This window comes from Poecilia formosa, unplaced genomic scaffold (genome assembly GCF_000485575.1).
Source record: "Poecilia formosa unplaced genomic scaffold, Poecilia_formosa-5.1.2 Scaffold15, whole genome shotgun sequence".
NCBI lineage: Eukaryota > Metazoa > Chordata > Actinopteri > Cyprinodontiformes > Poeciliidae > Poecilia > Poecilia formosa.
In genome coordinates this window covers 2,548,231-2,620,319 of record NW_006799954.1, presented here as the reverse complement: position 1 = coordinate 2,620,319, position 72,089 = coordinate 2,548,231, and the positions used below count along the sequence as shown (strand labels likewise).

At 37.2% G+C, this 72,089-nt stretch overlaps 1 long non-coding RNA gene across 1 annotated transcript; it reads left to right on the top strand.

Annotated features, from left to right (window-relative positions):
* Positions 1-24,010: 24,010 nt before the first annotated feature.
* LOC107835613 (uncharacterized) lies at positions 24,011-54,898 on the top strand. The gene is made up of 3 exons (XR_001661414.1): positions 24,011-24,300; positions 33,052-33,152; positions 54,401-54,898. It is a non-coding gene; the product is annotated as an uncharacterized LOC107835613 (long non-coding RNA).
* Positions 54,899-72,089: the final 17,191 nt, after the last annotated feature.

The following is a 72,089-nucleotide window of genomic DNA, read 5'->3' as shown; positions in this document are numbered from 1 at the left end:
CTCTTAGAGAAACCTAAAGACAGACGAATTACACCTGCTGTTTGAGAGTGAAATTTCAAATCAGGTACAAACCCCCACACACAAATTCAATTCTTTAGTTTTTTCATCTAATGTAGCACCAAAAACCGCTGGATGAAATTTTGAATGAAATTACCTTCAACTGAAAAAAAAAATAGCTTGTTCTTGCCTTCAACTCATTAATCATTGTGTGCGTATTTCTTTCTGACCTTTTTCTTTGTAATTCTTTTGGGCCTTTTTTAAAGCAACGGTCTAAAAATAAAGAGAGAGAACAATTTTCTTCCCCTAAATAGACCAAATACAAAAAAGAATGACTTGGCATAGCAACATGAGTGAATAACGGTATGATGTCAAGCCATGCACAGCATGAGCCTCAGCACTCACTGCTAGTTTTGGTGAGCTGGTACCAAAAGCAATTCTCTAATTCATCAGTGCCAGTATTCTGGTTATTCTGTTTATCTTTTTAATCTTCTGAAATGTTAACTATAAATTCTAGAAGTTTTGCACTGGTAGAGAGGAAAACAAAAAAACCTGTGTGAAAAAGTATAGGAGACATTTAAAACAGCGTTAGAGTGCAGAGGAACGCCCAAAAGTGTTAACGTTTCAAGACTATGGCAGCATAACTTCTGGAGGAGCTGCAGAGTTTCAGGACGCAGGTGGAATAATAATACATAAAAATGACAACTTTCAATTGTGCACTCTTCAGATCCGGCTTTATGAAAGAGGTGCTTTGTATGTTTTTGTGTTTTTCTATTCTCTCAACCTGAATTCAGCAGCCAATGAAGTGCTTTTCATTAAATAAACTTAAACTGAGGCAAAGCAAACAACTGACAGAGTTTTTACTCTGTGTCACTATTCTTTATATTTTCTAGCTTATGTGAGAAACTTTGTTTTTCACATGTAAAAAGTGCTTTATGGATACACTGTGCTTATATATTTACTCTGAAGGGATCAGTCACAGCCCAGACTAACTTACAAGTATTAAATGTAATGCAATAAATTCTGTGAAAAGCGATTCTGCGAAGCATTGACTGAGTCACTGGCTAAATAAAATTATACTAGGAAATATGTTTCATTGTAGTTCACGAGCACATACACACAGAAGCACAAACACATTCATCCTTTTGTCTAGAAATATATGTCATTTGTAGGAACATCCAGGATGTCTGCCTTCATGGCTGTGTTGTCTGTAAGCCAGATTTGTGTCTGCGGGATGTTCAAATGGCCGCAGCCCCACAGCCAGACCTGCTGGTGGTCAGCTATAGTTAAGTGGCTTGGGCAGCAATCAAGCAGCTGCACAAGGCAATATACTTAGTGAACGAAGGGCTGGCAGTCTCCTGTTTCAGATTCAAAGTCTGCTGCTTTACAGTAATCCATTCAGTAAATTTGCTCCCTCCTAATTAAGCTGGAAAGGGGGAGTGAGAGGGTCATTAAGCACTTATTTATTTGGGAAACCACTGGCACCGAACGACAATTGTATTCTTTTCATTGGGTCATATAATTGGTCTGAACAAAAATAAGCGAAGCACCCCGCTGAGTGATGGCCTGGGACATTTTGGGTTTCTGTAAATTATACTAACTCTGTGGCACACAAACTTTGATCATTACCTTCTCAGCGGGGGTGAGGGAACGGCTCGGATGAATACTTGCGTTGACCTCAAAACCGACAAAGCCATTTTGGGAGCCGCTGCCAAAGTCAAGTCACACCAAAAAGCTTTATTGGTGAAAATGAAAGAGGATGGCTGCCCTGTGAGAAGTGGAGGTACCAAGTGCGAATAAATAACAAACAAGAACGATGAGGAGAGGATTCAATTTGGGGAGAAGTGCATCAAACAGGTAGAGTGGCCCTTGTGCTTGTCAGAGATTGGAGGAAGGGAGCATTACTCATGGTACAAAACCTACATCTCTCGGTTCACAGCTTTAGCAGTTTTGAACATTCTGCACCCTGAAATATAGTCAGTGTCATAGGAAAGGTCAATGACATTGTTAGGAGGCCTGACGAGAAGACTCAGCTGCTGCATGCTATTTACTGGAACGAGTACAGCTACAAGATAGCGTGGATAATAAACAGTGGCTTTTGTCTGTTTGGAGAAATTAATGAACCAGACCTCAGATTTGAACATTTACATGTAATTTGAAGGGTGGCATTTAAAAAATCTGCAATACTAAAAACTGCTGCAACTTATGGTCTTTACAATAAATGTGCTGTTTTTGCTGCGCTTCCTTTTGGTTGTGCTAAAATCTGCCGTTTTTGTCTTCACACCTCATTGAGGTGTGCGAAGGGAGCATCCTGCTGCCTCTGCCTTCAATTAAAAAAGATCAGTTGCTGAAATATTCAGTGAAGTTTACAGGTATTTACAGAGAGGTGCTTTGTGTTCATCCAAAACCCCAAAGAGCTGTCATCGTTTCTCTGAGCAGTCCTGTGGATGTTTTTTTTTTTTTCTCCAAATCACGTTAGAACTACAACTGTAGGATTTACTTTGAGATTTAAATCCCAGAGCTTTTCCTAAGAGTCATCAGGGCTAACAGCTGGGTCGCTATATGTTTAATGTTGCTTATCTGTAATCTGAACAGAATGTCATGTATTTAATTCAACATCCTTCCATTTCTCAATTCAGCAACCATTTGTGTTGCTCTGTTATACAAACAAAATGGAATGAGGTTCATAGTAATTAGGGATGAAACAATTAATCGGATTAATCGTGTTAAATCAATCATGAAATAATCGGTACCCAATTTAGTAATCAGTTAATCGCTAACTGGAGTATAAGAGGCCATTCGGCGAAAGAACAACACAGTCGGGCCAAAATTGTACAAAAAAAAAATCTGTACATTTTGCAATTAAGAAAAAAACTTATTTGTCTGTTATATGTGTTTTACACAGACCTCCTCAAGTGGCTCAGTTTTATCTTCTCTTGCTTCACATTCTGTTAAACAAATCTCATTTTAATCCCCCCTTGAAATTACTAATTGGTTAATAAAATAAAATAAAAATCAACAGAAAGGGCTGAAATTTTCACATGTTGATATTACAAGTAGTTTTTAGCTGCAGATGCATTCTTTGCTACAAATAATCAAGGATTCATTAATTTAAAGGAATGTTGTTTTTGCATTGTAGGTAGTAACATGTTTATTTCTCATTTTGAAAAGGAACCTGATTATTAATTTATTTAAAATTTTAAGGTGTGTAAAATAAGCTTAAGTTGTCATATAGCAGATCTGCAGAATGTGGCAGTTTTAAAATAATTAAAACTGCCACATTTTTAAAATGATTATTTTAATTGCTAAAATAATCATCAGTGGCAGCCCTAGTGCTAATGTGACACAGCATTAAAAAAAATAGACATATTTTTCTGCCATGCTGGAAAGCCAGCTAATTTTATTTCCCTTTAAATTCATGGACAGAAGGAAAACATATTGAAATGTTGGTATAAAACAATGTGAAATGTCACAGCAGCACTCTCAATGCCTGAAAACAGGCCAGTGCAATATGTCATCACCCGACTTTCTTTTGTGGTGATGGTTGAGTGATCACCGAGATCACTGCATAATCAAGCATAACAGGAAACTGACAGCTTGTGCGGGACAATGTGCCGCATCATCAGTATTAAACACGAGGAACTAACAGCAGTCACTTGTCTGTGGAGTGCAAAATTGCTGCTATCAATCCTGATTGGGGCGAAGCATAGAGACAAGAGGGGTGTCAGCACTGTTGATATTTAAGAGGGTCAAGTTCCATTGATCGTAGGTTTCCTCAGAGACACTGACCTGTCATCAATAAGACGGATTAAGCTCTCAGAGCCAGCACATGTTTCTTCGCTGTCCATCATATTTTTACAACCTGTCTGCAGTGTCCAAGTTGTGATTCAGTTTCCCAGGAGTTTTTATGGCTTTACTACCTCTGTGGCAGAAATTGCTGACTGAAAGAGAACATAAAGTTCTCTGGAAGAACGAACTTGTGTCTCTGTTTTGTTGTCTAAAGCGCACATTTTACTGTTAGATTTATAGAACAACACACTTACTGAGGAGGAAAAATGATTGGAACTTTACTAGCAGCAATTGGCAAGTTCCTTTATGTTGTCATGCAAAATTATTCACGCTCATTTTTACTTTTTTAAAAATTTTGCCCACCTGCAAAACAGCGTAGAAGACAGAACGCTAACTCTATACATCAGGACACCGTTCCGGCTGTGAAACATGGTGGTGGCGGCACAATGCTGTGGAGATGCTTGTCTTCAGCAAGGAATAGGGGATCTTATCAGAATTGATGGACAATGGAAGAAGCTAAATTAAGGGCAATTCTGGAAGAAAACATGTAAAAGATGACAAAAATACTTAAGAATGTTGGAGAAATCTTGCCAGAATTGAAAATTGATGTTCACACATGATCTTCATCCAGTCTGATTGATCCTCAGCTATATTTTGCGAGACTGGGTAAAAATTTAGTCTCCAGGCAAGACAATTTATTTTACTGTAGCTCCAGTCATACACAAGGCAATCCAAATGCTTTGCAGAACATCACAAGGAAGACGGAAAGAAAATTACAAAGCACAGGGATAAAAGCATTTCATAGAAGACAAAAGATTAAAAAAATAATACAGACAATAAAGGCATAAAAGAAAAAAATGTTTGAAACAGTTCATTCATTGGTCAGATTCTTTGTTCAAAAGCTGCTGTAAATGTTCGGTCCTGATTTTAACAGCACTGAACATTCTGGTTTTTCAAAAAGTTTGTTTCAGAGACGAGGAGCATGCAAACTAAATGCTGCCTCACTTTGTTGGTCCAAGTAAGTCTGAGGTAAGGTAAGGTAATTTTATTTATATAGCACATTTTCAGCAACAAGGCAATTCAAAGTGCTACTGAAAGTAAGTCCAAAGTAATTCTGTAAGTACTAATCTAGGGCAGCTTAATGCAAATGGACAACACTGTGGTAATTTAGAGATTTATTTGCAAGATTTCAGTCAATAGGCTCAAATAACTACCTACCTTTTAGCTATGAAAAGTATCTTTTGTAGGAATGAGGTTGGTATTTTTAGGAGGAAAACAAGAAAATCATCTGTGGTCAATAAGTTATCTTTGGATTTGCATAAATAAGACAGGACCCAGGTTACAGTGGATGCTAGATGTGTTTTATTCAATAATTTGTCTTTTCTTTTTACTTTTTTATTTTTGTTTTAATGTTATTTAGTCTCAAGGGATTCTTGCAGCTTTTTGGTCCTCTTTATTAAAAAAAATGTACCATGCATGAATAATTGTCTTGAATTAGCTGATGCTCTGGAGGTTCTTTCCAAGTGAGCCCATCTGCAATTCAGACCTAATGAAGTTATGGTAGAGAACTGAATCATTTCAAGATCACTGAATACTAATTAATATTAAACAAAAATAGAGCAAAAAAGAAAACGAGGAACCCGACTGGATTGTAAAAACAAAAGTCAAATGGAGGAAAAAAAATCTTCCCATCTTTCAAAAAACAGTTTCTCCATTTACCATAGAATAAATGGTATTTATTCTATGGTAGAATAAATACCATTTATTCTACCATAGAATAATTAAATGAGTGTAAGCTAATGGAAAGAGTCAACTCAAGTCTGACAGATAATGACACAACATAGTTCATGCCATGGCTGAGAGCTCCAGCACCGAGTCAGCAGCCAGACTACTGAGGATACGGTTGGTGTTGTTTGTGATCATAAAGTTTCACAGATAAAAAAAATGTTTTTTTTCCAGCAGTTTTAAGTCATCGGTTATCACTTTGTTTTATGAAATCAATACTGAAAGTTTAGGAGAATAAATATTGAGAAGAACTGATAGAAGTACATTTCTGTTTCCCTGTTTACCTTCATAAATATGGACTAGTTTTGTGTAAAACAGTCAGAGTCACAGATCCACTGTATAGCTTGATAATAAGAGGCTATTCTTGGCAAGTAATGCTATAAGAAATGTGAATGATAATGTAGACATGAGCTTGGAATTAGCATTTTAAGAGAGATAAATGCAAATTATCTCTCTTAAACAGCACTTGATTTTCCTCAAACCTTTTATTTTGGTTTGAGGAAAATAGAGACAGAGGTCTCTATTTAATCTGTCATGACATTGTAGTATTTGGAGAGTGTGGGCACTTTGCAAACATTCAGTTGTTTTGTTAACATTAAACCTTAAGACTTCCTTGCCAATCACAACAGTTTAAATTACTTCACCAACACTTAAATATTTAAATTCCTCAATTTGAAACAGATGGATTGGAGTTTTTCCTTTTCATTTACAGATTAGAAATTTCTTTCCCCTGACAACTGTTTTCCAATGCATGAAAAGAGCCATGCTGTGGAGAGGCAGAAATCACTGCAGACAAAACCACTGAGCACTTGGAATTCGATGCGTGAAGTCAATACATAGCTGCTCTTTTTTTTTTTTTTCTTTTATGATACACTGGCTTACGCCCAGACTGAATGAAACTGTGACAGCTCTGGGGACTTCTCTCAGTCTTCTGTGACTCTTCTCTTTCATCTCCAAATATGTACAGACTGTGGGTCCATTACAATATGAGTCTCCCAGAGTGCATCTGTCTTGTTATCTGTAATAAAACACATTAAGTCTTGCCAGAGATGTTTGCTCCAGATAGTTTATGTTTAGCAGGTGTGTTTTTTAGAAGTGCACATTGATAATTAGACTCCCTTAAGTAATTACCTGTATGTGATACAGTTATTTATAACTCTATTACTGATCATGCAATCATTGTATAATGTTTCATTCATTCAATTTTATGCAGATATAAGTTAAATAGACACATGACTACATTGCTGGATTTACCTTTTCTTTTACAGAAAAGAAAATAACTTGCATTTCAATATTTACATGCTTTGTGATGATAAATTAGGGTTCATATATTTTCTACGTTACAATAATGAGAGTGATTTAAATGTATTTGGTACTCGCACCAAGCTTGGATTGTTTTGCGAATGCATATCCTGTTGTTCCCATCGTGACCAGCAGATGTCAGAAGTGTTTCTAAAACAAAAAAAAAAAAATGTCAGGCCCTCAAACCCATCACGTCACAAATTTGTCATCAGACACTTGCACAGTTTACATGTTATATAAAAAAATTTTGTGTGATGCATCTAATGTTCATATTTTTAAGCCTGCTACGTAATAGCAGTCTTTCCTTCACTGTCTTTGTCCGGTGGACATTTGGACATTAGATGCAGAACAAAGAGACTGCAAATACATGCTGTACCCCAGCTGTGGAGCTGGAAAAGAAGCAGATGCGGTAAATAAATCTTTAATGGAGGAATACTGCAGATTGACCAGCCACAGAAGAGGATGATGTTTGAGAAGGAAAGCAGGCAGACTCCAGCAGAGAGAGAGAAAGAGAGGGGGAGTGGGGGGAAGAGACAAGCAGGCGGACACATAAATAGACTGACAATCAGGCGAGGCTGGAGAAGGCAAATAAACTCGAGTACCTGTACTGTATGGGTAATGACACAGTTTTAGAGATGAAAGCAGAAACAATGCAAATAGCCCTCGCTCTCGGCTGTTACCATGGCAACCAACTACCTGAACTTGGAGGTAAATCCCCGGAGAGGTCTGCTGCAGGGAGAGGCAGGACAACAGAGGTTGTGTGTGTGTCCCCATTTTGTAGTTTGCCAAGTCCTTGATGTATCTCTTCACAAGCTGTCCCAGAGTTGTGCAATGGCAGCTTCACGGGGGGAAACTCATTCTAAGACCAGAAAAAAAAAAGGGAGAAAGCACCCAGGAAACCAGCAGCTGAATATCATTCAAATCAAAGTTAATTGGGGTGTGGGGTGGGCATTCCTCCACAAAGTGTTTATTTAGTGAAACACTTTTCTTTCTTCCTCCATGTTTTCAGCAATTTGAGCTTTCCTCCCTCCATCCTTTGTCTTGTATGATGGATTCTCTTTGTTATGGCTGAGCCTGGAGTCATCCTGACCCAGGATGTGATAAGCTATCTACTTTGAACCTCAGTCTGCCTGGTTTGGAAGGCTGTCTGATGTTGTGGGTGGTGGCGAACGCTGCAGAAATTCTCACTTCCAGGAAACTGGTTTGCCACTGCTGATACAGTTAGACTTTGTGCCTCTTTCAGAAGATAGACAGAGTCGGTACAGCTGTTGGTGTTGATAGAGGGAAGTTTGCTCTGAAAGGGGTTTTTTGTTTTTCCAAAGGCAGAAAACACACATCATAATTTCTTTCTCTTTTCCCCCGAGCCGATCCAAGGCTGCATGGGGCCTAAAACATAATTTGATTTAGGGAGCTTCCAACTCCCATCGATTACCACTATATTTATATTTATACATGCAGGGAAAACATAAAAAATTGTATTTACTTTAGGTGCTGGAGGAAGATTATCTTAATTGATGTCATACATAATTTCTAAGAGTACAGAGAGTTCCTTAGTTCACATCTGTTGTTCGCCCAGCCCAGAAAGAAAACATAATACCGTACCACGATGCCAAGTATGAAAATGATATCTAAGATTTTATGCGTTCTCTGTCTTTGGGTTGCATCTGTGATGATGCATCTCAGATGTTATGCATGAAGCACGATCAAAACATGCAGCATTTTTTTTAGCTGAATAACATTGTTTAAACATTGTTTTTTTTGTTTTTTTAAAGAAACATAATTTTCATCAGAAGGTTTAAACAGTAGTACCAACAATCAGTAGTTGCACTCTGATGGTCAAATATTTTTAACTAAACAAGGTAGAAAGCTGGCTGAAATTTACTTTTAGAAGTTTCCCACACGGGACGTTTAATGTCACATTTCAACGCCATATCAAGAAACAAATGAATACTCAAAAATATTATGAATGGTGCATTAGTTCACTTCAATTATCTGTCACTTTCAGGAGGAGTGATTTACAATTACTCACTCTGCACTTGCATTACAGCAGTCAATCTCTTCTTATAGCTGCTGAACATGTGTTTCCATGTTTCCACTGGTATTTTTTGATAATTTATTAAGCTGAAAGGCCTCTTTGCCGCTGTCATAATCTTTAGCTTCCTCCACAGATCAGAATCAAATAAAGACTCTGTGTTGGCCACTCCAAAGCATGAATATCCCTTCCAGTCAGAAAGATCTTGTTGGTAAAATCAAATATGACTTTAAACCTAAATATTTCAGCGGTAGGAAAGACACCCCCAGACACACTTGTCATAGTAAGTCAGAACCATCTGCCCCATTTACCGAGATCCACGTGCAACCTGCAAGATGGTCTCCTTGCTGCCTCTTGCAGATGTTTCTCTTGACCCATATAAATATTGCATGTAGGGCTTTAAATGTGACTTCTGTTAACCTAAAATTGCAGTAGCTTAAGGCAGAAAATCCAACTATAAAAAGTAAAACCTTGTTGATGGTTGAGAGAGGTCCCTCACATGGATGACACTGCTGATCAGAACCATCAGAGTGCTGGATGACGGCAGGATCAGAAACCCAAACGTGTCACATTCTGAGGATAATTTAGGCAACATATCCACCATAAGCTTTTATGCCCCCTACTAAAGAGACTTGGTGAAATATTCACAGTGATCCAGTGAAAGGTTTGTTGTCATACCCGATGTTTTTGCTAAGTGAACATGATGATAAAACATACTGTAGCTACCCTTTGATTGCCAGGAAGATGCCATCCTCTTTTTTGCAGAGTTTAGACGGATCAGGTGAGAAAGCACATCAGACTGCAGTAAATGGAGGGCAAAGAAGCAATAGGTGGCAAGGAATAAATATAGTCCTTCAGCAGATGGACATTTGCAGTATTTTACCTCCTCGCCAAGGCACTCAGTACACCAGATTTATTTCTTAGGAGGTTTTTACTGCTTTATGTCGGCAGAGCTATTATGTGTATTTTACTTGCTCAATGGCAGCTGGTTTCAAAATAGGAATATAAACGTTTGTAAAGTATCTACATACGGCAATATATTTGAGGATAAACCCACAAAACTTATCTTCACTTTCAGCTCACATAAGGCAAGAACTTCTGCAGTGGCTTTGGGAGAAGCAGCAGGGTTTGCTCTGTTCCAGGTGGTTTCTCAGTGCGGCCACGTGAAGCACCTCCACAGACGCATGCTTACATTATAAAGTTGGCCAATGTGAAGCACAGTGGACACTTGGCCCATAGCATTTCCTCTGATAGCCACTTTACAACTCGGGTAGTGTTTTTGTTGACGATATTTTCTTTAAAATCTGCAGGAAAGAGAGAAGTGCAGAGAATGTTAGGAATATTATTTCCTACACTCCCCTGTCAATCTATTAAGACAATGTGTCTAAAACATCATATAAAAACTACGCCTTCCGTTACTGTCAGAACATTTTACAACAGAATTTCAACTTTTCTGTTTGTTTTGTCACAAAAAGTTCATTATCGGTATATTACAAAAGTAAAAATTTTAAACTACCAATTTGGAAAAATGACCGCAATGTTCCCTGCAGTCAAAATAATAAAAGAACAAGTTTCTCACTAGTCTAGATCACAAAATTCAATATGGCTGCCATAGCTGACAGTTTGTACCTCGCAGATAGTTCTTATATATTGCTTTTATTGCCTTTTTTTGTAGTTTGAAAACCATTGCTTAACGAGAAATATGGTACACGATCAAACTAGGCTGATTTTACACTGCCCATTTTATATATTTTTCACATATTATAAAGTTATCGACCGTGTTAACAGAGTCCCCTCCTCTCCTGCTCTCTCATTTATATAAGCGCACAGTTAAAAACATATTATTATCGTTATGAAACCACTATCAGCACATGGAAGAACCACCCAGGTTCTGTCTTGCGGGCAATCTCATGTAAAAACAGAATTTGTATTTCAGACAAGGCAATTAATTTCCAGGCTGCACCTATCATTATGAAGTTAAATTTTAATTACTCATTTCAGGGCAGCTACAGCGGAAGCCCCGGCACAGCAGAGATAATGTGACTTTTCGTTCATCTGCAGGGGGGGAGAGGAGGAAGGATTTAAACAGCAGCCGTGGTGGCGAGTGCAGCCGATTTTTGTGACAATCAGACTATAATTATGTGCGGGGACGCAGCCAACCGCAACACGGCCCAGTGTCATTAACTTGCTGCCCACTGCAGTCTGAAAGAGGCTGGGGAGAGGATGGGGGGTTGTCATTATTTTCTATTATTATGAAAGGAGCCGAAATCCATGAGAGCAAGGAAAAGAAAAAAAAAAAAGATATATATATATTTTTTTTTTGTAACGGAGCTTGATGCCAGCAGCTTATTTAGCTGACATTAAGCAGTTAAACCTTGCTGTTGTGAAAAGAGAGAGGTCAGAGGAATATTATCGCTTGAAGAACAACGTGAAATTTCATTAGGATTCCTTAATACCCCCCTGACATTAATGATAAATCTTAAGCTGCTTGTTAATGGGGACTAAAGAAGCGTCTATCTGCGGTAACAGAACCACGTCTGTGAAGAGGAATGGGACCGAGTTCAGAGCTCTGTGTTCAACAAAAGCATTTCGACTGCACACACAATGTGACAGCGATAGCTATCTGGAAACAAGATGCTGCAGAAATGAGTTCTGGCTCCGTCCTTACACGTTCCTTTGACTATCCTGCATCAAAAACAAACAGAACGCGTTTCCCCAATCTTCCACTGACATGTGCTGTGGCCACTGTGTTCCAGGATTTCAGCAGGATCCCTGTTGTACAGTATTCGAGACAGACATGTTGGAATCGTGGATGAATATTTCATGCCCTGATGGACTGGGATCAGGCCCGAGAAGCAGCTGGCAGTGGATAGATTCATACTATCACATTTATTCCAATGCCTTGATATGTCTCCCTGCCTTAAAATATCAATGTGGAGTGATCTGAGAATCTGTCGATGTTTCCTTAAAAGGAAGACCAGGAAATCGAGACTGGGAAAGGGACAGTGATTGTCTTACCAAAATGTGCTGAGACATATTTTACTCTAATGCTTGTTTTAGACATCAAGAGAAGTGGCACTCATACTATGAGTGGGATAGGAGTCTCTAAACCCTCTTCTGCACTCCAGAAGGGGTTTTTCTCTCACTTCACTGCTGGTCCAACAGAGAGGCATTGTAACAATGCCTTCCAACAAAGCAGACCACAATGTTTCTGTAGTGTTTCCCTGGATCATTTCTTCTAATATTCACCAATCAAGCTGCTACACTACAATCGAAGAAGAATAAGTTATATAGAAGGTTTCAAATTATTTACCTAATGAGCCTCGAAGGGATTTAAATTTTAATTGGCAAAGTTATGATCCTTACACATGTGAAAGGAGGCTATTGAAACTTAGAGGCACTTAAAGGACATCTGTTGTTCAACAGGCTCCCACTTTTAATGTGAGGAGGGTATAGTGATATAGTCATATGAAAACGCTTTAATTAAATTAGTGAAGTGACACAATTTAATAAATCATTTAGAAGAGACAAATGTTAAAGCAATTCTTTGCTTAAATTACAATTTTAAACTATTGCTAGTAGTATCTACTCTGTATTACCCCGTCCTGACAGAACCCCATTTTTAAACCACCAGATGCTTCACTTCAGTTCACATTACCCCTTTACCTGTTGGAGCTTGATTTACTAAGGGTTTTATATGACAGAAGGAGAATCTTACATTTTATTCTGGATTTAACAGGGAGCCAATGAGGGGAAGCTAAAATAGCGGAAATATTAGTTTTCTTTTTCATTTTCATCAGAATACTTGCTGCAGCGTTTCGGATCAGCTGAAGGCTTTTGACTACATTTTCTGAACTTGCTGATTGTAAAGAATTATGGCAGTCCAGCCTTGAAGTAACAAATGCACAGATTAGATTTTTAGCATCATTCCTGGACAAGATATTTCTAAATTTGGCAATATTACGCAGATGAAAGAAGGACATCCTAGAACCCTAGAAAAGCTCTTCACACTACATTCAGGCGTTCACACACACACATGCACACACGCACACACACACACACACACGCACACACACTCTGATGGAAGTGAACTACTGCATTGTAGTCTGAGCTGCTCAGCGCAGACAGAAGTTTACTTAGCTTTTTATTTACTTGCTCGTTTTTTTATATGAATTATTTAATAAAGTATGAAGAAAAAGTTGTATTAGCATATATGATAATCAGTTAACCATAGTTTCTTAAATAATTACCAACCCAATTTGATTAATTAGGTCTAGTTTAACCGTATAAAAATAACTTAAGAGTATCTGCTCTGACATGGAGAAGTTCAAAGGGATGTTGGCCACAAAATCATCACACACAAAGCCGGTAATGCAGAGAGAGGGAAATGATTGGTGTCCACAACCTTCCCGCTATTTACAGCTGTGTTAGACAAGGCCAGAAACAAGATAGTAAACAACAATGAGACCTAATGTCTGCACTTTACTCATCCGGGACATAGAAATACACTCTCGGTACCACAGTACATGGAAGGTGTATGAGCAGTTTCTGACTAAAAAATATGAACCGCAGATTCAATTTAGATCAAAAAGTCTTTGACACTTGTTAAACGATAAAAAGATGAGGTGATAGAGCTTACAGCTACTTGAGCAATGTGAATTTAGAGAATCTCTTTCTCACACACTGGCACACACATCGTATGTCTTTCTATTTTTACAAGGACTTTGCAATGACTTCCATTCAGTTTTCATTCATTTCTATACCCTAAACCCGATTTAAACATAATCCACACTTTAGCCTAACCCATAACCCAAAAAAGCACTTCTTTAAGGAACAGTCGTAGTCGTAGCAATGTGGTATGAGTTCAGAAAATGGTCCTTACACTGTGTCAAATACAAGGCCAAACACCTTTTAATTCAAGGTGCATGTATTATTCTTTTGAACAAGACATGAAACATCTTACTGCTTCAAGGATTAAGCTCTATAGTTCGCTCTAAATATTTAACCTCACACTGAAGCAAGAAGTCAATTTCCAACATTAGAGATCTGTTAATCTTGACGTCATGAATGTTGTAAAATGTTGCCTGTTTTCAGACTTTGCTAACCTCCAGTCAATGCTTTTCTAGACAAAGCCATTGTCTTTGCAATCTGTTTCACTTCACTTTTGGTTGAGACGTCTTTAAGATGGCATCGTATTCCTGTCTTTGTGTATTTACTTTAAACAGTGGTAATTTTGCAGAGAAGAGCCACGCGTCTCATTCTCGAACTCACCTCCACTTGATTCACATAACATTAGATGACAGATGGTAGATGTTAGATGATAGGCAATTTTTTCATTGCACTTTTTCTTCTGCCTGAACAGCACAAAGATAGAAATGTTGACCTTTTCTGGCCCTTGAGAAACAACTAAATGTTTTATGTGGACCTCAGTAAATCTTTGATCCAGGTACCTCTACACAAGCTTTGCCCTAACTACACGCTTTTCTGAAAGACGGCAAATAGTTTCTGAAGCTCCTTTGATGGAGATGACAGCTTGAAGCCATAATAGGAAGGTTAGTTTTGGTCTGATTGCAGCTCTCCCTTTGAAATGAGCAATTGTGAAACACTTTGCACCACACCACAATGGAAGAGCTGGACACCAACTGCTACCATCTGAATGCAGGTTATTTTCCAGCTCATTAGGCATATTGATAAAAGTAAACAAATGGTAGAGTTTTAAGGAGGCACAGAATTGCATCCCGCTAAGCCCTTTCATTAAAAGTTTTTTGCAGTTGTTTGTGTTCATCAAGGACACTGATGCTTTATGAAAGCATGCAATATAGAAACTAATTGTGTAAATGCCAATATAATACCTAAAAATAAATAGGAAACCTGATATTCTAGAGTTTGTTTATCACATTTTTATGAATAGATTGCAAGTGTTATTTTACCCAGCCTTATGCATGTGCAATCTCTACACATTATGATAGTTTGTCCTCGCCATGAGCTTAAAAAAAGACACCAAAAATGTGTAATTAATAAAAGGAATGGGCGTCAGGTGAAGTGGGACTGAGAAGATAAAGAAACGTATGAAGGAGGTGAGGGGGGCGGAGAAAAGCTGATACTGAGGTAGAAAAATCTTGGCAAAAATGCAGAATATGAGTAAAGGAATTAATCACAAATTAAATTTATGACATTTTGTAGAATATCAGCATTCTTTATGGGATACTGAGTATCTGTCAAGAGATTTTTCTAATCCCTGGTTTTGTGAAACAGTGTTTTTGTTTTGAAGGTTGAAATTTGTGCAAGGAAATGCAATTGTGTGTTCTGCTTTGTTTTTTTTTCCCTGCTTGTGTTCCATTCCCTAAAAAAAGGGTGTTAGATTTTAAGTTTATTGGCTGTTGTTCACAGTTTTACTCTGCAGTTGCAAAGAAAACTGTTTATTTTCAGATTGCAGCTTTAACATTACATCAGTATTTTATCTAAAATAAATGCTTTCCTCCAGTTTCCTTGAATGTATTTTATTACAAGTTTCAAATCCACACTGGTGGATTATATAACCTCCTTGGTTGCTATAATTTAGAGGTGAAGCAGGTTTTGAAATAAGTTAAAGATGATTAACATATCAAACTTAGAACAAGAACCTGGCTTTTATTAAGTGGAATAATTAGATGTGATAGACAAATTGCCTTGTGAAACAGCCCAGCGATGAGATGGTCATAGTTATGCATTGTTGATGTTGTTGGACCAGTTTATTATTTCAAATTCAACAAGACTCAAGAATTTAAACAACTTTTAAGGTGACATTTCTCATGAGCCAAACTGAGAGACAGTTGGCCAAAACCACACAGCTGCAAAAGAGGTATCAGTGTGGAAACAACCTACTTTTGGAAAAGTAAGGAAAAAAAAGTAACTGGTTCTGAATCGCAGTAAAACCCGCAATTATTCTTTCTACCTGTCCTGAACCATTCTTCATTGTGATGGACTGCTAGCCTGTCCAGGTTGAACATCAACTGTTGCCCAAGGACTGCAGGAGACGGGAACCAGTTCTGTGACCCTGCAAGGGCAAGAGGGAATCGACAATGGATGGATCTATTTCTGTTTGTTTATTTCCCCTTCTTAGATAAAGTAGACACCAAAACCTTTTTAAGCAACTGACAAAACCTTGAGGTTTTAATCAATTCGATTTGAATATTTAATCCTCAGTTAAAAAAAAAAGAAATCACCTTTAAACTGTAGATATTAGATTTGTAGATCACCGAACTTTGTTTATCTTCGTCTGTTAGCTAGCTTCTGTATTTGTTTACTATTTGTTTACAAGTTCTTGTACTTCATGTCAACCAGTAAGTTATAGTGGAAAACCTATGTTCAAAAAAGTGTAAGTTATACATTAAATGACCACATGTGCCACTGGGCTCTATTTAGGAACTTTTATTTTGCCAACATAGTATGGTATGTCTGCTTTGTAAACTGTACCACTTATGGCTTCCTGTGAGAGCTGTTCCGGCCCGGTTTTAATTTAGACCAATAAATTCAGGCCCCCTGGTTGCTGAGGGGGCTAGTGTCACAGTAAGATTGATTTTTATCACGTTGGCACAGAAATGTGTGTGTTAGTGTGTTAAGAAACAAAAGGTGGTTTGGAGTCGTTTGGCCTCCGCTGGGATTTAAAATGGCTTTTGCCATCTGCTGAACAGAGTTTGCCCCCAGGCTGTAAGGACCCCCTCATTTTCTACTCAGATCAACATCTATGGTCAGGCATGGAGGAAAAATAAGCAGCTAGTTAACATGCATGTCTTGAAGGAAATTAAATATCTCACTCAATCTTAAAAGTAATTCTAAAGCTCTAATTGGTTTAAAGCTGGGAAATATAAAAACATTTAGGATTGGTTTTTTGACAGCAAAAGTATGAGGTTAGAATTCATAAATCACAAAGTAGGGTTGAAAAATAAGCTGCGGGCTTGGTTAAAACATACCTTGGCAATGCCATTTTGGGATGTTTAGATATTGATTCTGATGCAAGAACCCTGCAAGGCCCAGGCTGTTAAAAAGAACAATAGCGATGTTTAATGCAAGTGTCTGGATATTTATCTGCTGAAGCCGTGTGGCCTGTATGCCCAGTCAATGATCTGAAGGAAAACAGGCGGTTTTGTGGTGCTCAGGTGAAGCTGAGGTGAGCGACGTATGAATGGATTATTTCTTACTTGCATGCCGACTGTCTGTGGCTCTGGGGAGGTGCTTTGTATCCAAGGATAGCTAAAAGTAATAAAGGTTAAGAGTGATTGGATTGGATTCCCATACTTGACTATGATGACCCACAGGCATTTAGGTGAAATTGATGCCCAAAAGAAGAGCAGAAGAGTCATTTTGACATTGACGATGTTTTCAGGTGAGAATTGAATGGTGGCAAAAGAAATAATAGGAAGCAGCTGTTGGGTTAGGAAGATGGTCCAATGGAGTCCCAAAGCAAGTGATTCTGACATGTTCAGGTTGGGGAACCAGCTGCTGCTCAAAGTCCCTCAAACTAAGCTGAAGACTTGTGGTGGCTGCTCCTAGACTCTGGAACAGCCTGCCAACCCAAATAAGCTCAACCTCGACCATTGGGTTTCACATTTAAAAAAAAAAAAAAAAACCTCATTATTTCTCATTATCTTTACATCTAGGTTTAGCAAGACTCCCACAATGTATCTTTTTATTTATATTGTGATCTATGTCACTTGTCTCATTTTTGTTCTGTATTTTGTTATATATTTTGTGCCACTAGTTGAGTTGTTCAGGTCTTCAGTCAGCTTCGGTTGTTTTTAAAGTGCTCTATAAATAAATCTTGTATTGACTTGCCATACAAGGAGAAACCTTTTTGTACAAAAACAGAATCACTAAATATCAGTGCTAAACTGTGAGTTCCTTTAAGTTATTAAGAAAGGTGGATCTAAAACAATTTAAAGCAAATTCTTGCCACAATGTTTAAAATAAATATATTTAAATCAAATAATTATTTCCTGCAGCATAAAAAGAGTCTACAAGCCCACTATGCATTTGCATTTTTATTTACGAGCATAACTTATTCAAACTTCAATTCTGCAGTGAAAAGAGTTTGTCCACTCGAAAAGTATTGCTTCCTTGTCTGTATACCTAAAATCTAAATTACAAAATAAACTAAGATGTTTTCATCAACCATTTACTTTGATTTGTAATTATTCTAGTTGGCACAGTGACAGTTTTCTCAGTATGTAGAGTTGGCACTTGTAAGATATGTTCAGGGACTCTTAAAAAAAAAAGCAAAGAAATTATTTTTCCCCTTTTCAGTACTACGAATAATAAAAACATATGAATTATTTAAAAAGTTTTGTTGAATGCAGTAAGTCCTATTAATAGCCTGTTTTTGGTCAGCAATTGGAAAGGATAAACTCAGCTCAAAGCCTGGTTCTCAGTTGGATCAGGAGTTTCTGTTGCTGTAAGAAATCCCTGCACAAAGAAGTCTGGAAGGGCTTTGAGACTCAGCTGTTTAGCTAACGCTGTGTCAAACAGTAATGCCGTTTACATTAACCTGTAGCATCAATATTGAAGGCTCATCATCAGTTTTTTTCTTCATATTGATTCCGCAGTACATGACTCGTGTTTTTGTTTGCTGATCAGTATGTTTGCTTTTTAAGTGTTTAAGTAAACAAAACTGGTGTTCATTGTCCATTGAAGTACAATTCAATTGTGATTTATTAGTTTAGAAGCAGCTTTATGGGTGTTGGGTTGTTCGATAGAGAAGGCCCAGTTGTGACAGACCCAGTTTGCCACTGTTACTCCTATTACCACAGTGATTTAATGTAATGGTTAGTAATATGGATAAACTATTAATTTTGTTGTACAAATTTAGTAAAGATAGATCGAAAACAACTTAAATACGCATCTTAAGCTGTATTGTATATAATTCAATTGTGTTAGCTAGAAGCAGTTACTGTATATGGGGTTTTTAGGACCCTTAGCCTAACAGGGACCCACAAGAGTACAGTTTTCTTTATCATTTTAAAACTGCATTACTAGAGTTCTATTTTATTTCTGATTTAACAATTTCTACTTCTTGTGTTTAACCTTCAGGGTACATTTCATGCATGCTGCAAATTTAGGTACACCAAGAAGTAGCAACTTTTTCCTCTATTGGTTGCTTGTCAACAAAACATCATACTTTGCCCCCTCCTTCCTGACTCGCCCAGTTCTGGTATAAATCTGAAGAGATGTTGGAACATAAAAAATGAAGCTTTCCTTAAGGCCTCATTCAACCCTGGACCAGATGTTTGCTTAAGGCGGAAAAAGCGAAAGCAGTTGCATCAGATTTTCAGAATCTTTCTATCATCCTCTAAAAGAGATTAAAAAAAAATCTGTTTCCCTTTAATGACATTAAATTGAAGCTTGCTGCAAAATTATTTAAACATATTAATATACTGTAATAATAATCAGATGTTTACATATGATGCATAAAAAAATAAAATCTTTTCCCTCTCACTGTTTGACATTAAATCAGCCTAAACCTTTATTATTTTATGAGGCAAAGAGAACCAAAATCATTTATGTCAGAAAGTAAAAGATTGAAGTTTAGATACACTAAGCTGACTGAATTTAAATAATCTAGGAAAGCCCATATAATGTTAATGTATACATTAGCTCTTAAATAAAAGCAAAAGTAAAGATGTTTGACAGAGCTACCAAAAATGTTTTATTACATGCTGTTCATGGATGGATGGATGGCTGGATGGATGGATGGATGGATGGATGGATGGATGGATGGATGGATGGATGGATGGATGGTAGGTATACCTAATTGAAAAAAGTAAGTGTTTTTTTAAGCAGTTGGTGTAAAGATCTGAATTCACTTATGGATGTTTAGAACATAAACATAAAGGAACAAGCAAAAATTGAGCTTCAATTAAAGACTTTTAAGCAAAATGCAACACATAATCCAATTTAGCTTTTGGCATTAGTACTTGGATATAAAAAATATATATATTCTGTACTGTACATGGACGTGAGGCCTCTTCAGTCAATAGCTTTGGACAATGCCAAATAGCAAATCCCTAAAAGCAACAGAGCAAAATCAGTTCCGCTTCACAAAGTACCTCGATGATACTAGACGTCCGGGCCTCATCCAGTTCAGTCGAGCATGAAGGGTGCAAGCGTTAATAAAGCACAAACATAAGACAAGGAATAATAATATAAAAATAGGCTAAGAGAATACGAGGAATGATTTATAAGCCACAATAGATGGTAATGGTTTGGGGGTAAACAACAGTGTCCCTCTGGTCTGGTCTGCATTTCATACCACTGTGATGAAGCTGTCATAAGCACGCACCACTTGAGTTATACAATCCTCCAAGGAACGCTTGGTTTTAATTTGGATGTCAAGGAAAATGATTGACTTTTATTGTTTGTTGTGCGTGAGAGAGAAAAAATCTAACACATATCCATATCTGTCTCTGTCTATCAAGGTGCGCATGAATATTTAATGTTGTGTGAATACATTCACCTACGAAATGTCAGCTACATGTACAAGTGGCATACCACTTTTTCCCCCTATTATTCTTCTGTTTCATCTTAAAAGGTGATGAGTCCCTAGAAGACACTCGGCATCATTGCCTCAGAGCACTTTCATTTCTTCTTGCCGTCACATAAAGAAAACAATAAAAGCCTTTGTTGATTTCTCGTAATCCACTTTCTAAAACCAAGCTATGAGTATTAGACATATAAAACTGTCCTGTTTAATTTGGCTTTTGGGTTAAATATGATAGATGGAAATTATTAGCCTGCATTTGGCACGTATGCAATGGCTACACATTGTTACATTTGGTAGCACTGTTGTATTGCAGCAAAAAGGCTCTGGATCTTTCTACATAGTTTCCCTCTGATTTCTCTCCTAAAATGACTGTTAGGTTAATTGATCACTCTAAATTGCCCTTAGGTATGAGTGAATGCATGTGTGTGTGTGCATGCGTAGGTATTTGTCCTGTGTGTCTTTGTGTTGCCCTTTAATAGACAAGCGACCTGTCCAGGGTGTACTACGCCTCTCAACAAATGACAGCTGGAGATTGGCACCAGCCCCCTCATGACCCTCCAAGGACAGGCAGGTATAGACTATGAATGGATGGGTGTTATGCTACACATTGTTACCAGTGCAGTACTTAGGGTTATTAAATCCTAAAGTGATTTAATTTTGTGTTAGAGCTATGCCGTATAGCCTTTATCTTAAAGCATATTTTTACACATAGTAATACAAGTTAGTTGGATCACCAAAATGAGGAACTGCAGTCAGTTTGTATTGTGGGATGCATGAAAAGGAGTTGTTTATAGGACCTCCGTTGCTATAAATAGCATGAAATTAAACTTTGCTCTAAAATTGTGAGCCACCAGTTGAGACTTTATAAATATTTGTACTATAATAATATTGTAATTGTATTGGCTTTTATAATATTTTAGGAATTTCATGTCCAGGGGCGGATCTAGAAAAATATCTATGTGGTGGCAATGATTTTTTCAGGGGTGGCAGCATATATATATATATATATATATATATAATTTCTCATTCTCATGTTTAGCGTACATAGACCCAACATTGAACTTAATTTACTTGATGGCTTACTTGTTGCAAAAATATTTTAAACTTGCAAAATGAGCTTCATGTCACACTGAGGATTAGATATAATTTCTTAATGTAGTATAGTTAATTATTTTTACTGCTGCTAATTGATATGTATTCCTGGATTAGACAGCGCCTATTAGTCGCTATGTGATGCTTTGAGTTATGTCCAGAAAACCATTCTATTACAATGCAGGACGAGCAGAAATCTGTCGCAAAAATATTAATAGCGCCATCATTTATTATCAGATATCTATTAAATACGGCTTAAAATAAAGCTGAGAAAATGTATGTTTGCTGCATAAATTATCCCTGAAACAAACCTATAAACAGTTTGGTTTCTGTTAGTTCTGTCAAGATGCAAGAAATGACAAATTTCTATCCTCCTGACTACCAGTAGTTCATTTTTGTCATCTGTAGAGGACATTTCTAAACTTGAATATTTCCCACCCCCTGCATTCTACTGAATTAATTCCTTTTGGAATTAATTCAAAAGGAACTACTTCCTTTTGAATTAATTCCAATATGGCATTAAAGACATTTAGGGCTTTTCAATGATACCACATGTGAAGGGGTAGGACTTTTGCACGTACATTTTTCTAATTCATAAAAATTGCGTTCATCAGTAATAACATATTTTATGGGAAGAGACAAAGTAACTACATAAAATCTTTTATTACCTTACAAAGAATGTGGGATTTAAAAAAAAAAGGTGATTGGACAATATTTTTTTTCCTGGTAGTCAGGAGGATATTGGTAAATCGTTTTATTTTAAATGTGCTGTAGGAGCCGTAGTTTGATGACTGTTATAAATATCGCCACGTTTTACGAACAGAAGGAATTAGTTCAGTTTTTGTCGCTAGTCTAACTTTTAGGAATTGTAGCGACTGCAGAGCGCCGCAATAAAGGCACAATAAAGCTGATAAACAGGTGAAGAACAAAGCTAGATAAAACCATTTCTACTGTATTCTGCTTTTTCTTGCTCTGGGCTTTACCCTACACGCGGACCCGTTGCCATGGAAACGGACAGACAACAGCTCAACGAGCAGATAGAGCAGAGATTACCGACCTGAGGAATCAACACCAAAATCAAACATTTCCCACACACAAAAGAAGTATAAAAACACCAAAACATAACATCCAGTCTGTTACATTATGTTGTCAGGCTTGATGTCTATATTGCGATTATTAATACATTTTCGCCTGAACACAGGAGTGGTTGATTAACTGATTTAAACACCTGCTCTACTGATGACTTGGTGTGCGGGTTGTCCTGTTTTAGTGCTAACGGAACCAAAACACACCGAACTGCGCAACACATGCTAAGGTTATCAAAGTCAATAGCAGGCTAATAACAGTTAGGCTAGCATAACTGACTCACTGCTCACTTTCTCAATGTTTTCTTTAAATTAAAACTTTTTCCTCACCTGTTAAAATCTGAAACCCGTGAACCTTGTTGTCCATCACTGTCATAGGGTTGAATTGACCGCTAAATATTGCGTCGTTTTTTCAGATTCTATGGGTGATTGTGGTATTTTCCTGACCACCGATATTCCTGACTCGATGGGCAGTAATTAAATGGCGCATGTGTGGCGTACGATAAGTCAGTAATGTCCAGTCCAGTAATGTTTATAACTCCATATCAATGCTGGTGCCTCGCGCTCTAAAGGCACAATAAAACTGATAAACAGGTGAAGAACAAAGCTAGATAGCACTTGCCGCTACTTAGCAGTAGGTATCAGGTTACGATGTGTTGCATTCAATGTTATCGGAAAAAAGAGTTCCATGCGCTTAATGTCCGATTTTCCATAATTATTCATTGAATTCATAGTCGCCAGCTGGGGTGGCAAGGCTCTCAGTCGGGGTGGCAACTGCCACCCTATGCCACCCCAGTAGATCCGCACCTGTTCATGTCTGTTATTGGAGAGGTGCTTAGTTTTTTTTTTTTTAAAGCTTATCGCGGTGTTACAGGTGTTCTGTCACATATCATACTACATTCTGCAGCATGTAGTATGATATACTACATGCTGCAGTATATCATATATGCAGCATGTATGATAATACATGCAGTACGCATGCCCGCGCATGCGCATTAAGAAGTCCGACCGACTGGAGTTGTCAGTTCAGCATACGCAATGACGAAAATAAGCCATTAACTTGTTTATAATATGACATAATATGATAACTGTATAGATATACATGCGTTGTCGTGGTTTCAAAGTGTATTTAAAGCAGGGTCTAGCTGCAGCTGCAGTCAACTACAACACACGCCCGTGTAAAACTCATTAATCTACTTAACCGCTAAGACAGGATGTCATATAACTTTTAATAGCAAAGTGTATGATGATCTACGTCATGATTATATGTTGCTGATGAAATAAAATCATATGGTAATGACAGTGTATACATGTCAGAGCTAAGCGTATGACTATCTGACCACGTCTGCTGATCTGACAGAACACCGTTGGAAGAAGAAGAGCGAATAACCGGAAGTGGAGGAGAGCGATGGCAACAGGTGGAGCGTATTGAGCTCCACCTGTACACCAACAACCGCATGTAAAACGAAACCCGTAAGGATTAACTTCGTCTATCTTTGTGAGGTGGAAGTGTACGAAAAGACTCTGACTTGAACTTGACGGAATTGTGAAGCTCCATGAGTGACCAACTGGACAGAGAAGGAGCTGGTTTGGCTGCTAGCTCAGCTAGCTAATGCTACCGGTGCCTGGCTAAAGCGTTGGGGCCAGCCATTGCAAGGAACGGAGACGGATGAGGACGTTCCTACGGAACCGGAGTGGTTGCGGTAAAGATTTACTTGTTTTGGTCTCTGTCAGGGGTTTGGGGTGTTTGTTTCTAGGGACATTCATCGGGTTAGCCACCCCATTAATGTTTAGGCCACTGGGGGGGCTACTTATACAAAATATTTCACTAAATTAAATCATTTAAAAAAATGTATTTATCATCAGAATATCTATGGTCCTAGACACACAAACTCCTGTTTTGTTCCAAACGTTATTCATGTAGTTATTGTAAAAAGCAAATCTGTGAAGAATTCATGGCTGAGCATCTGATGACAAGCAGAGAATAGCAGCCAGGAGCTTTTCACAGAGCCTTACAGGTTGTTATTAAAGCTTCCCTGGAAGGCATAAATATCGACCTGAGCGTGGACTCCTTCACAGACCAGTGCACTTCGCTGTCCCGCCTCACTAGTGCCATCAAATCAATCAGCTTTTCTAATTAACTGCATCCAAATGAGGCATCATCTTCTGTCCCTCCACAATGAGACCATATTGCAAACCATTTCTTACGTACATCCAGCGTATACACTATGACCCGAGCTTGGCTCTGTTGGTTTGAACATTTCCTTTGATCTTAAAAATATCCACAAAGCACCGGTTTGGCCAAAGTCATCGTTTCAAATAAAACAAGGTGTATGTTGGTGTTTCTGTCATCTTCCCTTTGGGAGATAATTCACATGAGCTTTCAAAATAAAATTGGCTTTAATGGAGGCATTTTGGGCTTTGAAATAGATTATTCTTATTTTGGACTAAATTTTTTGTGAGAAGTTGTGGATTTGTGATGAATTATTTCCTTAAGAGCATTTAATGAAGGATGATTTGCACTGAACAGATGTTCAACAGTAATCAGACCCAGACAGCAAGCTTTTTCTCCTTCCCGTCTTCAGAGTCCTCAATCGCCCCTCACTCCATCTGAGGGAGTCAGGGAGTGAAACTCCTCTTTGCAACACCCTCAGGGCACTTGGAGGGCTACCAGATGTGCAACTCTGGAACCAAAGAACAGCAGCAGCTTCCTCATTTTGTGAAGCATCAAGCTCTTGATCACTTCATATACAATCAGCCCCCATTTCAAACTCACTCTACAAAATAATCTTTCTAACACCATTTGAGGAGAAAATACAAGACTTCATCAAATGTGCAAGACAAAGATGAGTAGATATCAAAGAAAAGAGATGTATCAGAAATATCAGTACGGGAGGTGACAGTGGGACAGTGGTGCTTTTAGCCTCTTCATGGGTACTCCAGGTTAACTCACTTTTTAAAAAAAAGAAAAGTATTTTAGGTTATTGAGCACTCTAAATTATATGTTTGGGTGAGTGCGTGTCTTGAAACCTTTCTAGCGTGTCGACTGCATCTCGCCCAGTGACCACTGTAAATACGCACTCAGCACCATCCATTTGCTCCGCTTGGTGGGGCATTGTTTGTGTGAGTGTTTGAGCCATCCCCGGAGCGGTCAACTCTCGTTGGATGGCCTATGGCTATCGGAGATGTTTTGGGCTGGCCGCAGGGCTCTGGTGGGTGTTCATCTCTCTTTACCTCCTAGGGGCTAGCTCACCAGGTGGAGTGGTAATGTGCCCTCCTACTTTGGTTTCTCTGAGTTCCAGCTGATGTGTTTGGCTGATGGATGTCTGGCGTTTTGCAGGCTCTGACGGTGTCCCCTTTGCTTGGGGTCAGGTAGTCTTGCTGTTGGTGGTCGGTGGGGGCCCTGCGCCACAAGGACATAGTGGTGTGGCTGGGTCAGGGCTGCCCTATGTCTCACCCTGTGCCTCTTTTGCTTGGCTGCTGCCCTGGGGCGCTGCCTTGTTTCTGTCTGCCAGGAGCTACTGCGGCCTTGTGGAACCGAGTCCACCTGTCTTTCACTGCTATTGGGCGTTGTGTGTTTTGGGCTTTCTACAGCTCTCACCGCTCTGACAATGGAGCATCTCAAGGTGACAAAATAAAATCTGTAAAATAAAAATGTATTATAACCATGTATTGTCAGAAAATTCTCTATTTACCCATATTTCTGTTGGGTAAATATTACTTATGAATTTATACTTCAGTTTTACATTATTGTCATTACTTGTAACAATAGGTTCCCCTCCTGCATTCTTCTTCCTGTTACCTTTTGTGCTGTCATTGTGCCAGTTTATCCTCACCTGCCAACACTTGTGAAGGGGATTAATGGAAATACATTGCCAGCTGTACAGTCTCACTGAGCAAGTGCCCAAAATGTTTGCTTTTCATTACCCAAGGCTTTGCTTTAAAAGGCAATGTGTCAGTTTTTCCAAAGCATAAAAAATTTTGACAAAAGAGGAAAAATGCTGTCGACAGCCACTGTTGCATAGCTTCAATTTTGAAGAAAACGTTGCAACTTTAAATAATCCTCTGACCCTGAGAGAATTGAGTATTAGTCCTTTCGAATACAAAAAAAAAAATCAAACCATCACCTGGGGTGCGATTGTATGATGCTATAACAGGCTTGTTGATAATTGAAGAGTTTATTTAATTATTGCCAGAGTCAGGGCAGATGTTGATGAATAAAAATCCAGCTGGGAGGACTCGAGTCACAAGTACAATATCTTCGAGCGCCGGCACTAATTAAAAACACCAGGATGCAAGAGTCACGAATAAGGAATCGTTTTCCATTTTATTTTTGGCTGCTTTGCAGCTTGTGTGAGTCTATTAAAGTCAACTGAGAGGTTTTATTTTGACAAATATTTTCGGTTGTGCATTATCTGTTCTTGGGACAGGTCTGATATAGCTTTAGATGTATAAAAGTATATTATAAACAATTTAAAAACAAGGATACTCAAACCAAAATTAAGATGCAGTGTTTTTGTAGCTCTGGACAAGATTGACATTTAATCTCACTACATTTAATGATTTTCAACTAAGAGCATGGCTGCATGTAAGCACGACGGACCACAAACACAAGACCTGAAGGACTAATCTTTGAAAATCCGTTTTTGTACGTTAAGTTGCTACTTATGTTATGATTTATTAAGTGTCTCAATGCTTTAACAAATTTAAGATTGGCAGCACGACGAGCTTTCTTTTTTTGTGAGCTGTATTCTATTTAACTGTGAAGATATGCATTATTCATTTTTAAAGCCACATTCTCTGAGTGGATCATTTGGCCTGTGATCGTGCCTTGCGGGGGAAGTCTGTTTATTCCTTATTGAAATAATCTCTCAGAAGAAGAAAAGTTGCCCATGTGAAAAATCTGATTTTCTGGCAATACACCAGAATGCAGAGGAGTGCCAGAGAATAGAAGTGGATGGGGGAAACTGTAAGAGGAGGATTTTCTTTTGTTATAGACTATCAAAGGAGACAAACAGCTCTCATTCCACTGGTTGACAGCTAATTGCTACCTCCAAACCCCTTTACAATCATTATCTGTGCTACCTGATTTTTATGTTGGCACTTGTGCTGAACACGATCCTTAACTTGGGGGCTGCAGCTTCTGTTAAGTGTTTTGCTTAACAGGATAATTTGACTCGAGCTTCCTTTTCATTTTTCCTACAAAATTTCATATTTAGGCCTGCGTGGTTGCATGCGAATGTGCATGTGTGCCGTGTGTGTGGGTGTAAACAATGCACACTACATAGCTGCCATACCTAATACGCTTGTTACCCATCTCAGAGTCCCCTGAGGCATGTGTCCCTATCCAAGGACTTAGTCATGGTGCAGTTTTAACAAGCACTGTCGATGTGAGGCCATTGAGAGCTTGCAAGATTGCAGTCAATGGTAATTTCATGTGCCACACAGAGTGCAAATGAGCTCTGCAAATATCACTTGGGCTCTCAGTCTGTGTCAGTGACAGCAGGAAGGCTCAGGCGCAATGGCTACAGGCTGTAGGTAGGGAATATTATTGTGCTGAGAGCAAGCGGCACAACAGGCCAAAGAAAATTAACAAGCTTTGCCTGCAGCCTTTGGTCATAGAAATTATTGACGCTCACAAACTTTTTTTTAATGAGTGAGTAATCTGTGAGGGTAAGTATGAGTGTGCGTGGATTCAAACACTTGACCCCGCTTTTAAAAAGACACATTATTCAGCTACACCCAGATCTGAAACTGTGAATGCATGAATCTAAGCACTTCCCCCTATTTGTCTCCATCAACATGGAGTTTAACACACAGAGACTACCTAACATCTTTCTTGACATGTCTTCTTTTAAACATTCAAATGCTTTCAAATTATATAAAGTTTATCAAGCAAAAACATAATTTATCAACTGAAACCTCTGACCAGTCATGATGGCTTAAAGTGTAACCCCAACCCTAATGCCTAGAGAAAGCTTAACCCCGCCCCTGGCATAATTTGAAAAATTCCCAAAAAGTGGGTGGAGCCAAAAGACAGAGAGGTATGGCTGAGTGTAAGAATGAGAAGAGGGGGAAACATGGAGCTGTAACTAATAAACTTTCAGACATGTTTAGTGGCATTTTAATCTAAAACCTAACAAATGAGAAATCTAGCAACTTTTTTCCTGTGTTGGAGACTTTCATGGAGACAACACTGCAGCTTTGCTGTGTCCTCAGTAACAAGCAAGAGCTGCAATGAGCTTCTCCCTCTTCCTTAGTACTGCAGTAAGTCTGAAATAGTCGTCTGTCCTGCAGTATACTGTTATCACAAGTCAGAGCAGAGAAGACCATTCCTGTTCCGCGTCAATATTGAAAATAAATCACACAATGAGGGCCATGTGCCTGAGTGATATGGTTTTATTTCAAATGCAGGGTTGAGTGAAGAAAAGCTGTTCCACGTGATGTGAAGTCATACTATTTTAAACAAATAGGAGGAGCCAACTGCTTAGGCACTATTCGACCAAGGGAGGCCAGCAGATAGTCGATTTCAGGCAAAATAATGCGGAATTAAACAAATTTACACAAAATGTCAAAATTCCAACAGAAACATAAAGATGGAAACCTAAGTATTCTATCTGTGCTGTTTATCAGTAAAAAAGTTGATTTAGGGGTTAATTACACTTTTAAAAAATTATGTTTGGGGAAAAAGACACTCCATTTGTATCAGGGGGATCAATATTAGAAAAGTCAAAGGAATATGTTCGTCACATAGCCATTCATGATTTAATGAGTTTCAAGAAATATTAAACTTATTCACTATTTCTTCAATGTACCTGTAATGGTATGTACAATGGCATGAAGACATTTCAGGAGTCACTGCGCCAATAAAAATATCTCTACTTGGAAAAAATATGCATTTGTGATTAGATTTGCAGTACCTGTCCCATTCTAAGTGTACCCCTAAAAATCACACCTTTGATGGATTACAATGCCATTTCTCTTAGTCTCCTTTGCTCTGCTCTGTGCCATCACTCAGTAAATTCAGATTAACCCAGCTCAAAATTTAGTAGGATGCTGTGACAGGAGAAATGGACAAGGGGAAAATAAGATTCAGTGTTCAATTGTTGCCTCCTACAAGTGAGATACGGTTTGCTCCAGACTATTTCACAAAATCTTACTATTACGTTTTTATGATTGGAGGTGTTAAAAACAAGTAGGTTGAGGTACTTCTACTCTTAGCTAAAGTGTGATTTGCTTTTTCACAGCGAGGGTGACAAAATATCTAAAGGATATTTTCAAATTCAAGGTCTGCAAAATGAAAAAAAACAAAGCAGTGGTTTGTCTGCCTCTCTCCTAATGATGGATGGATGGTTTTTGTTCTTATCTCTCATCATAATATGTGCTATCAAGCACACAAAAAATGCAAATCCCTATACGCCTGTGTTAAAGGAACACCCTATGAGAAGTGCATTATTCAAAAGTATTATTGAACAAACTCCGCTTTATGGTTATGTGTCAGAATTCTTACTTTTATCACAATTTTATATAGTAAAAGCAAAAACTGTCAAGCCTACATATGAACAGAAAACGGAGTCAACTACAAGAAACCTGCTGCCCTGTAATTAACCCAGTCTTTTGCAAACTGTGGTTCACAGGTGCCCCCTAGTGGTCCGCAAAATACTGCATGTAAACAACTGTTTATTTGCGGTGAAAAGCTCAAAGTGTGACGCATACTGTTAGCTCACAAAAGGATTAAATAACAATGGATAAGTGGCTTAAAACCCAATTGTGATTGGAGGAAGGCAAGTCATACCTGCTGAGAGTAATTAATGTGTCATTTAAGAACGATTCAATTCTTTTGAACGGATCTGAATGGTTAGATTCAAGCCTGGTTGGATTGAGAACTGTTGTTTTCTACAACTTTGTGGGGTTATAATGCTCTGCTCACATGTCATTTAAATTTTTTTTATTTAATTTAAAATGATTTAATTAGCAAATAAGTACAATACATAAATACATAGAAATGGGTGGGGTGGATAATTTTCATATTTAAAGGTGCAGAAGAGTATTTTTGTTTCTGCCAAAGTAACAAAAATCCAAGTCTATTTTCTTTTATTCTGCTTCTAAATTACAAATAGCCCTAATGTTTTTAATGCACACATTACTGTTAGTAAAGAATGTTTTTTTTTTTTTAAACTTGTTTGTTTGACATCATTGGAAAGCTTACAGTTCACACTTTCAGAATCTGTAAATGACTCAAAACACCCCGGGTGACTGTATTTGCCAGCCACATTTACTAAATGGCACCACCCTTCTCATTAGGATGAACAAATAACACAACAGTAAGTGAGTTAAGAGACAAATATTTTCATTTCAGTTAGTATATTTTATGGCTGTTGTTAAATGGGTTTAAGGGTCTTCAGCCTAAAAAAGTTTGAGAAACAGAAATTAATATAAAGGCTAATATTCTTAGCACAAAAACAGGCCGAAGCTTTGTAGAGATAAAATATACACTAGAATGTAGAATATTATCTAAAAGGAAAAATGTAAGATAAAACAAAAAAAGCAAAAACCTTAATGGCCAAATGTTTTGAAATAATGTTGGTGTCCCTCCTCATGCCATTAAGCTGAATCCATTAGCAGGTCGGAGGCTCTTAAAGTGTCACGCTGGCTCCTGTGCTATGCCTCTATGTCCAGAAATAACTTGTACCTTGAATGCTGTTGAATTATAAAATGGGACACAGTTTGAACTAGAAGCACTCCCAAATGAAACAATGTTCTTTCAGCTCAAGTGTGACAGTGGAGTACAAGGACTGAAAATACAAGGGTTTAAAAGATATCAAGGAGAATACGGAAAGAGGGCGTAAGCATGAGCTGTTGAGAGGATAGACCAAAAAGAAACTCTTCATGAATTAAGAAACGCGTGGTAATGGAGTCTATGGTCTCATTGCAATTTGTGATCGAGGCAGCCATGCATTCACTCACTGCTTATTAGGGGGGAATGGGAAGACCCAGTTCTTTTGATTAATTCCTTTAAGTGTTTGGTGGGGAGGCTGGGGACCAGCAGGGAAATGAACAAAACAGAGGGGATGAAAAGATTATGATGAGAGGAATATAACATGCATATCTATACCTTAAAACTGACTGACTAATAGCAGAGGGAACATCACCAAGATTGTCAGATTAGCAAAACCAAGTGGTTCAGTCATTATGAACAATAACACTGAAAGATGAGGACATTGAGGTGTAGAAATGACAGTATATATACACTAAAGACCCTCAGCATTTAGCTACCAGATGATTTTTTTTTTAAATCAGCCAGAATCAAAACACATAACTTCATATTGAGGTAAAAGCCACTGTTTTTTTTATACTTTTTGTTCTGTAATGAGCCCTACCAGCAATGAAAATCTTTGCAACAACGATGTGAAGATTATTTGCATCTTCCTTTTAAATAATCCTGGAAAAGTTTGCATTTTTTCAGGCTTTAACTCTTATTTTGAAAGCTTAGATCCTGGTACTGTCGTGTTTAGTTATGAATGAAGAACCCAAGTGCAGAGAAGGAAAAAAAAGACAAGGAAATAAACAATAAAGATATAATCAAAATAGAAATATAAATGACTCTAAAAGACCAAACATCTACAGATAATAACGGCAGCATCATGTTTATTTTAAAGTTAACTGTTTTTTGTTTCATCTATGTTGGGTTCCATTTTACACAAATAACTGTATTGGCCCTTTAAGTACTCTGAAGGGGAGCCAAGCCATTTACACAAAAAGGTACAAGGCCATGTTGAGTTCAAACCCAAAGTTAGCAACTAGCATTTTTCTGCTTAAAAAGAGTCAGAGGAACTTGCACTCATCTTGGCTGATTCACTATGTGATGAATCCAGCCCATGTTGAAGGTCATAGCTCAAAGAAGCCAGCAAAGTCACATCATCCATCTGTGAAAAGTCGAGTATGTTGGGCATATCAAGCCCAACACACACAGGCTCGACATGCCAGTGTTTGTTGGCCCTCTGAGCTATCTCTGACTTGACAAATTAAGTTTATGAATTTGTCTGTTCATTCATACATGTGTCAACAACAAATGTAACTAAACTGAAAAATTATGGTTATTTTGCCAAATATTGATAGTTGTTTAAAAACAATGCTAAAAGATTGATATTTCTTTTAGTCTTATTCACATGGCAAAACATTTAACTGAAATATCTAATATGACTAAATAACATTTTATTTTTTTATGCAAGTCTTGCTTTGTTACGTCCTCTTCAGTATGGCCTTTGTTGGTGTTGAGGGCAGTAAGTGCGAAGATCAGACAAGAACAGTCAAATAATTATTGTAAAATCAGTTTTTTGTGTTAAAATCAAAACGTTAAGATTCGCTTAAATGGTAAAAGCCATCATTTAGTGAATAAAATTGCATAGTTAATTGCACTGTATAACTAAAAAGACACTTATTTTTGTTTTCAGGACCCTGCTCATTGTCAGCCGATAAAAAGATGTTCTAATAGAGACGTGTCCCTTGTATTACTGTGAGGAGGAACGTTCCATCATCAAGGCCCTGCAGCAACGTATGTGATTAGAAAAGTTCACCTTAAGCTTTGTGGCAACTACATTTGTAATACAAAGGAAAGCTGAACAGAGAAATGTCAAGGATTTAATTGCAACATTTATATCAGTTCGTCTATGTGACAGGACAGCAAGGAAGTGGTTTTGTATTAAGCTATCAAATTAATCCGTGGGCTGTAAATTTCTTCTGTTGCACCTTGCAGTTATAAAAAGACACAGGATCCACCACACATTGCAAGACATGAAAAGAGTGAAGAAAACATGAGTTGCAACCTGTAGATTGTTGCTTTAGCAGAAAATTCATGAGAAGCTCTGAATAAAGAAAGATGTCTTAAGGTTGAATACCACAGTGAGCAGTTGCCTTAATCTAAAAGAAAAATTCTTTTTTTCCATTTTTTTTTTTCCCCATTTTGCAGTTTTTATGGGGTTTACCCCTTGAAAGTTATTAATTACTATACATATCTTGCTCCAAAACATTATCACAAACAAATTTGATAAATGTTTTGACACCACTGGTAAAGATTTCTTAAAAATAACTTAAGTATCATTATCTCAAAATTAAGATTTCATAATTTTCAATAAAATCAATGGTATCAAAATTACTACTACGAATAATAGTAATTCTGTTGCCAGTAGAAAATTATTTGGTATTCTCCTAAAGGATTATTTGGTATTATTTGGCATTCATTCACAAGAATGAATAATAAAAAGAAAGGTATCTTTTGATGACTATAGATTATTAAGAGTTTTGGGACCTCTCTAACTCTGTTCTCTCCAGTTCATCCTACTGGTTTTCAACGGGATTCAGAGACTGAGAGACCAAAAAACAATGGTTTCCTTTGAACTACTTTTGTGTTAATCTCCAGAGAAACACAATGATGGGTCATTTTCAATGTTTTTTCATCATATTGTCATTTATAAGCTACTGGTATGAAAGTGGTCATGTAGCTATCAGGTCCAGGCTCCCACAGCATGTTAGATTCTCAACCCTACTTAACAGTCAGTATGAGGTACGATGGAGACATTTTTTTTTTAAACTTGCTGTATTTCAGCCATGATCATTTTTAAGGACAATCCGGCTGCACTCAGACAACTGCTGGGTTATTTCTTTACACAAATGCTGGGTGGGGTGTGTGTTATCTGTACTGAGATTAGGTGTTTCAACAAAAAGTGTGAATTTTAGACTATATAAAACATAATCAGACATTTAGCCTTAATTTATTTTGCACCACTAACCCATGATGAATTGAGAACATCTCTTTATGCACTGATGTCAATAGATCCATTTGACATTTTGAATTTTTATAAATGAGAGCACGGTGGGTTGTGGTTGAGTAATTTTTTTTAACCTTCTGCATTATGTCAGATGGGTTCACAACATCAGTGGTTTCTTTATTTTGTAGATCTAGCAGTATTCACATCTGGATGTGGCTAGCTGCGGCATGACTTAGCCACAGATAAATATTGACTTAACAAGAAGCAATTACAGCAACATTAAAAACATGTTAGTATGGGTTGCTTTTTCTATTAGGAAAGTTCTACATCATTTAAAAATACTCCAAAATCACAGCAGTCAAAAAAAGTTAATTACCTTTTATTTTGTAGATTTAAAGAAAACTAACCCTACCTTTGTACTTGTGTAGTTGCTTCTTCAACAGTTCTTTTTCTTCCTCAAGCATCGTATCTCTCAAGCTTCAACACATCTCAGTTGCTGGCTTGCATTGCTATTCTAGTTACGATCACTTAGACGTTTTTGCACATTGTTGCCATCGTTTGAGCCGGTTCTCAAAAATACTCGAAAAATAAACAGTGTAAATGAGACAAACTCACAACTCACTCGCTCTGCCAAGTCTATGCTTTCATCCATCAAGGAACTTCAGCACTGACACTTTTCTTTATCACCTTTCTACTACAAATCACCCAGTTCAAACACTTCTCTCATGTTCCCACTGACAATGTTGCTAAAAAGACTTGAGGTGAGGTGGTTGTTTCATTATTATTTTTTTTGTTCATTTCTAACTCCATGGCTAGACCTCAAAAAAACACTTCCAACAAGCAATACCTGCACCTCAAGTTACCATGGAAACTCTACTCTTAAAAATAGACCTGGAGCAAAAAAAAAAAAAAAGAAATCTGTTGTTAGAATGTGCTTCCTTGATGTGGTTTAGGAAAATATATGCTTCTGGGTGCACCATAAAGCAGGGCAGCGTTTGACTCTGTTACAGAATCCCAGTGATGGTTTAAAGAAAAAAAGACTTAACTGCTTTTATTTGAAGTATATTGCTGATGGACAAGTTACTTTGATTGACTAAAAAGTTGTAGATGCTTCAGTATATTTTGCAGAGCAGAAGGCAGTCGTAGAAGGTGTCTTTTTCATTCTTGCACTGAATGAAGTCTCTAAAGAATAGTGCCTAGACAGCTGTGACAGACGTAGCCTCACTTGGAGGATTTACATGTGCTGTGGCGGTGAGGTTGGCTGATGAGGCACCGGTAGGGCATAATTCTCTTTTGCGCAAATCCTGACACGCTGGTGATTTTAAACCTGTTGTTTGTCTTGTGTTGTCATACAGCTTTACACCTTCTGTTTATCATGAAATGAATTAAAGCTTTGTCACTGTTGACAACATATCACTCTACATTTGTCACAACCAGCCCCCCCACTGTGGATGCATCTCACAAAAACTCCCTAGATGCGGAAAGCACTTTACAGTTGGCAGGAATTCATTCATTAAAAACTCTACATGTGTTTATCTTGAGCAGATTTACAAACAGTTGCACAAAATTGTGTAGATGGGAAAACATATCAAAACAATTTTCTCTTTTCTTGTTGCAGCATAAAAACCCACGGAATATTTAGAAAAATGTTGCAATCAGTGAACAGAAGGTGTTACGAACGGTAATGTCAATTTTCTGCTCAGCTTTAGAATTGTAGTCTGCAGTGGAGGAAGTGAACGAAGCAGTTCAGTCTGTGTTGGCCACACTTCCAAATATTGAATTAACATGAACAGCCACCTCATTCAGCTCTGGACTTCTCTCTTCTACTTTACAGTGCAGGCAAATTCTGGTAAGCTTCACATAGTGTCGAACTGGAGCATTACATACGTCACGGCCAAATGTTAGAGCCCACTGGGTAAAATTTTAAACTTCCAACAGTGTCCATTTCTCCGGAAAGCAATCCTTTCTAAATAGCCATGAGTCCAGACCCTCTGTACGTAGCAAAACATAGAACAAACAGCTGTTTTTTCTTTTTACCAGGCTAGCACTAGTTGAAACTGAAAATTGCTGCCATATTAGTTAGACTAATAATTATTTGATCTGTTAGGAGCACTCATTGAGCATTGAAAATGGATAAAATTAAAGCTGCAAGCAGCCTCGAGCTGCCCCCGCAACTCAGCGCCACTCCGGCCTATTGGCCACCTTGGGGGTCCCAGCACCGCCGCCTGCCAGCCACCGCGGATGCTCTCGCGCAGCTCCCGCACCTGTCCGCCAGGCCGTATTCATCGATGAGTTCTGCAGCACTCCCCGATGGTTCACCAAAAATCTGGTGTAGATTGGCCAATGTAGCGAGGAGATATAGCGGTTTCATTAACCTAGGGGGCACAGTGGAGTCAAATTCCAATGTAATGTTATCAGGCTCTTTAGAGGTTCACCAGAGCCAATCATAAAAAGTCTGGTGCAAATCGGATGATGCATGTGTGAATTAGAGACAATCGTAGATATATGGTGAGCATTGGAATTTGCTATTTAGCCATGCCCACACAGTTCAGCCAGCAGCCAACATTCACAGAGGTCATCATCATGTCATTTTATGGTAGTTGGCACAGCAGTCAACCCATTTGAATCATAGAGTAAAAGTAAGACATCCAGCAGAAAAAACAGGTGACTTCCTGTTGTGATCAAGGCTGGTCTATAATGAGACATGGAAAGTCTGATGCAGCTCTGACCTGGCATTTGGAAGTTATTTCACATTCATGTTTCATGGAGAAAAGTCAAAGTTTGACACCTAGCCACGCCCACATGCTTTGATGCACGAGAATTATTTTGATAACTTTTCATCTACAATGTCTCAACAGTGTGCTGAGTTAGTTTGAAGTCTGTATCTCAAAAGCTGTAGGAGGAGTTTGATCAAATGCGATGTGTATGAAAAACAGGAAATGGCGGGTTTGGTTCAAAATGGCCGACTTCCTGTTGGGTTTGCACCATGGATCCAAGAGATTTTTTTGTACATCCTGACAAGATGTACACAAGTGTACCCAGTTTCATATTTCTAGGTTAAAGCATGGCTTGGGGTTGATCATTTAAAATATTCTAGGGAGCGCTGTAGAGAAATTAGGCCACGCCCATCAACGACTGTTATGGATTCCTGTTCGGGGATGGATAAGGATGCATCTTAGTGAGTTTGGTGCAGCTCGGCTCAAAATTGTGGAATCTAGAGCCAAACGTATAGCAACGGCATTACAGGTCACTTCGCCATGCCGCTATGGCCACCTCCTCCATCAAAAACAAATGGGGTTGGAGTCCACATTACACCAAAATGTTTTCTGTCTGTGGACACAGTTTCATCTTGATTAGGTCAAAGGGGTCAGAAGTGGACCGTTCAGAGTAAAACATGACACTTCCTTTTCTCAGGGGGCGTGGCCTAACCATTGGGTATTGTAGGGCACCCGATGATGATCAATCCCTGAAAGTTTGGTGCCTCTCTGACTTTTTGTGTAGGAGATATAACAGTTTTGTGTTTCATGGCAAGTAGCAGCATGCACGAAAACTCACCGTTTTGATAACTTTTAATCGGCCATGCCTTATGAACCAACTGACCAAGTTTGAAGCCGATGTATTAAAGTCCTTAGGAGGAGTTTGATCAAATGCGAAGGCTGTTAACGGCCAAAATGGGGTCAAAATCGCAACTTCAGTCCAAAATGGCCGACTTCCTGTCATGCTTGCACTATGACAATAATTGTAAATTCTGAGCGTCTTGGGGAGCTCTACAAGTGTACCGAATTTCATGTCTCTACGATGAAGTAAATTATTAGGAAAGGGTCTTTTGAAAGTTGCTAGGTGGCGCCGTTGAGCCATTTCTTTAGCAATTTTTGCAACGACCTTAAAAACGTAATTTTCACGCAGACTTGACGCGTCCGCCAAGTTTGTTGAGTTTTTGAACATGTTAAAGCCCCCAAAAAGCCAATTTATTTTACGAAAGCATAATAATAATTTACAGCACAATTTCAATAGGCCTTCGCAGCGCTTAGCTGCTTGGGCCTAATTATAAATGTAAAGTATTATAACAAACATCATTAAGGAAAGTTAACTACTTTCCTTCAGTCTCTCGTACACATTAATTTTTCACATTTTATTCGTACCTTAATTTAAGGCATGATAGAAAACAGTGACTGCAATTTAAGATTTACTTTTCCTGCAACAAACACTCAAGGGGGTTTGGTATGAAAGGATTAATATATAGATAAGTCCCTTATTTCCACTGTTATGTTCAGTGGAGATTCTGTGATGCTGTGAGCTTGTTTATCTTCCCTAGAGAATCTTTTCAGAGTACATGGTATTGCCAACTCTTGGGATTATTAAATGGAAATGTTGTGGTCTCTGTCAGAAATCTAAAAAATGGGATCAACGGATCTCTCGGCAGGCTAACAACCCAAACCATATAATTAAATCAACAGATGTTTTCATCACACACAATATAAACCTGCTTCAAGGACCACCTTAGGCCTGAATACTACAGAAAACCTGTGGAGGAAGCTGTAGGAGAATTGAGCAAAGAGGAATGGTAATCCAAAAATCTATATCCTCCAATCCTGTAAAACATTTTAGGAAAAGTGCTGTACTCATGATAAAGGCAGGTTTTAAATGTTTAAACATTTTCACTAGGGGTGCCATTAAATAGTACTGTAGTAAAAGGTCTGCATGAATTTTTGTCATTTGAAACTTTTACTTCTGTTTGACCCATCATCTAGCATCATGTTCAAAGATGCTAGAGCTTTCAGAACATAGTGGTAAAAAGTAGCATTGGCTCCTTTTCATTTTATTTTAACATGCATTTGCTATGGAAACATATGGACATTACATATATTACCTTTTACTGAAATAATTCATAATTTGTGTCTTCCTTTTGTTGAGCCAATTATATGTGAGTGACAGGCTCTAGTGAGCATGAGCCTCAGGCTGTTTTCTGATTTACATTAGGTTCACAATTTCATTCAGAACAAAGAAAAAAGCAATCATTTGCTGATAATGAGGAGAAAATACATAGTAGCAGGCACTCAAAAGATACTATTCAAAAAAAATGTGAAGACTGCAAAGACAGTAGAGTTTGGGCAACAAAGATGTTTTCCAGAAAGGCAAAGTAAAACCAGAACCCTCCCATACAGATGGTGGTTGGAAATAATAAAAAAGCAGGTTTGTTTGGGGCAGCTATGGCTCAGGAGAGGTGCAGTCATCTGTCAATGGGAAGGTTGACAGTTTGATTCCAGCTCGCTGCTTCGCATGTAAAACTATCCTTGGGCAAAACTGTGAACCCCACCTTTCTTCATTTCTATTGGTCAGACTGTGCGGTCTGTATATGACAAGATTTCAAATATTATTAATCAAAATTTAGAATTGTTTTACTGAGTAATTGCCAATTTAGAAAAGGTTTAAATTAATTAAGTTGTCTTAACAGTGTGTCTAACACTAAATGTGCTTTAGTTAGGAGGGCAATGATTTATTTAGAAAATGAGATTATACACAATGGAGATGGTGACTCGAGTATCAGAATCTGAGTCACACTTAAAAATAAAAATAAACCCCTTCAAATTCAATTCATAGTAGTGCCCTAAACATTTAAGATGCGTTGTAAAATTTTACATTGCATTAAATGTCCATGGTTGTAGAAAAAAGGAAGCATACAAGAACATATTAATATTAAGTATAAGTTTTATTTTTGTTTAAACACGTGAGATTGCTTTAGTATTTGGTGACTTCTGAAAAATGAAGGGATCTTCTCAAAATGTTACTTTTCTATACCATAAATCCTGTACAATAATGCAGCACATGAGTGTCAGTAAATGTCAGCAGAAATCTCAAAGGAGGGTGAGGAGGGACTGTATTATGTAAAATGAACCTTTTTGAACATTGTCATGTTATGTTATTACATCATCAAAAAAATACAAACATGCATGAAATCATTATTTTATGCATGTTTGAAGAATCCTTAAATATCCCCTGGCAGCTATTCGAGGATGTTTGTTCTCGCAAAGAGCTACCTATTTCCACAAATGGAAATGGGTGGAAATGGTCTTCCACCCATTTCTTCAGCCGAGCTTCTGCCTCACATAGCACCCCTCCAACACTCCCTCACTCAACTCCTTCAGACTAGAGGCAGCAGTAAATAGAAGTAGAACTGTGCGCCTGCTGAGCTTATCATGCAAACTGCTTCCCAGTCTAACAATCTTAAGAACGGTTGTAAACGGCTTAATGGATGAGCATTGTTGTGACGATGTTGTAAAGGCAGACTGTCAGAAAGAGCAGAAGCTTCTTAACCCTCCCGCGCTCAGTAGGAGCGTAGCAGATTTCACGGTCAGACAGCAGGGAAGCTGAGCAAGTGTGACCCCCACCATTAACTCACACAGGATAAAAAGCTTGTGTGGTCGCTGGACTCCATCTCTTAAGCCCATAGGAGATGTTACAGCATTTTTATAACAACTGAAAGTAACAACATAGTTACTTAATTGAAAATTTCACAATGTGTCTGGAAAATAAATAATACAACTTTTTAAAGAATTTAGATGAAAAAAAAGCCACTAAAGAAAACATTAATTAAAAATAAAAACCAGTAAAAATATGTTTTCTCTAGAGTCAAAACACAATGTAAAATATATATAAAAAAAACAGTCACTCAAATGCATATTTGTTCAAAACTGTTGAAGATATTGTGCCATGGGATATTGGAGTCACATATACAACTGTGAAATGGTAAACCAAATCAAAAACGGCATCAAAGTACTTTTGTTTAATCATATGTTGATGTAATATGCAATGACAATTATAAATAGTTCTCAAAGCCAGTCTCATAAAGCAAACATGAAAACATACATTATAAGAAATTCAAAAACATCTGTAGGCAGGGCACATAAGATACAGACATCGATTACAACGTTAATGCTATGAAAAGAACAAAGTAAACCATGAATCACCAGAAATAACTTTATATGAGTTCTGCAAATTATGTGTTGAACTAAATCACAGCTTGAAGAGTTAACATGTACACAACATATTGCCTATATTAGATGCAAAATATATTACCAAAAAGTTGTTTTAAAATGTCTAAAATCAATTTAGTAAAAATACTACTACATCAAATCTCGTTATCAGCTGTTTTTTTTTAAATAATAAAGTTTCTTATTTTGATTAGAGTAAAAGAAAAAAAAAATTAATTAAATCTGAAATTATGAAAACATTGAAAGAAGTCCTTGAGAGTTAAAAACATTTTCACAGTAAGGAAGATCTGTTCTTTATCATGCAACTTACGACTAGCATATGCTGCAACAAAGCTTTTAAATTATTTTCATTACCTACACTGTGATTTTCAGTTTTGAATGTCAAATATAATCTATTTAAAAGTACTAATGCTGTTCATTTTTAGCTGTTGTGATTTTTCAGCACTAAAAAGATGGAGTTTAAAAAATCCGATGGCATGTCAAAGTTGGTCAAGCCCTTGCTAGTGCATCAGCAGCAAATTGCATGTTTTGCCAGTCAACCAACATTTAAGGATCGCTCCACTGTAATATGTCAGATGTGTTTTTTGGTGCAGACATGTCTGATGGATCTGTGGCAGCTTGTAGGCTGCCACTCTCATTCATTCTGGGTTGTTGAGGCCAAATGTGGCTTGTAAGAAACTAGCAGATGAATCAAACATCATACATTAATGATCATAAATCAATCATGCATGACAGTTTCTACGAAAGTGACTGAGTATGTCCGGATAAAATAAGGTTACAAAAACGTATTCATAAATCTATTACCAACTTTGACAGAGTGAATGCATAAAAGTACACGAGTTGTAGATGGGAAACATCTGAGAGCAAACTTTTCCATACCAAATATTTTAGGGAAAGATCTTTTCGTTTTTAAAAGAAAAAGTATCTTAACAGTTGCTGTTTTCAGTTTCACATTTTGCTTCTGATTTTAAAATCATGTCATTGTATATTATTAGCTGTCATAAAATTAGAATAAAACACTACTAAATATGAAAACATTTAAAGCAACGTATGTTGTAAAACAGAAGCATTTAGACTCAGCCTGATTATCAGCACTGAGTACAAAATAAGTTTTTGAAATGAACGATCACATCTGTTTGGGGTCACTTCTAAATTCACACGGTAACTTTAACACCACAAGGTCCTATGACAGTTTCTACCTCTAAGTCTTGTTGTTCATACAATTATAAATCAGCACTTAAAAGTTGAACAGGTCATGCTCCCCATTGATTTAAACTTGGCACATCAGCAGAAATACTTGTTTACCTGGGGTTTGATTATAGCTTGAGTCATCAGACTGCATCCTCTCTGTCAAAGTGTCAAATTATAAGCATATCAAGGGAGAACCTCATGAGAAGCCATATCAACTAAACCCCACATGTGAAATGATTTGGAAGAGTGCACAGTTCTATTGAACAAGATTGACTGGAAGCCTTTTTTTTTTGCCCCTACAGAAAGATTATATGGAGCTTTTTCACCTGGGCCCTGTGCCTATGACTTTCCATTATCTTCTGCAGCAAGATCAAAGGTGATCTTTGATGGGATGGACAATTCATTCCAGTCTGACAGGTGGGATACAGACAGGGATGCTCATCACTCAAGCTTCCATCAAACTGTCAAAGACGTTTCTTGATCAATCACATGGAGAGGAGCAGGAAACCGCTCTCTTGACAATCCAGAAGGTAAACAATGATTTGAGAATACCACCTTTTGTGAAGCCTTTATGGGGTCTTTAAAAGCATATTCATAAATTATATTTAGGCTCTTACTCTTATTATTTTTGGTAAATAAATATGTCAGGATGTGGATTTTTTTTATTGAGATCAATGCGGTTTACTGAACACTTTTGCTCAGCTATGTCTATAATATTTCAGGGGTTTGAATTGTTGACAATGAATGTGAATGCAGCCATCAGAAGAATTTCATTCGTTTAAAAAAAAACTACATTGATTAGAATAATGTTTGACATTTGTCACATCTTTATATTTCTCTTTGACTTTATGTCAGAATATCTAACAGAAATAATCCTTCCATGCTCGCTTGTTGCTTTTAATTAAATTTGGGACAATTTAAACTCAGTGAAAGGTACATCTATTTTTAACTAGGCGTTCCATGCCTCTGTTTGCTTTTTTTATTCCACTCAACAAAAGAAAAATATTTATACGTTTTAGATATATGAGCAAACTAGTTTTAATATCAGACAACGGTAAGCTCCATAATGCGATATTAAAATTAATTACATTTTTTTTTGAGCAGATTAGAGAGGATCAAGTCCCTTCTGGGTGCCAACCACTCATTAGGAAAATCTTAGGTTTGAGTTTGAAAATGAGATAAGAGCTGAGCTTTGTATCACCTGCCACTTTCCCTCTTAACTTGTCCCCTCTTGGTCCTGATTGCAATTAACAAAATGGAGGTACAAAGCATTTTTGGAGAAGTTTGCATTGTTTTGCGTATATTTTTCACATTCCTGCAACTATTTGAGTCTCAAAATGGACTTTGCAGTCTTGCCATGTTGTCAAATGAATGTCAGTTAGCTAGAAAGCAAGACTTTGGGAACTTGATCAATGACTTTGCAAGCAAGAAGGCTCAGCACTGAGCTCATGGCGAGTCAGACTGAGTAAGGGCCCGATAGTTGTCAAAATGAGGGAAAAGTTTGGGTTTCCAGAATTTGTCTCGTTCAAGAATCTTCTGTTTCTAGTACTGAGTTGAATGTTAATATATTAGAATTTAATTTTTATTGTGAAATTCTACATGCTATGTATGTATATTTAAGAGTCTTTGTTTTTGATTTTTTTTGTTCTCGCCATCAAGAGACTGTTTTTACATTTGCTTTTAATCTGGCTTCATATTGGTGAATTGCATACTGTATGCAGACTGTTGCATGTATAAGTAAATGTTGTGCTTGTACCAATATTGGAGCAAAGGAAGCAAGATAGTTGCAGGCCTTTAAAGGAGACCTATTATGCAAAATTAACGTTTTGCACATTTTATACTTCTAATTGGGTTTCTACTACTAAATCCAGCTCTTAAAAAAAACACCCAGCCGATAAAACCTCTTGAATATTGAGTCACAAGCAAAAGGGATCTTGCCGTTACCTAGCAACTCCAGCCAAGCCCAGGTACTCGCCAAGCCACCAAAGTGGAGCTCCAGCATGTTTGGTCAGCTGGTTTTTCTGTTGTTTGCAGGAGCTGTGCTGAGGGGGCCCAATTAGATTTTTTTATTTATTTTTTTGTCATGGACCTTAAAATTTCTGGCAGTACCCCAAACTGCATATTTCAGTTATGTCAGTGGTCATCATCGAACAGTTATTTAATATGGTAACCAGTGGGTTGTCGGTTCAAGTCCCTGCCTCGTCTTTCTCTGTCGTTGTGTCCGGTCAGATAGCACTTTGGGGTCCTCTGGAATAGATTAAGCGCTATAAGTACAGCCATTTTACCATTTTAATGGCTAAAATAGAAAATAAGTTTCTTGAGTGTCCTAATCAAAACCTGACTAAAATCTGATTGAAATGTTGTGGGATAAGATTAAAGAGGCACCTCAAACTTGAGAATTATCTAATGTGGTTGAATGAAAACAATTCTGCTAGGCAAAGTGGGTGGGAATGTCCTACACAGTGAATTAAAAACCACTACTAGAAATCAATGAAGGCAGCTGGTGGCACAAACAGTTATCAAAGAGCAACTACTTATTTACATAACAGTGTATGAAATTATCATTGTTTAACGCGGGTTATATTTATCTTTTGTATTAAAATTTTATTGCTCAGAAATATGCAAAAAAAGCAAAAACAGAAGAAATCTGTACAGGGTTACTGCTTTTCCATGATACTGTAGAGCTCTGCATGCAGTATATGAGACAATATAGCAAAAAATATTATTTATGCTAATTAGACATTGAGATGAAAGATCCACAAACAAAGTGCTATAAAGGAATTATTAATGACAAAAGATATTTTTTTACTTGGGGTGAAAATGAATATAAAGCAGTCATTCAAGACAGAATTTCATTTCTTGATAATGCAGCTGCTGAAATATTATGCATGTGCATGTTCATATTCATGATGTATAGCAGGACGCGTATGAATGTGCAGACCAACTCATTAATCTCAAAACAGTGTCACAGTCCTTGACCGCTCACACATCCATCGGTATCTGGTGAAGACAAGGAGCTATTCCCAGCATAAAACTAATAAGGAAAAACCTAATCAAGTTTCAAATCAAAGAGGTTGTACTTTCAAATATTTGACGCTCGGTGTTGTAGAAAATTTATGTTTTTAATCAAAGCGTCAATGTATCCAGTAAACAAGAAACTCGATTGCTTTTTATGCCTTTAAATGGATGTATAACTATGTGTGGGATCCATTTTACAAAACTGAATACTTTAGCGTAATATTCTTTATACAAGTCGGAAGAGATTTTTATACACTTATGACTGCCAAGTTAAAGAAATAATATAAATTTTCACTTTAACCCTTTATGCAAAACACTTACTTATATTTAAGTTCCTGAGCCCTACTTCATTTTAGCCAACAATGAAAAAGAGCCACAAACTTTTTTGCCGATAAGTTTGAATAGAAGAAAAACAGGGGAAAAAAAACAAACTAACTAAATTATTTTTACTTTTCAATTGAATTTCTTGTGTTGACAGAGGAAATTGAAGGTGAAAAATTACACAACGGCTCAACTACCAGACATATGCAACTTGTTAAAATAAGCATTCAAAACGTATAAATCAAATTGGATTATGCAGTTCATTATTGGTTGTAAAATAAAATGTTACCAAACCACCACATATTTGCGTAGCATATGTTATGCTTTGAATATCTGGTCAAAGATGATGACACCAATGTTATTTATTTCAGTGGTGTAAGCCCAGTTAATGCTATGCAGAATAAGTGACTGGCTGAACACTTCAAGCAGAGAGCGGATTAAATCAAATGCTGATTCTTCAAAAATGCCAAACAATGACAAAAAAGTAATTTCAACATCTGTCTGAATGATGTGGACAGAATGTGACAAAAATGTAGGGTTTTGCTGCGGTTTATGAACAAAAAGAGAGACAATGCCTAGATTTTCAGGCGTTTTGGATGAAAAAAAAATCTGAAAGATTGTAAAATTGACCATAATAGGAATTTTACATACAGCCAGAGTGTAACACACTATTCTTTTTTATGATAGTGAATTTGTCAGAATGAACATAAAATCAAAATTGACGATTTTATTCAGAGAATTTTTCTGTAATAGTGTAAAGCGTTGGCACATTTCAGTGACCCAGTGGCTGAAATTCATTGTGCCTGTACTTTCACCATAAGTATATTATGTACATATAGTCCTAACTTTCTGAAGAGCTGCATAATGAATACAAAATCTATACTACAGAGCAATAACAAAAGTCTCTTCACTGCCAGGGATGCTGACGTGAACAAAGTGGGTTGTGCTGCACTTGAAAACACACAAGATATCTCTACAGGAAAGCTCCCCTTATTATCATAGAGTCCCATAATAAAGCCTTTAAAGTAAGACAGAGTATATTTAATTTTCTCCACAAACCCCAGAAATGTCAAACCTACACCAATTATATCTACAGTAAGCACAAAATAAACACCTGAATAGATTTATTTAACAAATCTGCGTGTTTCAATAATGAAATACTTACAGCCTTCACAATGTGACAAAATTTAATATGGCACTGTATGGATATCTTAGGAACAGTTTGCATGTGTTTGCTCATGAATACATTGTCATGGCAGCAAACAATAAACAGCAGACAATGCTTCATTGCAGTGGGGTGGAATGAAAAATCTCACCTCCTGTGCATTAAATCTCATATTGTAGCAGGGGTGATGCTTTCTAAAAATAGTTCACTAATCCCACCTTGCGGAGCCCTTTAGCTGTAATTGCTTGTAGCAGCAAAATTTTGCTGCAATAACAGCTTGCTATTGTGGTGAGGTGAATAAGAAAATTGTCCAAATAAAAAAAATTGTCTTCTTGGCTGTGAAAATGATAAAAACCACACACAGAAAGATGGACTTGGATAAATGTTTTTTTTTAATTACAGAAGCTCTACAGGAGCAAATCCAAATTTTGTTCTCGAGGTGTTAATCTAAGACACAACACATTGTGATACTGGTATGCTTGAACATTTTCCTTTGTGCACAAGTAACATTACATCATCTTTGACACCTTTTTAGTTGACATCACCTTTAACCAAATGTGAAACGCTTAGTAATTTGAAATGGTTAATGAACGATGAGGTTCTTCACGGTTTGGGGAGACTAAAGCTTTTTACAGGGTAGGAACATGGGTTATTAAAACGCAAAAGGAAGGAGTTGCTGCAGAAGAACACCGTGATCCAGCACATTTAACAAGCTGAACAACCATAATAATTATTTTTGATTCATCTGTGCAATTTGTTAACTCTCTTAAGATTTCAATCTGGAATAAGAAATGGACAGGTGGTTGTATCAAAACTGAAGGAAATGCTAATGTGTATACAAATTTGACATATGGATCTTTCAAACTGTGGCAAATTGGCACGTCTGAGCTTAAAAAAGATTATTCTCTGACTGTGAAAAGATATTTTAGGCACTGAAACTAACTGGATAAAAAATAAGGTATTTTGTTGTATTATTCATTTTCATTTGCTAGCTCCTGTATACATCTTGATGTGTAATATCAGCTGCGTATATGATCTTTTACTGCATTAATTTAAAAGATTTTGCATAGTTACAACAGAAATGTTTTTTTTTATGTAACTCGTGGCATTATGTCAAACTTTTTTGCCCTTCCATCGATCATATCAGGCAAGGATCATATCAGCCAACTCCCTCTCTCATACTGCCAGACAGATATTCAAAGAGGACCAGAGAAAGCAAATGAATTGGATATTAGATTTATTAGACCCTGGCACGGGTCCGTTCTGGGCACTCAGAAGATACAGAACGAACACACTCCGTTTGATTTTATGTTCATCGCGGACAGAAGTACATCATCATCTGTGTTTTTATTTTTTAGGGAAATTTTACAACCTTGCATATGTCGGTGCTTCTATTCTGAATAAAGCCTGGGGCATATAATTGCACGATCGTAATAACTCATTTTTTACCAATGCAAACGATACGTTCGAGATTATTTTTGCAATTCAACATTTCAGTCTGATTAAGGAATGGAACTTGCCATTCCTACATATTTAAATTGACATAGTTTAATTTTCCAATCTGAATAATTATTATTTTAACCACAAGGGACAAGATGTACATTATTCTGGTATAAAAGAACATTAGACTCATAAACGTATTAAGAACCATAAGCAGCAAACAGGAAACACTGTAGTTTAATAACAGTTCTGTTTTTCTCCTTGATGACTCATAAATTCACAGGTCTAAATCCATAACAGCAAAAAATCAATAATCTTTGTTCATTTTTTGAGGAGCAGTTCATATGTCCCCTCCATGAACTTTTCTTCTTGATTTCACAAATTTGGATCACACTGAACTTTGCCACCCACAAATAATGTCCTGAAAGCTGAATACACAACCCAGCTGTATACTAAAACATCCTGTGACTTGCAGGTTCAAGATCTTAAAGAATCTTGGAAAGCCCATATAAAATACACAAGTCTCACTATTACATATTTAATTTGTTGTTGAAACAACAAAGTAACAAGCACAGCAATAATGCATGTCTGTTGCTACTAACATATTCAGAGATGGCGTCAGTAGATTTCTTGTTACAGAATTTGACACTAATTCTATTATTCAGCTCTTTATTTTTCATAGCAAATTTTGGTTTTCATTTGGTCCATTTTTGAACTTCTAACAGTCACTCTGCTCTGTTGGTAAGCATCATTACAGCCTCAAAACAAGTAACCCTTGGTCAGCATCACTCCAACAATAAAACTAGCATTTGCTGTGCACAGCAGAGTGGTAGCATCCCAAGAGAGGTTGGACTGTTGGTTTGATTTTTAAAAAATGTGGTTCAAAGCAAGAACAACAGATTTTTTTGGTCTTGGTAAAAAAATCAGTCACATTTTTTCCACAAGTAGATTTTTCCTTTTAATTGAAAATACATTTCCCAAACTGTTGTTATGAAGCTGTTGTGGAAAGTAGGACACATTCAAGCATGAGCTAATAGATGCTTAGATATGTCATATCTTATAAGTGTCTTGACAGATCTGAAACCTAAGAAAGGCTAACTATGTTTCTATTTTTGCACACCAAGTTTATTGTCTTAAAAGTGGCAATAAAGACTAAAGTGACTTGTAATCAAATACAAGGCAGGCTGATGTCAGCATCTAAAAAAAGATTACGGTTCTCAGCACTCCCAGATTGCTGGAGCGCTTCCACTAATTGATTTAATGTAGATTGATGCATTACTTGTCACTTAGTTGTTTCAGATTAGATCAATTCTAGAATGAATGCTTTGTGTTAAAAGGTGGGCTTTATTTTATGTAACATCTTCTGCTGCTTAAATCTACTTCACCTGCTCAGCAACCAAAGGGGAATCTGATGAGTTCTGTGATTGATTTGAACATCTGCTTTGAGAAGATGCTTTATTAAAGTCCAAGCATAATTTGTTTGCAGATTAACATTTATGAAGGCTTTAGTAAGTGTTAAATGTTTCTACATTTAATCTCTCTTTGCTTTGATTGTTAATGTTTGGAATTGAAATGAAAACACTACCTTGACGATGCTGTTGATAGGCAGAACCAGACTTTATTGTTCATATAAGGCAGACAGAAATAGTATATGGGTTTGGTTGACCACTTATTTTATTGCCAATTAATATTAGAGAAGCAAATAAGTAAATGTACTTTAAAAAGACTTCAATGCTTGTTTATTTTAACTTGTGTGTGAAATTGTGAAGTATTTTGAGTGTGGATGTTTAAAAGTTGCTTTATAAACAAAAGTTTACTTCCCTGCTTACTCAATGAACTTCATCAGATAGAGATGTTGTGCTAGTGCATGCAGTCCATAATGAAACATTGAGAAGAAAAACTGTAAACTTTGACCTGTAATCCTTTGGTATGATGTGACTCACAGAACTAGTTGTTTCTCAGGACCATAACTCAACACCATAGCATTGTATCTTTGCCTGGACTTATAATAAAATATTTCTTCTTCCAGTGGGAAACAGCCAACTTCAAAACCAGCATTGTTGGCTCATGAACCAAGCAACTAGCCATGAGACTCTGTGTTTCCTGCTGACTATAAGGCTGCAGCTTTTATCTCATTTAGGGCTTGGATATTCAGTGTTATTACCATGTTTATTACTCCCTTTCCGGCAAGAAAAACACTATGCATCATTCATCAGAAAGATTGCTTGAAGTCTAAATTGAAGTAGATAAATCAACAGCTACCATGAGAAAAAAGAAATTACGTTCTAGTCGGTCTTTGCCACAGTGCGATGGCACAGAAAAAGCAACTGGAGGCTGAAGACTGCATGTATTTGTAACTATTCTAACAGTTGTAATGAATACATAACTAAAACTTGATGTATTATGCATGAAGCAATTTCTGAAGCAGGACTGAAACGGTGTTAAAATAGGGAGGAATGGTTTTAGTTTTTAATATTTCTGTGGTAGAATACAAATCAACAGACAGACGTTAAGAGGCAAGCAATTGATCATCTGTGCCTGCTGGAGTCATAAATGAACTTGCCAGAATTGTAGATCACTTATCACAATAGAAAAAAAATAAAGCACTTGGCACACTTTTTATGAGCGTTCTGTTAATTGAGATAAATGAATTAGAGCGTTAACTGAAATGGATAATTATTCAGCCTTTATCTGCTAATAAAAATAGTAATTGTACCAATTATTTTACATGAAAGAAACTTTTTTTTTTTTTTTTTTACTTTGTTGTTCCACTACATAAACGCCTAGATCCAATTTAAATAAAGCACACAGCATACGCAACAATTTCTTGCCAATTTAACAACATTGTGAATAAAGAAGACTGGGATGTTGTCCTGTAGTCATGCCAGAACAAACTCATCAGACCATAACATTACTAGTCCACTTTCTGTAGAGTTAAAATCCAAATATTATCACAGATTTTCTTTTACGGCTTAAGAGGTTAGTTAGGGAATATCAGTGAATAAACATCATTATAAAAACCAAGGAGCACAGCAGGCATGTCTGGGATAGAGCATCAATACCCCAACCTTTAAACATCTCATTAAGCATTGTTAAATCCATTGTCTAAAAAAAAAAGTATGGTACAAATGCTAGCTAATCACGACAAAAAGCAAGAACCAGGACACCAAGTCTGCAATTCTGGACATGGCGGGACCTGAGAAGTAGCCAAGAGCATGGGTTTAGAGGATACAGCAAGCATCTGTAGACAGCTGCTCTAGTCAGAGGACACCATGAACTTTCTGACCTAAATGTTACATGTTGAGGCAAACTGACCCTGAAGCCACCATCTCCTTTAGTACATGGTGGCATAAGTTGCTAACTTCGACAGGGATGCAGCTTGTGATGTTCACAAATACAGGGTTTCCCCCAGAAAACCTGCTAAGCCTGGTGGTTGGGGTGCTTGGGCAATTGACCAGCTTCCACTGGTTTATGTGTTGAAAAATGTCAAGTCACAAAAATTTGGTGGCGTTATAATTTGGAAATAATAGGCCAATTGGCAGCTGTGGGTACAGCGTAATTGGTGTGCTCCCCCGCACGCCCAGTTCAATGCATCAAATGTAAACCTAGCTTAAGCTGTCTTTATTGTCACTGGTGTATATAAAAAGCCTATTTAAAATAAACATTTCCTAAAGACAATCATCTCCAGCAAAGACATGTTCATTTAGTGGCAGCTGACTTGTTCGCTTCTTGTTTGATCACGTCCCTGATTACTGTCTTCTCAACCTCCAATTTTTGACTTGTGTTTATGTGCATATTATGGGATATTTTATGTGTCTTAGCTGGAGTATGTCTCACTTAGAAAAATGGCAAAAAAAGAGAAACTGATGACTCGCAGTGGGATACTCTAGTTTCTTGTTCAATGCAATGACAACGGACATTACTTATGCTTTATCACAGAATCACATTAATACAGAGGTGCTTTTAGCAGGCTGTAAAAACATATATGGAAGTCGCTTCCATCAAACATAAATATGTCTCAGGGGAGTTTTAAAAAAATGTATGCCTTACATTAGGCTTTATTCAGCCTTTCTTGCCATTACCATACTCTTGCTGTGCTTGATGGCTCATTCTGCATAAAACTGCGCTCCAAGATGATACGCCGAAGTCATTCCCCTGTCAAATGAACAGACCACAGTACAACAGCAGTCAGCTCTACGGGAACACAGAAGCCTGCAGCAGTGATTTTAAATCAAATGCTCTGAGAGGGATGAAACAAGCACTGTCATGAACTTTAAGCATTCATTAGAGAGGAAGAAGAAAATGACTTTATATGAACAATGGAGGGTAATTAGAGTTTAAATTTGAAATATGAGGAATATGAATATACCAGTACTGACATTCTCCAAGCTGTAATTTAACTACCACTGATTTTTTTTTACATTTTTTATGACTAATAGACAATTACGTAATGGGTGGCATTTTTATTCAAAAATAGAATGTGCTGAAGTATTTTCAGTAGCTTTAAATGATGTTTTCCAGGAGTTATTAAGGTGAGTCATGACCCTCATGTGTTAACTAAATGTTAGGGCAAATGATAGTCTAACAGTCACATTAAAGTACCAGAGTCCATGGCCTTACTTGTCTTGTGTGTGTGTGTGGAGTTATGTCTCCAGAATTCAGTCTATACTGGGGAAGCATAGCTTTTAATTCAAGCACCTGTTTAATATGTACAAAGTGATTCTCAGAACTGACTTCCCACTATGTGGTGGTGTATTCTAAGAACCTGTTTAGCTTTGGCTATTCTACAAAAACGGGATGCAGTGGAACATGAGAATTTCCAATTCATTCCAATTAAGAATTTGCATTTACTGCAGAAGGTGATGGATGTTTGGGGATTTTTGTATAATTTTCTTATGCAGCAGTTGGTAGAGAGAATTTGCTATACATGGAAAAACCTTGCTTGGTACAAATACCAATAAAATATGACTGTTGGACCCAGTGGCTCTAATTATGAGGATTTAGAGGGAAAAGTTTCACTGTGTTTTCATCAGCTGAGATATTATTGGGTCCTCATTTTAGATTTAACTGCAACACCATCCAGAAATAATTCTAGGCCCTAAATTGATCAAAATGTTTTCAATAATAGTTATGACTGTCAATTAAACACTGAAAATTTGACATGTTAAGACACTGAAAATATAACAAACATATTTCAAAGGCCGTATATCATGTCGAAGAGCCTTTTTATAACCTTCCTTTCTACTGTTTGTCAAAGCACAAAAGTGATTTTAACAGGCAATTTTCTAACACAAGAAGAGCCTTTGAGTCACAGCCTCAAAACCAAATTCATTTTACATATTTGGATGACAATCAGAGCATCTTTAGCCACACAGTCTTGAGGCCTAATCGGTTTGGCAATAGAAAGGAAATTATTTTATTGAAAACACAACCAAACCATACCTTTTCAATGACAATGTAAAATAGCTGTGTGGCTACTTATTAGAGACACTGAAAAGGGATATAACTGCAGAGATGTTGGAACTAATCACATGAAAACTATCTAGACTAGATTGTTGGGTTCCAGAGAAGGAATGTCCAAATCAGAGGAAGGAGAACACAACACAGCTTATACACCAACAGGGAGTCAACAGCCTGACATCTGTGGAGGTTTTGGGTTTTATGAATATAAAAATGTGGCAATTTTTTCATTGCTATTTTTGCTTTTTTAAATCACACAACATTGATCAATTTATATGGAAATGCACTCGGACATTAATGTCAATGTTAATATTTTTGTTCAACTCTTCCACTTCCATTATTCGGTTTTTTGTATTTGCAGGAGACATGGATATTTTTGAGGAACATTTATCTGACACGATGAGGGATAATGTACATTTTTATGATTTTTCACTAAATTGTCTCCCAGATGATCTGTGCTATTCTTTGGAAGATGTGTGCGAATACGATCGTGCCAAAACCACTTGACCGCATGCTGACTGATCGGCTTCGGCTGATGTGGCTTTGACTAGGACTAGGATTGGCCATCTTCTGTGGTGTAGTTTGTTGGGGGAGCAGCTTATCTACAGCTGAGAGGAGGCAGTTCTGTAAACTTATCAGCAAGACCAGTTCTGTGATGGGCTGGCTCCTTGAGCAACTGCAAGAGGTGGGAGACAGAAGAACTAAAATAATGTCATTGTTGGACAATATCTCCCACAATTGGAGAGCTCAACTGCTTCATCCAAAGTTCACAAAGGAGCATTATTTTAGATCCTTTCCCACAGCAGCTGTAAGACTTTCTGACCATCACTGCTCCCAACAAACTCAGCAATTGTTCACATCCCTGTTGATATTTGCTGTCTCATTTGTAAATAGTCGGTTGCTATTTTTCGTTCATACAAATACTCATTGTAAATTTACTCATCCTACTCAGTTGCACATTTCTTTTAGTTTGATATGTGATATTTTTCTGTTGTCATTTATTCTTAGTTTTATTGGGGTTTTTTATATTTTCTAAACAAACATGATTTCATTTACCTCTGACTTGCTGCTGGTGCACCTGAATCTCCCCACTATTTCTTTTCTATTCTAACTTAGGCATTTTATTTTCATTGTACACTTTTGTGTGTTGATATAGCTTTTGGATATCTTTCTTTTATTCTTTTGCACAGCACTTTGGTGTTCTATGGTAAATGTAAGTACCTTATAAATAAAGCTGGATTGTTGTGGAATGAATTAAGTTCTTTAGATACAAAAGACAACAATTAAGTTAAGGCCTCTGAATAAGATACCAAACGGATAGAGACCATAATTGAACACCAGATAATTTCCTGCACTTTTAGACAAACTGTCCTCCTGATTAGAGGACAATTATCGTTATTTATTGATCATTAACATGCTTTTATCTGCAGCTTGTATAACCACAGCTCCCTATTCTATATTCTAGTGAGCAACAGAAGCATGTAGGACTTGCAGGTAAGCTGTAGAAGTCTAGGTTTAGCTTAGTCTGTGTTTGTAACACAGAAAACTTGGGATTTACTAGATAGAGACTATTTATTCTTTCTTGCAATTGTCAGCTTTGCACAGATGCTTACATGTTCATGACAAGGAATATATTTTTGCTAAGAACAGCAATGGAAGTTTAATTCAAAAAAGACACATAGCCATCGAATCAACAGTGTTTCACTCTCCTGTCCAATTTCACACACCACTAAAACTAAAAGCAGGAGTAAGAATGTTATATTACAGTTGATATAAACATCTTCATATTTGTTTCCCTTTGAACCTGACAAGCTTAATATTATGCAAAGTTTTGTACCAGGCTGTGAACGGACTGTTTCAACATTTAAAAAACTTATTAGTAGCAATGTTTCTCCCCTTTATGGCTGAGTGCTATTGATGCAACATGAGGCGATGGAGCTAAATAGCTTGAGGACATATTGGTTGTGCATTTCAGATTTAATTCTTGCTTAATCTATACAAATTTGAACATTGTCAGTGGATCCAGTGGGTTCATTTTGAATACAATGCAAAGATGCACTGGTTTTATGTTTAAATGTTTTTTTTCTTATCGGTCTTTTCTGTAGGTGAAGAAAATTACCAGCTTATATTTCAACCTGATTAATGACACTCAGTTCAATCAGACGGCTCAATCACCAGCCACTTTACTGGATAGCCCGCCACAGCTGATGGAAATGTTATGGAACGATGACCAACCCTCTGAAACAAGAGAAATGTTTTTTTTGTTCTTTTTTTAAGAAAATGGATGCTTATCAATTAATTGTTAGTCAATTGGTAAGATCAACTTTAGATGTACTCTTTAATCAATAACTTTTATCCGTTTCTGTCCTGCTTTAAAAATTACTTACAAATGAGTTAGCCTGTTTATTTAAAATACGTGACTCAATGTGGAAAAGTTCTGCAAACTTTGAGGATTTTTGGTTTTAGTTTTTCTGTCGGGTTGAAGAATTTCTCACATCGCTATTACAATTTGCACAACAGCTTTTGCTGTATTTTTTAAAACGGTACAAACTGGAAAACATGGTTAACATGAGAAAACGTGCCACCTGTTCAGAATGGATAGATTACTCCTCACAATCAAAGTGTTTTCATGTTTATGTGCGACAGTCAAATGGCTTCATCATATTTTCAGTATGACCATACCATACTTCATAATTTTACCACTATTTGCAGTTCTAATTTATTCACAGCATCGTGTAAAAGCAAAGTTCAGATTCATTCAGAACAAACACATTTTGAGTCAAGCTGTGCACAACTGTAAGTGAAGGCTGAGTTTCACCTTCAAGAAATTGTTCAATCTGGGAGGCATTTTCTGGTAAGGATGATAAAGAAATGTATACAATTGACAGATTTTGAGAAGTAGTGTAACATTTAAGTTTGTAAATATAAACATAGATGGAATGACTATTCAGCATAGTCATTTTGACTAACACAATATGAGGAAATGATAATGGCAGATAATTAAGCAAACACACACCTAAACAAATGGGAAACCAGAACAATTTTTAATGAACTTTTCATATCAACTATAATTATGCAGATATGCTCATAATTACCGAGTCAAATGTTACATCAGAAAAATGACAACAAAATCAGATCGAAAGTCAAATGTGTCACGCCCATGGGACAGTTCCACGACAGCAACAGAGGTACTCATTTACGAGTGAAATGAGAGCGGAGATGAACGAAGCAGATTCTGCCAATTAATTACAGTCAATTTAACAGCGCAACTGAAAACCTGTAAAGACAGAAACCCTTGTTCAAATTAGCTACACCTCCACATGCTTAAGTGCAAGAATGCACACAAAGACACTCAGATCTCTACCAGTCTGTTGTCTGGGGGACGATTTTGACCTCAATCTGCACAGTATGAACTACATCAGGTCAAGGTCCACTCAACGTTCATACATTAATGCCACACAATTATTCAGATGTGTGACTGTCATCACACCTGTCATTATTCTGCTGAGAGTATGCCTCTGCGGACCCTCTGCTGAATGATGTATCACCTGTCGGCTTGGAAATCACCAGCACTTCCATCACACTCTCCCTCTCACCTTGGCTGCGGTGCACAGGTGTGCTACCTTAGAGGGAATTTTCGTTCTCTTCTCCTTCTACTGTATCCTTGTTCAATGCTGTCATGGCAGCTGTCATCATAGGTATGTCAAACTTCATTAGAGGAGGGATTTGGTGCGGTGCTTGTTGCGTCGCTCGCGGCAGGTGGCTTGGGGTACTAACATTAACTGTCCTATTGTTGTGCCCCCATGGGACACCTGAGAGCTCAGCGGTGCATTTTCTGCTTCTCTCACATGACTTTGACCTGTCTGTTATGCATAATAACGCCACACCAACTCTGTTACATGCCAGCATCCGTTGCATCATAAGTGATCTAAGGCCAGCGAGGTTTCTGACAGCAAATTGAGTTTCTTCCAGCAGCTACAAATAAAGGATGCAAGGTTTTTCCACAAGTTTGAAAGTATTGGGTTACTTATGAGTTTTTTTTAGCTTATTTGTTGTTAAAAATGTACCAAACATTAAACATTCACAAAAATGTTCCACTTTGTATATTTGTCAAAATTTCAAGAAGCATTTTTCTGATTCATATTATTTCAGTGTGTTATCATAAAATGTCATATAGCCATTTGCCCTCATTTTACCTGAGACACAAGCTGAATACAAACTACACCATCTGCTCTTCCATTGTTATTACAAGGTGAAGCCATGTAAAAGCAATTATGGCATATTTTCTCTATTTTACAACTGGAGGAGGCAGAAATGGGACAACGTTAAGATAATTTTAGGAAGTGGCCCACTGGTATGAACTACATTTAAGCTTATTAAACATCTGACTTAAGGCAATTCACCACAAATCCTCCTGTAGCTTATCATTGCACCTGTGGATAAATTTGAGGCAGCTTTTGCTTTGATACCTGAATAATTACAACCCTAATTTCACTGTGTAATATTTTTGTACAGACCGGTCCACTGTTATGTAATATTGTTGATTAATTAACTTAAATTTTACAGAGTTTATGTTTATATTTGGGACAATTCTGACAATATAAGAGGCAGACAGCTGGGGGAAGATGCCGGCTCTCATGGTCCAGACAGGAATTATGCACAATCTGGTATTTATGGGGGGTAAAAAGAAAACTGACTGGAAATATGTTTGAATTTCCAGACAAGATTTTCCATTCAACCTTCTATATCTGGATTGCTGAACATGAGAGTATTTTTTCATTTATTCATACTTAAATAACATTCCTTTATCTCTAAATTTCCACATCACTTATGGAGTTAAGTATTTTTCTACCAGGCTTTGATTTTTTAGATTTTTTTAAAGTTAAATGCACAGAAAAACAAACATACAAAACCTTTGGCCTTTAGACTTCTTTCAATCAGTGTTCTAAATTCAACTTATGTTTCTTAAACTTTGGATGATCTAAGGCGGTTCAACTACCGATCAAGGCACTGACACCTCAGTGTGTTATCAATGTGCGATCTGTCCCTGATTTGAGAGGTGTAAGAATTATAAATTGTGAAGTGAAATGTAAACAAATGCAAAAATCAGCTTAACACTACTGAATCAAATTTTAACTCTAACATCATTTCAATTAGTAATTTGTGGAACATAGGTGTAATAAAATATGTCTCCTGCACATGCAAACATTTTAATGCAGATGTTAAAAACTTAACGTTTCCAATCTTGAAATCTAATGAATCTTGAAATATAGCACTTGTAGGATTGCTGTTCAGAAAATGAGTAGTCTTTGTAGTAGGGAAGTTGTAGGCTTGGTTCAGGTTTCCTCCTTTCCCCCATATTCCTTAGGTCTGTATGTAAAAACCTTTTGGGTGGTTGGGATGACTGAAGAACTGCTCTATCATTTCAATCCATTTACCATTTAACATCGCGACAAAGGGCCAGCAGATATCTATTTGTCTTGCACTTCTGTCTATTCTTGGGAGCAACTAAAAACATTGTTCCAAGAATTCTCTTACACATTTAACATAATTTAGTATGTTTTACTTTGTAAGAAGCCTACAGATGGATCTGGATAAATGATTACCTGTCAGAATACAGTTTGTTAGACTGAAGGGTTGTGTGTCTGACCATCAGATGCACATGAACACCACAGGGTACGGGTCTCTCATCATTCCTTTTCACTCTGTACATCTCTGACTTTCAGCATGAGGCAGTCATACTTGAATGGCTTTGCATTTGGGTGTATCAGAGGTTGATAATAGGTTGTGTATAGAAAACTGGTGGACTGCTTTGTGGCGAGGCATGGAAATAGTTTGTCTCAGGCTTATGAAGTAAAGCTGTGAGGTAATCCAACTGGGGAACATTAAAGAACCTCAGATAGTTCTGTGATCATTATCTTTGATTTTGGATAAACTGGCAGTATCGCTTTACAGCAAGAAGGTCCTGGGATCAAATCCCATCCTGGACCATATCTTTCAATGCATTTTTTCAGGAGTTTATGTGTTATACCAAAGCCAAGTAGCTGTATAAGCTACTTTTATTAATTATTTATATTTAGTGTCGATACATTTTTGAAACCCATGCATCTTTTCACTTTTATGTTCCAATAATATATGAGGCACTGTAACTGGATTGGAATTTGAATCTGAAAGGACAGATTGGATTAGATGTAGACCTAACTAAACTCAGACTAGATTCAACTGTTTACTTTTTTCTGCATACTCAAGGAATGCAATTTGTTGTCAAATTGTGTTGTAAAAATAGAAATCACCTTTATTGTTCCTCAGTGGGGACATTGCTATGTATTTTGATAGATCAGGCTAAATATTTCACTCATAGCGTTGCAGGTTAGAGGGAAGTCTTGAGAAATATCCACATGTTGTGAGCTCAACAGAAAGAATCTGATTATGTTTGTGCTTTAAGCTTGTTTCTTGCTTGTGGAAAGTCTGGCTGGTGCCAGTCAAGCTATATTCTCAGGCTGCCTGAAACAAATCTGGTTATTGATTTCTACTTCTCTTCCACTGATTTCAGATGGAAATCTATATGTCCACGTTCCTCATTGCTGTAAAGTGAAAGTGAGCATGTGCCTGGTAAAAGACAAAGATTGATGACAGAGACATTTTTGTAGTTATTGAAAAAAAAAAAAAGCCGCATCCCATAAATATTTAATATGTTAAGTTCTTCCAATAAATCAAAGAGGGACAAGAGGGTCTTATTTCTTGTTTTGCTTCTGCTGTATGAACTGGACAAGTTGCAGCACTGACCAACAACCTTTATGTTGAACCTTTTGCCCTAAAGTAAATCAGGCACAGAGCATGGCATTTTTGCAAAGCAGAAAAAAGCTGCTGTGGATTACAATTTCATTTAAAAAGGATGTTAAATTAGTTCAGGGGCCACCTCCAAGGTCTTCAAGTGCTTCTCATTATTTACTACCAGCTCACTTTATCTGTCAGCTGTAGGCAGAGTTAGAGCTCTCTGACAGAGGACCCAGCATTGTAAAGCAAAGTCTTTGACACAGTCCTGAGCCAAATGTCCTTAATCACAGACACTGGCATGAAACTGATTACAGCTCCTCACCTGAACCTACATAAAACTTTTTCAACATTGGTATTATAGATACTAAAGGACAGATTAGACAGAAATTTGACAATAAAAGGGATATTTATCAAAGGCTACATTATGAGGAGTGGTGTTCAGCAAAATTAAAAACTTTAATGGGACAAATAGTGATATGAGAGCACTTAACTTTACGTTCCTCAAGTGGCCCATTTCTATTGCCCGTCCTTTAGTGCTTGACCTTGGCACGGTGTGTTGGAGGCTAGCTCCAGCTGTGTCTGCAGAGTTTATCTCCTGCCATAATTGCCAATGACAGTGTCTAAGGGAAGACGTTGTCACTTAGACAGATAGACAGCAAAACACAGTCGACAGGACAATGGAAAGCTGAAGCCATTATACGGCAGAGGAAGGAGAAAGGGAAAGATGAGATGTCATACTAGACTGAGACAGAAAGTTTACATTGTGTTGAGCAGACAGTGCAGTCTCTGGGAAAGTGAACAGAGCATGGTCATTTGTCATACGATTCTAAATGTAGTTTTGGCTACAAGCAGAGGGTTTAGCAAGAAACAGCTGAGTCATCACATATCTGAGAGTGAAAGTTTGATAAAAACAAGACTGACTTTTTTTCCCCAATACAAAGAAACAGAGAAACTCAACTAATTATTGTGTAATAGGCAAAAGAATGAAGGAGGACATAAAACAACTTGGTCAAAGTCAAAAACAAAGAAATGTATGTCAGGTATAAAAGAGGCTACATATTATATAAGGAAGTCAATTGAATTAAATCACTGATTTGGCAGTGATCCGTCGTCCTAAGCAAGCATTTGGGGATAGTGGAAAGAAAATACTCCCTTTTAACAGAAAATAATCTCTCGCAGATCCAAGCTCAGTGATGCCTGCCATCTGTTGCAACCGACTGCTGAAATGTTTCTTTACGTATATATCAAGTCTCTTCAAGTAGCTCTGTTTCTTTAAGCTTGCAGTTTTGGAAAAAGAGGATGTGGACACACATGTGACTGCTTTCACATCTATAATCTCTGTTGGGACACAACAAAGAGCTTCGTTTAATTGATTGAAACAATGCTTAGTTCTTTATTTATTCCTCCTTAATTTAGACTCAGACTAATGTTTCATTTGTTGGATCTCAATACAGAGTGTACATCACGGCTTTCTGTCTGGGTGTCTGGAGCATTGGGTAGGTTTCTAGGTTTGTATCATCTTGCAGATTTTTTTTTTTGTGAAGCATAACATCTCAGGAACATTGCTTATGGTCTGTCACAATATTTGGTTGCTCAAATCTTGTTTCATTTTCTTTCTATTTTTTCTTTCATTATTCTCAAAGGAAAAAAAAAAGTTCAGCAATGACAGAGTAAGATTTTACTGAATACAGTATGTTCCCCTCTGAATGAGCTCCATTCATTTTTTGTCTCCTTGTCTATTCAGCATACATCAGAATGTTATGATATAATAAAATAATAATTTTGTTTACGACCAGTACTGAACATGTAATTTGTGTGGATCTGAGAAGTGTTGCTTTACACTGTAGTGATGACAAGCCTACTAATTATTCGCTCGGCATGGATGAGGATGTGAAGGATTATTTTATTTCATTCCAAAGGTTGTTTTTATTGGAATGAAAATAATGGAGAATTGTGGACGCTTGGGTGCAATAATAGAGCAAGCAGCATTGATTTCTACTGTTTATCAAAAAAGTTTTAGAAGACATGGTATGTTACAAAAATTGTGTTACAAAAAGTGTGTGACAATGTGGTGTAGAGTAAAATAATTCTGTTTAACCAACTTTTAAAATCCCCACAGTTATTCTCACCAGAGAAACTCAACAATATTAATATTCACACTGAACAATGAACATCTTTTTCATCCCCGGGTGGCTGGATAAGATGTTCGTTTTGTTCATCAGAGAGACAGCCGGGAAGAAGAAATTGTCTATGTGGCTGTTGGTTTTGTAAATAGCACCATGTAACACCAACCTGACGGTGAAGTTTGTATGGGGCCAGTTGGTCAGTGCAGACTCTCAGGCAGGAGGGAGACACACAATCACGTCTTAGATCCCTCCTTGGTCTTCTGATGCTGAAAAAGGTTATTGAAATCTTCCTAAGAGATTTTCGGTGCAGGGAGGGAATCAGAGGAGAGAGGAGAGGGGGTTGCAGAGTTGTTGGTGGGGGATGCAGTTAGACCTTTTGTGTGGGTGGGGGCATGTGGATGGCTGATTTTGAAACCTGCATAAGATGTTGAGGTTGTCAGCTAGATGGAGGGGTTATCAAATTATCTGGGGATGGGTTCCTGTAGTTAGGGATGTTGTACAGACTCCTGCAAACTGCTGCTGGATCAAGCTAATCGGGAGGACCAGGACATTTCCCAGTGGGCGGGTGTGACCTTTGGGCCACCAGGGGCCAGTTTCTCCCGTTTTTTTTCATGAAAGCAACTTCCACTGTATGGCAGGCCGTTTTACCATAAACTCAGTTTTATCTGACTATTTGTAATTGATGTTTTGTAATTACAAAGTAAGTGTGGTGAAGCCAATTTTATGTTAATATTGCCTGCCATAACCATAGTCCCTGAACTACATCCGGCTCTGCTGACAGAACCCTTTTTTTTTTTCTTTGTTTTTGTTTCCAAAGACGCATCTTGATGTAACACGTCTGTCTTGGTCAACAGTGGTTAAAAGATGGAAAGTGTAAAGAGCAATGGCGGCGTGGAGAAGGCTAGAATTAATAAGAAGAAAGCTCTGGAAACAGATGCAACTAAATGTGCAAAAATTGTCAACTTTTTTCAAAAACAATCTTGCGGTTAGTCATATAAATGGAAGAGGATGAAATGGGTAAGGCAAGAAGATGTACTTTGTTTGCAAAACTCTGTTGAAGCCCATTATTTGTGTGGCATTGTGGTATGTAATGTAATATTTTTATGACATGACGCCCCGTTACTAGGAGACTTTCTCTTGTAGCCCCTCAATCAGAAGAAAAATATAGCACCGAGCACCAGCCATGAGCCACAAAAGTGGAGCGAGATTACTCATTGAGTGAATATTATTGAACTTAATATAATGAAGCATGTTGTGTAGAACTGCTTTTAATGGAAAGTGCCCTGAGATACTAAATGATTCAGCTCATTACAACCTGAATTGATCAGAGGACTCTTTAAAAACGGGAGATTTCTGCTGAGAATTATGACCTTTTTTAAAATGTGATTTGGTGTCAGAAGCAGCGGCTAAAGCTGAGAAATAATCAATCATGTCTTTAGACAGTGATACTGTAATAAACAGAGACCACTGCTCTACTCAGATGTCTATTGATGTTTTAGGGTTAGCTGTATTTTTTGAAGCTACTCACATGCATGCATAGTAGCTTAATAGTATCATTATAAAATTACAAACTTGAAGAGAACAATGCAATCATTTCTTAAATCGATAATCATCAAGATCAGATATCTGTGAACTAATTTGCTTGATATTTGATACTGCAGGAAAGGAAATTCTGATGTACAGGATAGTGTTGGAGATTTGCCCTTTAGCTCATGTTCTCATACATGTGAAATTGTAATGGAACATTTTCTTTGCAAAGGAAAAAGAGATGATAGTATTATGAGAAAGTGAAGCAATTTTTGTTAAATATTTTATTTATTATTAAACTTTTTTATGTACTCTATTTGATTTTTAAGATTTAGGTACCTCTCAATACATTTGAACAAAACATATATTCTGATATTGATGGAAATAATATATTTTAAAGATGAGGGGGTTGAAATAAGTCTTCGTTATGAAGCAACCTTTTTTTTAACTGAACTAGAAATATTTTAGGACAACACTCTAAATTACAAGGCTTTTAGGAAACAATGCACTGTTGTAGACTTACTATACCATATAAGATTATTATAACATGATTTTGGTACTAAGTCATTATATAAAGTAGGTGGGTCTGAGGCATTAAACTCCAAGCCTGCTTGCTAGCTTTCACTGTAGCTTCTCGTAGCTTAGGGTGTTGGAATGGTGAGGATTATTAGGCGCCAAATGGTAAAATGTTTTAAAAACCAGTTTTAAAAATGTTAAATGTTCTTTTTTTTTTTTTTTCTTCCACATTTACATTTAGCTGTTTCCATTTGACGGTTGTGAGTGTCGGCACCAGGTGCTTTCAGTCTAATTCAGAACATTATTTTTCCACTATTTCTTTCTTTTTGACAAAAATACTTGAAACTTCATCCACCGACTACTGATATCTCACACTACTCCTTTGAGAAATATGCTTCTGCTTGAGTTTTTTTATTTTTTATTTTGGCAATAGTTTCACTATCTTCCCTCTCTGTTGGCTCATCCACAGCTGACAGTTTTAGCTTTCATCAAACTACAGCACTTCCTTTGATCTAATGATATTTTTACATGGTTTTAGTCATTTAATCTTTCATAGGAAATGTCTCTTAATAAAAGTTTCATCTTGAAAGCCAGCTAATTTAAAGCATTATCTTATATCAAGAGAGGTCATTTTGGTGAGGCTTACTAGACTCCTGAGGTATGTGCCTGGGACGTTTTGTCCTTGTCGGGGGCGGACAGATATAGCTTGGATCCCTAGATCAAACAGAAGTACATCAACCTAATAATTTATTGGGATATACACTACTGTTTTATTTAAAGAAACACATTTTGGCTGAGATTTTCAAATGATTCTAAATGGTTGATTGTGGAAAAAGAGATCCTATTGATATGTGATTTGTTTATTAATTGTTAAACTCAAAGGGCCTTTTCTCGTTGCGGGGCTGCTCTTATATCCTCAAAGCTAATGTCTTGCCCTGACAGAAGTGTCTCTGTGATTGTAATGAAATACAATCAAAAAAGAAACACTTGGTGGGGACAGAATTTTACGAACATGCGTTGTTTATGCATAGTCACTTTGTAGTGTCCTTAGTTTTTATGTTTGTACCCCAAGAGAGCCGTAAAAGGCCTGCATCAGTTTTAACAAGGATGAAGGTAGGACATTTGGAACTAATATGTATACTATCTTGGCACAATATATGCATGAAATGATTTATGGTTTTCACATTTTTTTGCAAATAAAAAAACTGAAGTGTGATGTTCATTTGTATTCGAACCCTTAAGTAATAGTACGTGGATACTACTGGTTCATCACTAACAGTTTTAAGTCTTTTGAGGTTTGTTTCTCTGCAGATCTGCAGATGGAGATTTTTGCCCACTCTGATAGCTCAAATTCAGACAGATTTTATAGCACCAGTAAACAGCAATGTCAAGGGCGCAGTGAAAAGCCCTGGTATAGATTCTCAGAATTGGATTTACAAATGGTCCGGTCTAAGTAGATTTACAGAAGGTCCATTCTTACAGATAATATGCTTTGATCTAAACCATTCCACTGTATCTGTGGCTGTATGTTTAGACTCACTGTCTTGCTGTAGGCTGAACCACAGCCTTTGTCTGGATTCAGCTCGATCCGTGTTCTCATCGAGTTTTACATGGAAGGGATGTGTTCAGAGTGATGCACAGTGTTCTACACGCAGGCCCCCCAACAAATGAATTGTGGTCTCATATAACCAGAGCAACTTTTTTACAAGGCCGCTCTGTCCAGTACACGACTTTTGCCATACTTTAAATGTGACTTGGCGGATTCGTAGATTAGGCCTCTCATGTCCCTACTTGTCAGTTTATATAATGGTCTTATGGCAGTAGTACTGCAGTTGTGACTTGCTCTTTAAATTTTCATGTGATGCCTTAAAGAGTGCTCCATTAGATATTTAAAGGTTGGGATACCTCACGTTGCATATCTGCACACATTTATGCTGTGTTCCTTTGTCCTCATCCTGCTTTTGTTCACTAAGGCTCTCTAACAAACCTCTTGAGTCCTTTTGATTGAGGATTTATTCGATTATACTGTTGGATATGTCATTGGGGTTGTTATAGTTTTGCCTATTGTTTTTTGACATTTTAATAATTTGTAAAATTTTAATTCATTTGTTGCATTTTAGCGCTTTCTCTAGCTGCTATTATCTTGTAAAGTACTTTTGCTCTTTTCTAGTTAAAATAGGACAAAAATAATAATAGAAAATGAATGTTTGTCAGAGCAACTGGTTGCAGTGGATTTAATTCAGAGGTGTTAGAGTACAAGTGTTGAACACAAATGTGCAGCATAGTATTTAGTCTTTTCATTTGTAAAATAAATAACCAGGTCAGTTTTCTGTCTGGTACAGGGGAGCTAAATTTGGGAATGACTTTGTATTTGGTAAAAGGCAGGCCTTTGGTAAGAGTATAAAGTTATTTAAGGAGCTGTGACTCTCACTTTTGTTTTTGTTACGTATTATTTTTCAATTCACATTTATACTTTATTGATGCATTTTTGTTTTCATCTTTTTTTATATGATTTTATTGTATAAATTATAATCACTGACTGAAGGGTTTTATTGTTGGATTATTTCTTTTTAAAATGTTTAGGTGGAAGCTTTATATAAGTCTATTGGACTTTTGCTTTTTCCTACACTAAATGTTTTTCTTAATATCTTCGATCTGTATTTTAGTTGTGTAAAATAAAATAAACTATTATTTGCATTTTTTTTTAAAAATATACACTACTTTTTGTGGTTTTATTTAATAAAAACAGAAAAATAATCCATTAAAGCTTGCAGTTTGTCCATCCATCCATTATCCTACACGCTTCTCCCTCATGGGGTTTTGAAGGCTGCTGGTGCCCATCTCCAGCGGTCAGTGGGCGAGAGGTGAGGTGCACCCTGGACAGATCGCCAGTCCATCGCAGAGCTTGTTAGTTATGTTAAAAATAGAACTATAACTAACATACCATTGGTAGGCATACTTTCATATAACACACCTCATGTTTTATTAGGATTTAAATGTTTTTCTTCTAATTTAATACAAGAACTAGAAGACAAAGCAAATAAGCTAGATAAATCAACACTGGCTTCTTATTTCTTAAGAGATTTTTATTATTAGATTAAAAAGAAGTCTGTGTCCCTGAATGACTCTCACTGTAGTGATCTTCAAAAACATATCAGCACAGTTCCTACCTGTCAGGGTTGAGAACATTTGCCTGTCTCCCATGTGTACGGTGTCTTTAACACTTGTCAGGTTAGAATGCTGGGAAGCTCTCACAGCCCCATATCTTTGTGATACTTCAGACTTAATAACACATGTGAGAAAACATAAACAGAATATCTTAACAGCAAAAAAATATCTATCTCAATTGAAGATCACTAGCCTGCTATTTTTAGAACATGTCAGATTTGTAATTTCGTGTTTGAAAAAATAAAAAAAATGCCTTTTTCAGTGCCTTTTTTTTAACTAAGGAAAGTGTGTAATCTAAATTTTCTTGTCATATGTCACTCCTCCATGTCAGTTTTGAAATGGTGAATTTAACCCTCCCAGAAAACCAGATAAATGTTGGGGCATGTGATGAAGTTACTTCAGCTTTTCTCTGGGTTTAGGCTGTGTTACAAACACTGCATTGTTCCACAGTGCTTATTAACCAGTGGGAGGCATGGTTTCTCTTGTTCTCTGGAACAAAAAAAAAAACAAAAAACAAAAAAAAACAGGAAATGCCATCTCTCTTGCGGAGCTTCCACCTTAACACTCAGGCAAATCCAAGGTTAGACTGACTAAGCTGTATCAATGAATCTGCGAATAACCTTGTAATCACATTCCTTTTTTTTTTTCTCTTGCTAACCAGGACTCCCAGAAAGGTTGTCTTTGAACATAGAGGGTGCTGCAATCTTGTATCGAGGACGGTGTGTTTTCTGAGGGGTAATTTCTGGGAGCTGTTATCAACACAGTGTGGGAAGACTGTTGTTGGTGCAAAATAAGACGGGGTGGGAGAGACAAAGCTGAACCCTGAAAGAAAATTGAGTTCTTAAAAAATCCACCTGGGAAATTTCTAAACAAATCTTTTGCCGACTGAGTTGATGACTCAATTTTTACTTCTTATGTTCCCTTAAAACCCATTTGTATCTTAAAACTGGGGCTGGCAACTTCACTCCTTCACCTCAGACATTTTTAGTTTTGGTTTTTTCATATCCAACTCTTTTTGATACAGAGTCTACCATATATAAAAAAAAACTCAGTTCACTATTTATTATAATATAATTTGTAATAATTATGAAAATGAATTATTTAAAATGGCACCAGCTCTCCTTCTACCCAGACAAGAAACTGACTGGATAGAAATTATTTCACGATTCCATTAAATATCATACTAGGGTAATAGGTGGCTTGGAGTATTTTAGGGTGTTTTCCCACCTGGTAGTCTGGTAGACTGAGTTTGATTGGGGGCTAAAATTGCACCATTTGTTACAATTTCAACTCGTTTTCACACTGTATTGTGTCAGATGATCAAAACTAATTGGAAAACCTGAACTGAACCTGAACCTCATCTCAAGAACTGCTGAAGGAAACGACACAAAAACCTTCAAAGAAGATATTTCAATCTGTAGAAACTCACACGGAGAGAGAACAAAGCATTTAGATGCTTTATTGGACTGAGAATTTGATGCTCGGTCACCAGCAGAAGACGTGTAAGATGAGAATTGCTGTGAGCTTGGGAGCTTGATCGGCTCGGGACAAAGGTCAAGGTCGTCTTCCCCCGGGCCCAGTCACTGGTGGTGGAGCACACCAGTGAGGAAGGAGCCTTGAGAGGAAGGAGCCTGCAGGGAGCCTGGAAGATGCCTGGCAGGATGAGGGTGGAGACGGGGAGGAGGTGGGTCGAAGCACGGCTGCAGCTAGGGAATCCGTGGTTGATTGGCCTTTTGAAGGAGCTCTTGCAAGGTGATTGGCTGGAGCAGAGAGACAATCTGGTCCTGATTGGCTGAGGCGTGGTAATTGATGATGCCGGAAGGCTGAAGAGAGTCTCCCAGGTTGAATTTACGCCTAGTCTTCATGAGTGCAACTTTCTTCTCCACAGAATATAAACAAACATGGAGTAGCGTCATATTTTAGCAGTTGTAGGATTTCTGTGTAACCTTTGGTTAAATGAGCCGTTTCTCCTGCTACCACTAGACTCTCGCTGTTTTTTTGGTTGTGGTCCAAACTGTTTTAGAAAACATTGTACAAGTAAATTTAACAAATCATTGATATTTTAAGATATTGTTAATAACTCATAAAACTAATCTACTAAATAAACACAATTAAACTCATGCACAAGGGTTTTAAGTACACTGGTATGAAATATGAGAGGGAAGAGGTAAAAATAATAGCATGTCAGGGTATGAAATAGTGAAGGGCAAATTGACCCAAAGCCATCTTTAACACTTTACAGCTGTGGTGTTGATGACTCTGTGAACTTCAGCATCCCCCACCGAGCTCTGCTGAGAATCAATGCAGACAGGGGGCTTTATTTTGATGGGCACACCATGTGGTCAATCAAATGCAGAGACAGACTAGGATTATTTCATCATATGAAAGAAGACGGGGCCTCTGAAGGCAACAAGAGCAATGGTACTGGCCAGGTAACCGGAGTGACAGCGAGAAGGGGGACTTGGATTTATATGCAAATGAGTTGGGGAATAAGAGAATGACTAAACAAAAACTGGTTCTGCTTGTATTTTAATAACACTGAAGAGTGCAAAGCTCAGTTCAAGAGTTAAGAGAAATTAAAATATTCATTAGAGCAACATACCTGCAAAGAGATGGATAGGTCTGTGTTCAACTGTTTATTGAAAATGTTAGATTAATAAATGAATCATATCTAAAATAGATATGATTCGGCACCTCATGTGTCAGATTTAGTACAATGTATTGCTGCCTTGACACTGAGACACACCAAAGGAGAGCCTAACGGATAAATAGGTGAAGACTTTTGTTTTCAAAATAGCCAGTAGTGCTGCTATTTTAACCAAGGCTGCATTCAGATAGTTAAAAACTTGACAAACTTGGATAAAACCTGTGAGAAGTTGCAAAAGATTTGAGACAGAAGCAAGGGTTCTTTCCATCTGAAGAACGACCCTCAACATACAGCCAGGGCTGCAAAGGCACTGTTTACATCCAAACATCTTTATTGGCTATTGTGGCCCAGTTCAGATTTAAATCGAAGATCTAAACATGTGAATCACAGACTCTCTTCCTACAATCTTACTGAGCTTGATCTATTTACAAGATGTAGTCTTTTTTTTTCCTTGAAATTGTCACAATTTAAACAAGTGACGGCAACAAAGCCCTAAATAAACAGACATATATTCACATTATCTTATTTACAACATCAGTGTTATCAACATTAAATCACATGGTCTCCTTCCCCTCATTAATTAAATTCTTATTAATCAAATAGATTTATTGGAGAACTGCTTTATCTTGGAGATGTGACGCGTAATGAAGACTTAAGAACATAAATCATTGTCTTTCTGATCTCTGTCAATTTATAGCTCACATGAATTACTCTCAAAATTAATTACAGAGTACTTAACACAATCAGCAAAGGGATACTCTGACCCTGCATACTGTAAACACGTGTGAAGGCAGAAAAACAACTCGGCCATCGTGAATATATTCTAAATCTGTCTGCCAATTTACTGCTTTCACTTTGCTGTTTGAGAGTATTTGATTTGCTTTCCTCAGCTGTCAGCCCTGCTGAAGTCAAGTCAGCCTACAATTGTCAGCCCTCCAATCACCAGTCAATGATACACTCCTAAGCCATCAATCAGGGGAAATTACATAGCATAGTAATAACAGAAACAAAGACTAAGGAGTATTCCAGAAGTTCAAATTTTCTGGTACTTGGTGTCTCCAAACAAAACTTTTCTAATTTAGAGATGGAAATAGGCAACAGATGCTTGAGCTATTTACTGCCCTCTGATCAGGTAGAACAATTATTTGCATCCTAATTTTACCTTTGACCTTATAAGACAGAGGAGCATTCGGTTACTTGCAAATTCCCTTACATTTCAAATTTATTCTAGTGCTTGTTCACTGAATAAGAATTTATCAGTATTGTAATGTGGTGTTTTCTAACTCAACTTTTGGTTTTCTTTTTGCAACAAAACAAAGTATTAACACACAAAATTGTTTTTTTCTTCTACATCTCACATAAATGTGTACATTACA